At 34.9% G+C, this 72,089-nt stretch overlaps 2 protein-coding genes and 1 non-coding gene across 4 annotated transcripts; 2 read left to right on the forward strand and 1 right to left on the reverse strand.

Moving 5' to 3' along the window:
- Nucleotides 1–24,828: 24,828 nt before the first annotated feature.
- On the forward strand, nt 24,829–25,287 carry LOC130939738 (uncharacterized). Its single transcript, XM_057867824.1, has one exon. It carries the CDS (start codon nt 24,829–24,831, stop codon nt 25,285–25,287), a length of 459 nt encoding a protein of 152 aa, XP_057723807.1.
- Nucleotides 25,288–31,651: 6,364 nt separating this feature from the next.
- Nucleotides 31,652–31,759, forward strand: LOC130942794 (small nucleolar RNA R71). Its single transcript, XR_009071345.1, has one exon. It is a non-coding gene; the product is annotated as a small nucleolar RNA R71 (small nucleolar RNA).
- Nucleotides 31,760–41,521: 9,762 nt separating this feature from the next.
- On the reverse strand, nt 41,522–46,077 carry LOC130941313 (ATG8-interacting protein 1). 2 transcript variants are annotated; one of them, XM_057869770.1, is made up of 4 exons: nt 45,859–46,077; nt 45,230–45,294; nt 42,640–43,464; nt 41,522–42,006 (listed from the first exon to the last, which is right to left on the reverse strand). In XM_057869770.1, the coding sequence occupies exons 3-4, from the start codon at nt 43,462–43,464 to the stop codon at nt 41,902–41,904; spliced, it is 930 nt and encodes a 309-aa protein (XP_057725753.1). In that variant the 5' UTR covers nt 45,230–45,294; nt 45,859–46,077; the 3' UTR covers nt 41,522–41,901. The 2 variants fall into 2 exon arrangements, with proteins under 2 accessions (XP_057725753.1, XP_057725752.1); XM_057869769.1 differs by having other exon boundaries at nt 41,522–42,009.
- Between the last annotated feature and the right edge of the window lie 26,012 nt (nt 46,078–72,089).

Raw genomic sequence — 72,089 nt, forward strand, 5'->3', positions numbered from 1 at the left:
TTAAAATGCTAAAAAATAATTTATAAGTTGTAATTGATTTTATATAATTTAAAGAAAAATCAGTTTTTAGATTAAAAAAAACATTGGTTTTCTAAATAAAAATAGATTTTTATGTGCAAAAACTATTATTTTCATGTAAAAATGAATTCTTTTTTAAAACTGATTTTTTATTTAAAATTAGTTTGGCTTATTAACTTAAACAAAATTTTTTATTAATCAAACTCAGATTTATTTTTTTGTTAATTTTAACCATATGTATTGCTACATATAATATTAAATTTGAAAATAAATAATTATATTTATAAATTTTATTTTAATATAAATATTATTATATATTTTTTATCAAAATTTTTTGCCTCTTCAAACATTTTTTTCAAGTTCCTCTCATTCTCTATTAAATTAGTTTGTATTTGATGCAGAAAATTTGGAATTACATGGCTATTTTAGTCATTTACTATAATATTTTAGTCTTGTCTATGTGTATCCAAACATAATACTGGACATTACATTAGTGTCTTGTACATCGTATCCAAACACAATACACAAAGAATAATTTTTAGTGTCTCCATCCTATTGTCTCTGTCTCAGTATCATATCATGTCCTATCTCTATAAACAAACACAGCCATACGAATGGAATACTTTTTAAGTTTTAAATTAAATAACGTTAAAAACTTGAAACAATGAACGGTCATATTCAAAACGATGAGATTTATAATACCGGTATGATTTAGTAAGGTTGCAGTAGATCTTTTTGAAATTTTAGGATTGAACAATTTGAAAAAGTAATGTAATAAAACTTTTTTAAAAAAATACATATTTTTACTAATATTTTAAAAATATTTAGCTAATTTAAAACAATATAGAACAGAAATAATAAATATTTTGTTAATTTTATTCTATTATAAATATTTTTATTTTATTTTTATATTAAAATAACTATTATTTTTAAATTTTAATAATTTATTTATTAGTTTATATCTATTATATACTACAAGTAATTGTCTCAAAAATTATATTAATAGATATTATATCATTATAAAAAAATAAGTGAGTTTATAATTATTATTAAATAAAAATATAATTAATTTAATTTTTAAGTAAACTATTTGATAAAATATATCTATATATATTATAATTTGCATGCACACTAATGAGAGTTAAATTAGCTTAGTGGCATAGAAAGATATTTTTATTGTAAATGACAAGGGTTCGAACCCCAATTTATACATTTTGAGAAATTTTAAACTTCATACGGTGCGGTCGGACTGACTTTATCGAATTTGACCGATTCTGACCGGTTTTTTAGGATTTGACCGATTTTTTTATCGAAGCGATCGATCCGATTCAATTTTAATAACAATGGATAAGATCTTTGCAAGTTTATTTTTATATTTTTGTATTTTTTAAAATTTTTAAAATTTTTTTATGTTTATTGAAGTATATTTTTATAATTTTTTACATGAATTTTTATTATTCATTGTTGATATAAATTTTTTTTTCATTATTATCGATATATATTTTTTTATAGAATAATATTATTATTTTATTTGACTTTGTGTAATTTTTACCTTGTGTTTTTAAAATTAGTATATATTTTATTTATTAATTGTTGCAATAATTAATGAATGCTAAATAAGACAAATTCTAACTGTTTTTTTTTGTCTACTTAGCATTACTTTTTTTTGTCTACTTAACATTACCTTTTTTACCTTTTTTTTAGCATTACCTTTTTTTGAACTCCCGACACTTGCTTAAACAGACTAGTGAACTAACCACTAGACCAACTCAACTTGATTTGTAAACTCTTATAATAATATTTATTTTATTTATTTAAAAAAATCCATTAAACGCCTCATTAATTAATTGGATTGATTGGTTGGTCTTTTCTCATTACTTGGACACTATTATCATCACAACGAGAGACACATAATGAATGTTAATGACTTTGATGTAGCTTTCCTAAAAAGTTGATTTTGATATAATAATCATGATTATTGTGTATTATCGGTGGCACGAGGACAAGTAGGGGCTGCAATTATATTCTATTTACTTCACAGTTAACCTAAAACATTTAATATTTTAATATAAATTTAATTCTAATACATTGATAATACAAAATAGTTGTATATAAAATATTTTTTTTTTTACATTAATCATGTAAATTTAGATAACTTTATAAAAATATTTACACTATCAATATATCAAAATCAAACTCCTTTAATATTTCTACATTTGATGTATTGGGCATGCTAACTTGCTTTAAGGAGACAAAATGATAAATACGTAATTTTCGTATGCAAGCGCCAACTAAGAGAAGTGTGTTACAAAAAATAAAATTAACTCCCAATTAATGTTAATTGATCCAAGAACAAAATTGAAAAACTACAAAGGAAAAGATAAAATTAAATGACACATTGCCAACGAATGATTCTCCTAGTTGGATTTTTATTAGTTTTAATTTGTACATATATACATGGATTCGCAATCTACGGATCAATATAATTGACAAGGTTTTATTTAATTTCCATCTTTTCCGATAATAACGTGACATAAAATATGATTAATTTGCAGTCACAAGGCTGAGACGGACTAATTTAATTTTATATTAATGTAATTAAAAGTTTAAAATAAGAATTTATCTATTATATATCTTAAAAATATATATTAAAATTACAAAACAATTTTTTATTAAAAATATAAAAAATTTAAATTTTTAATGTATTTATATTATATTTATTTAATCAAAATATTTAAAAATTTTTACTAATAATAAATTTATTATATATCTTTAAAAGTACATATTAACTAACCATAAAGTAATAATAAAATCGATGCATGAAACGGGCAAGCCGTACAGACAGAAAAACCAAGGCTAGATTTATTAATGTATGGCAAATTGGCCTTTTAAAAAAAATAAAAATAAAAAAAATTGTCCTCGATATTCCCGTATGCATAATGTGACTTCAAATTTGGCATTAATGTCAGATTAGAAATGGGTGTTGGCAAAAAGTTGGGGACATGAATTTGGTTTTATTATGAATGATGGAAATTGAATGGGACGTGATTATGAAGTAACATGAATTATTGCTTCAGGATCTTGGCAGGGTAACAAAAGGAAATTATTATTATTGCATAAGGGAGGGCCATCTATTTCCATTATTATTTGAAACATTACAAAATTTAAATACAATAACTCATTGGATTACAAAGGTAAAAAATAAATTGTCTTCTCTGATAATCAGTAATCTCATATTTGAACTCTAAGTATTGAGAAATCAGTGATTGAAATTAAGAGAGTTACCATGTTCACAAAATCTTAAATACTCAAAAATCACTACAACAAAATAGTATTTTGGCGACCTTTTTTTAATGTTTAGTGACGGTTTTAACTGTCACTAAATGGTTTTGCGACGGTTAAAAAAAGCGTCGCAGATTTGAGTGTCGCCAACTGACATAGTGATGGTTTTGGACCACTGTTGGTAAGGAGTGTCGCTAAATTGTTTGACGATTTTTAAAGTATAAAACCGTCACTAATTTATAACACTTGTAAAGGTATTTTTTCATACTATATTTCGCGACGTTTTAAAACTGTCGTTAAATTACTAAATTTTGTAACCGTTTTTTTATATTTTATGACTATTTGAAACCGTCACTAAGTTACTAGTTCTTATGACTGTTTTTAAACATATTTTGTTACTATTTAAACTGTCATAATATTTTTAGTGATAGTTTTTCGATTTAAAACCGTCACTAAATTACTTATTTATGTGACATTTTTTCTATATTTAGTGACTGTTTTAAACTATCATAATCTCTCCAATATCAAAGCTTTCTTTTATTAAATATTGCAAAAAATATTTCTATTTAAATAATAATTTATATGTGTCTACCAACAAAATAATAAAAGATATTATATTTCAACAAATTTAAACTCAATCCCACAAGTTTTACAAAAATAGCAATAATGTATTTCAAAAGTTGAATTCGACAAATTTTACATAGTCATAATCTATAAAATGTAAATTCAAAAAATCCTAAATTAATTTAAACATGTAAAACTAACAATTGTACTTGTGACTTAATCCTCAACTTTCCTCTGCAAATTCGCTTCACCTTCAACCTCAATAGTATTCAACTTCAGTAATTGTTTCACAAGCAACTCTTCAACACAAGAAACTCTCTCTTGTCCTCTTCAACAATTTTTTGTGATCCCCTGAAGACCCAAATAAGACAAATCATGCATCAATGAACAATATTCTAGTGATAGATATCTATCATCATTATTAATTAGAACAATAATTGAAAACAAAATCTAAGCTACCTTTTAACTTGTTCTGCCTTGATGTGCATTGTTTCGGCTCACTTGCCGGTTCATTTTGACAAAGCAAGTTCATAATCACGCAGCATGAAAGCGTAATCACCCAAAACTCTAATCTGTGACTCAATAGAGCTATAATTATACCTTCAGCAATGAAAACAAAAGCCTTATTTAGAAAAATGCATGACGTCAGGTGAAACATAGATAGCATACGTCTATATTTTATCACAAAGATAATTATATTTTCTTATACATATATACACATAAAGACATGTATAACATTGCAGTTTTTAAAAATAAATAAAAAAGATGGAGTGTTAAAAAAAATAACATGTATAACATTACAGTTAGTAATTGGTGCTGGTGGCAAAAGCAACTTACCTCATTGATATCATCAATGTTAAGAAAGCAACCGAGACCTTGACTAAGTGATGCATCAGACATTTGTTACAAATTTCAGCAGACAATCAGGTGGTGGTTGTACTGGCGCTAGATGTGTCGAAGGTTCTTCCTCTTTCACAGGCTCAGAAGATGGAGCTGCAGGGGGTGTAGGTAGACTTTCCTCCTGCGTTTTCGGTGCCTTTTTGTATTCGATAGCCAAAACTTCTTTTGGAGACGCAGTTTTATCATTAGCCTACATTTAATAAACATGGGAACTTGGTTGGTCAAATATATTTATATAATCCCACCCCACTTGGGTTGCTATCAACCATCCCTGCTCAACTTTAATAAACTTCTCTCTATATCCCATATCAAGATTACGACATATTTCATAAAACTCTGATAGTCTCTCAGCCTGAGTTCATATAAAGAATGTTAAAATATGAATATGACTGTCATGATATACAATTTTAAGGGAAAAAAAGAAAGAAGAAAAGTTATCCGTAAGTCTAAGGGATACCTGCTGCCCAACCCTCCGATATATATCAAGTGCTTTCACAGCATCACTGCGTTGCATCTCAAAGAATTGCCAGAATAGTCTATTAAATACATAGGTAGTTAAACATCAAGCTCCAAATATAATGAAGAAAACAACATACCTTATCAAGCATATTGACTGTGCCATCACTAATATCTTGATAAATTTTCATGCTTTCCGAAACCACCTATTAGCAATATAAAATATGTTCAGAAAAATGTGAAAGAAAAAACTACTGATGAATGCAGTACGATTAGAAAGTTGATCTACCATTGAGAGTGCTGAATGAATGACAAAGTTATTCACCGCTGCTCCTTGTGGCTGCACAACACAGAAGTAAAAACAAGTCATACCATTATAATGCTACCAACATTGGAAACTTCCGTTAATTCAAATCAAATCCACTAGTTGTGACATGTTTGGGTTGAAACCATCTGACATATATTCGGTAAGTTCAAGGAAGCTATCAGATGCAAATATCTGCACAGGGATCAATATTAATCACTTGAGGCAATGTTAGCAAACGCAAAAAATTAGTCACACTAAAGACATCTGTTAAATATATGCATGCATGTAGAACTATATAACAGTAACCAATTCAAGCTAAGATAATAAAATATTACAAATACAATACTGGCTACAATGTCATAAAAAAGAGAAGAAAAGACAATGTATGAAGAGTTTGATTAACATAACAACTGAACATGTATATCTGATATATTTTCTGATCTCATAAAAGATGTAGAAGAATTAAGACTTCCATGATAATGTAGCTTAAACTTTATTTGTTAAGACAATCTTATTAGAGAAGAACATAAGCAAGTGTTAATATAAAACTTCATCTTACAATTGGGCAATCTGGAAGTCTAGGATCAGTTAAATACTATTAAGAAAAGAGCTGAATTTCAAGAAAAAATTAAAGAAAATAAGTACCCCTTTAAAGAAACTTGTGCAGGTTTTCTTGAAGCCTTGCTCCTCTCCTCATAAGAACTCAAGCGTGATACATTAGTTTCAGGATTCTTGGGAGGAGTTTGTTTGCTAAATTTACTTGTATTCCCAGCTTCAACAGACTTTGGCAAAACAAATTCAAAATCAAACTTCTCTTTCTCTTCATGCTTGGTAGCATTTTCTTCAATCATAGGCTTACTAGAGGATTTTGGATCCTTCACAGTTTGGACAACCTCAGTGATGGAACCTAAAGCTCTCTCCTTCTGATGAGCTGATAAATGAAATTAGATGATTACACATAAACTCAAAATCGGGCCCTTCATTCATGTCTGTATCGGGCCCCTGAAGAAATCGACTGAAACCAGAAAATTGCTGGTTTGATTAAAAAGATAACAATATTTTCTAGCTCAATACCTACTAAGAACCACTCTCACAATTTATCCCCAACCCTCAACTGAAAATCACTAGAAAAGTTTTCCATTCATTGTTTAGTAAACAGGTTTTGGTTGAGATCCCAAACAAAAGATGCAAGTAGACTCCAACAGCATATATATATAGAAGCATCTTATCAAAGTGCTAGATTTAGAGAGTCAAATCACTCTCATTCTTTTGTCACATTTTCGTTTTCTCAACCTTAAAAATTAAAATTCAACCTTTCTTGTCTTTAACTTCTGTTTTTAAGTCAACTCTACCTTTAATCTTTTAATATTGGATTCAGATATGTCTATTAAAATCACCTCTATAGAGCAGTCATATTTTGGATGGTAAACACTCAACCAGTACATTCTCTTTTTGCTGACCAGATATAGAAGGCAAGAAACAAGTCCAATATATGCGATAACTTCGAATTCTATCATAGTTGATTTTATCCAAGGACAGCTAACATATAAAGTGTTTTCAATAAAAATCATGTTATTATCATTAAGCTGGTGATTATGAAATTATATTTAGTTTAAGAAGAAAGCATCACCTGTATGAGTAGTTCAGTTTTTAGTCGTCTACTTGCTTCATGTTCACTGCGTGCTTTACCGCGTTGACTAATGATTGCATCAATTTCATCAAGAAATATGGTTGAGGGGGGCATGGTGTCTTGCAAGCTCAAATAACACTTTTATCAACTTCTCAGAATCACCTACAATCTAGAATAAATTCTGTAAATGTGCAGGCCCAGTTGCCCACTATATTATAAACTAAATAGAGATGAACAAGGAGCACTTTGAAAGCTCTTTCTCTTCCTTACAAGATAAAGAAAATTTAATCTAAACAAAGGAGGAATTTAGGCATTTAAATGAAGCAATGTAATCTAAAATATAAGAATAATTCTAGATCCTACTAAGGAATTCTCCTAACAGTCCTCATAATTGCCAAACAAGGAAAAATATTTGAATGCTCTGAAAATGTATTTAGTAACTTCTAAAAAATAAGTACTTTGGACAAAAGAGGGGGGTGGGGGAAGAGTTATGAGTAACATGCCTCGCCATTTGCTGACAACAGATGATGCTGAAATATTAAAAAATGTAGTCTGGCACTCTGTTGCAACAGCCTTTGCAAGCATTGTCTGCATCATTCAAATTAAAGTTATATAACTTTCAATAGTTTAAATAAAACATGGATATCCAGAAAAAGCTATATTTTTATGTCGAAAGAATTTGGTTTAGTTTGAGAGTAAGATTTTATTTCACTGAAAAACAACAATCGCTTGCAATTTTAGTAGATACTGAGGATGAAATCCCTATACAATTTAGGAGAAATATTAATACAAACCTTTTCTGTCACTGGTGGGCCAAAAAGGAGAATGCCTTTCCATGGATCTTTTAAAAATGAAGGTTGATTTTGCACAATCCAAAAACAACTAAACTTCTACATGCAAGTGGCACAAATTCTCTGTACTTGACCCCAAAATCTTGGAGGGAACCTAGTCTACCAGAGTCCCTTTTCCCAATTACTTCCTCTAGGGTATCATATGGTGCACCGGCAACTGCCAATAACTGACAGCTATATTAGTTTGAACCGCACTCCAAGAACAAATTCAATAGATCACTCTATAAGACTATGAATAAGTCAAAGAAAGATGAAAAATGTTACCTCATCCCCAAGCCTTAAGAGAGCAAATAAAGCACATGTGATAGCATTAGTACCTGAGAAGAATTGTTCATATGAAAACAGTGTAACTTTAAAATTGTTAAAAAGTACAAAGTAAGAACTAATTGTATTTCATCGAACCAAATTTGCATCATTCAAGAAGAGTACTAATCAATTCATGATGTCATCAAGGCACAAAAATATCAAAGAAATCAAGAGAAGAAATAATAAAGAGAGCATTCAAAGAAATCTAGTTGAAGTATTTCATCGAACATGTTGAATGCGGAAAAAAGAAATAAGAGAATTCAAAGAAAATAGCAAATATGAACATGAGGATATATCATTACGATAAATTACAACAAAATAGAGCACCAAGATCAAACAATTGCAACAACTTCAGCACAACAAACATTAAGCAACAACAAAGAAATTGTAGGGGTAAAAATTATAGTAGAAGAACAATTAAATACTCACAATCAGTGTTTAGTATTGAGGTTGGAAGAGAAGAAAAAGTCGCTGGATGAGGAATTAGGGTTCACACTCGAGGGGAAGAGAAAGGACGACGCGGGGGACAGCAAACGCGAACCGCGACAGTGAACAGTAAACGGTGAGCAGCAAACGGTAAACAGTGAACGGTGAACGTCCAACGCGAATCACGGCGACGAACGACGAACTGTAGCGTGGTGAAGGTTGTTTCGTGACTTTCCCTGTTTCTCATCTCTTCTCATCTCATCTGAAACAGTAGTGATACAGTTTTAGAAAAAATAGAAAATTAAAAAAAAAGAAAAAAAATGAGAGAGATATAGAGTCAGTGACAGTTTAAAAATTAAGAGTATAAGTGTCACAATATTAATTAGTAGAGACCCTTAAAATAAGGATCACAAATTAAGTGTAGTTATTTGGCCAATTTAGTGTAGTAAATAATTTATATATCTATAACAATTGATAACTACAAATATTCTACTGTAAAAAAAAGTTAACCGCTAAATTAATTATTATATATTTATATGTATATTTATAAGTATTTTTCATATATTAGATATATATTTCAAATTTTATTATATATTTTATATATTTTTGAAAAAAATAAAATTATATATATAATTTTTTATTTTATCTTTTATAAAAATAATACTTTTGTGTGTACCGTAAGTACATGTACAATTTTTGTAATGTGCGCATACAGGTGGAAAAAATCTGCCGGACGATCCGTCGAACTCGCTAAAAAAAGTGAATCGGACTACGATTTGAAACTCGTTAAATAAAATAAATTTGCCAAACAACAGTCAAATTTGCAGGTTTTGGTGGAGTAAGATGAACTAATCCGTCGGGCCAAAAAAATTTTTTATTAAATAAAAGAATAATTATTACTACAAAATTAATAATTATATAATTTTTAATTTTTTTATTTTATGTTTTTATTCTTCTTTTAGTTATTAACTTTATTTATTTTATTTTACAATTTCATATATATGCTCAAATTATTATGTGACTTATTTTTTAAAATAAAAATAGTTCTATTCACAAATATTATTTTAAACAATTTTATTGAAGTTAAAAATTAAAAAAAAAAGATAATAAAAAATTATATTATAATTTGACTATTTTTTTATTTGATTTTTAATTATTATTTTTTATTAATTTTAATGATTTTTTTTTCAAAAAAAAAATCAAATAGACTAATCTACCAACATATCAATTCACAAAAAAATAGAACGGACTAGCATGGATCGATTCGCTTTGCCACTCCTATGTGTAGCTAGTTAATTAACTACCAAGTTAATCATTGCATGTGGGATTTTTTTTTAAATTATTTAAATGTAATATTTATAAAAATGTATAATATGTAGCATATTTATATATTTTTGTATAAATTTTACATATCCTAAGTATAGAGTAGTCAAACCCATACAAAGTATAATTTAGGTATTCTATACCTGGAATACATATAATTTAAAAATTTGTGCATATATCAGGTACGGTATTTAAAATATAATCATAATAAAATTTTTATAAAAAATACATACAATTTATAAAAAATATTTGTTTAAATCATATTTATCTATCTTTTATTTTTATATATTTTACTTATGAATTACTTAGTTGATATACTACTTTTCATTACAGTATTTTTCATAATTTTATTATAATTAATATTTAAATACTTATTATTATTATTATTATTATTATTATTATTATTATTATTATTATTATTATTATTATTATTTAATTCTCTTACTAATAAAAAATATTTTTGTAATATTTATTTAGTTTTAATTTTTTTTACGAAAATTTCACCCATATTTAAATATTAATAAAATAAAATATAACACATATAATCTAAAAATAAAATTATTTAATTTTTATTAATTTTAATTATTAAAATTTTAAAGTTTAAATATAAAAATAGTCAATTATTTTAAAGTCTTAATTAATTTAAGTCCAAATTTTATAAAATTTAATGTAATTATTTTTAATAAAATAATTTTTAAAAATAAAATTAATTTTTGTACTGATAATCTTCTTAAAATTGTGCATAAATTATTACTATATTCATATAAAGAGTGCTAAATTGTTAATAATAAATAAAATTAAAGATTATTTATACATTTTATGATTTACAATTTCAGTTATGAATGATAGTGTTCATCAAAAAATACTTGTTATTTAACTAATAATTTTTGAATTTGTACTTTGATAAAATTATAAAATTTTTGTTGATGTAATGCTTTAAATTTAGATGATATTTTAAGATTTATATTATACTATTATTATATTTTAATATGTTTATTTATATTTTATTTATTATTTAATTATAAAATAGTTATTCTAGTTAAACTACAACACTAGTTGGACCAATAAAACCAATAAACTAATAAATAAACGATTCGATAATTGATCTCATATTCAAAATCTTTCTTTTAAGGGTAACTAATGTAATAAGCTAGTTGGTTAGTTAAGGTGTTAAAAACTTAAATTCCAATTTAATTCGATTTGTTCTAATTTAAATTTGATTCTAAAATATATCAAAATTAAAAACAATTTGCATTAGATTTAAATTACATTTTAGGTTTAATTTTTAAAATTTATTTAATCTAATTCAAATAAATTATATTTTTGTTTTTATAATTAAATATATATTTCACTTATAATATATTTTTATTTTATGAAGTGATGCTATTAAATTTTTAAAAATTAAGAAAAATCTAAGAATAAAAGATAGATAAATATTATTTAAAAAAATGTTTATAAACTGCATGTATTCTAGATATAGTATCAAAAATTTTATGATGGTTGTATTTCGGGCATAGTACACCCCGCTTATGCACAAAATTTTAAAGAGAAATGTTAGGGGACAATGATTTTGTTGAACAATATGAACAATCACTAATTAAATTAAAACACACTCTATCTCTAAATTAATTCTCTAAATTTTAATATTAAAATAACCATCTGTACACTAGTAAAATGAACATCCAATATATTTATTGTTTACATTGTTTACATATACTTTTCCAATTTTAAATTACATGTATCCTAGAGTATTCGAGTTGTGCTGTTTATAGTTTTGACTCTTTTATATTTAAGATGTACAGGAGGCGAGAGTATGTATGTTCACATTTATCAAGTAGCATTGATGGATTTCTCTGGCAATCACAAGGATCAAGGCGAACCGCTTGCTGTATTTCCGGCTCTTTAAGCAGTTACGCCTAATCTCGCATATCCAGAATCTCAATAAAGATAGATGCAGGAATGGAATATCAACAACAACTTCCTCGTTGGCAGATCCGATGTTCTACCTTTCTAAAATAAAAAGTACTAAAACTAGCTTTCCTCATCAATGCTTTAGGTAACAGATAGGCGAACAGATAAGGAATAAGATTGAGTGGGGTCTGTCGAGTTGGTGACTCTAGTTCCTCTCCCTTACGGTCGAGCAACTACGTAAACTACGTACGTTGGTCGAGTCACTTCGTACCTCTGAATAAGTTGACCCGTTGGTCGAATGAGTTGAACTCTGTTCAACGAATCTCTAGCTACTACGTAAACTACGTACGTTGGTCGAATGAGTTGAACAACGAATCTCTAGTCACTACGTACCTCTTCGAATGAGTGTAACGATTCGTTACACCGTTTCACATAGTTGAAAAAAGAGAACTGGCGGACCCCCGCGTAGTAGGCACTAAGATATGCCTGTAAACGGCTATATGAGCGAACTTTGCACGGGACAACTAGCTAATTGGGGGGACGGAAGGACAGAGATAACTCTTCAATGAAAATCAATCCTGAAATTACGTAGATAAGAAATCGTTCAGTAGTAAAAATATTTTCATTCTTCTATATATAACTTATATATAACAATAGAAGTTTTTAACAGATCAGATGATTTTTTGGTTGAAATCTGTGTTTTTAATATTTCCCCCTTTACGAGCTAGCTTTATCCTTGTACAGAACTGGGACTTTTCCAAGTCACCCCTTTTTGTATGCTTCCGCATGAGCGTGCCCCCCTGGAAATACCCGAAGGGGATGTTAGCCAAGATCAACTTTGGAATGAGCTCGATCGTCGAAGCCAATTAGCAAGGAGCAGAGATATTATAAGTCCCACGAGCGAATCGGGGAACACATCCGGGAATTCGAGGTTTGTTGTAGATAAAGAATAAAGAAAGCATCCGCCTTCTATTGCACCCCCTTTCTTTTAGTAGGTTAGGTGGTCAAGATAGGGAAGAACTATCGGTAGAGGCAGCTCCAGAGGGGGTTCAGGTTGAGGCTTCTGACCCAAACGAACAAAATGTAGAATTGAATCGTACCAGTCTCTACTGGGGGTTATTACTCATTTTTGTACTTGCTGTTTTATTTTCAAATTATTTCTTCAATTAATAGAAGAAAGGAAATAAATACGTATACGTATTCGGAATTCTCTTATCCCATTCGATGACTTGCCTTCTTACTTCTTTGTTTCAGTCAGGACTGCAAAAGCAAATTCAACGAAAGATGCACAATTCTCTGACGCAACTGTCCGATTTGGCTTTGTCTCAGCCGTGTTAGGGGAATGCAAAAGATAGAGATAGGGGCAGCCCCATTCATTCAAGGTAGCATAGCTACTGCATTAGGTCCGTAGGGTCCGGAGACAGGGGAGCGAAATGCCACCCCATTTCAAAGGTGCGCAGCAGACAGGGCAAAAACAAGGTCAAGGGCTGAGTTTGAATCCTTTTCGATAAAAAGATAGGTTCTTAGCCGCATTGAGTAGGTCTTAGGTCTCTTTTTCTCTTTAGATATTAGAGACGAACGGGACTTTGACAAAGACAGACTTTCTGACTGTAGCCACGTAGGGTTCAGGGATCGTAGAAACATGAGCTTGTGATATAGCTACGCCTAATTCCAGACCGGTTAATGCAAGAACTAAACTTAAAGGACCAAGATCTCCTATGAAATAATCAACCAAGCAAAGAACCGATACCACTACCACAGTCTTCACCAAGACAGCAGGAAGGAAGAGAGTCGAGACAGTCATCCAGGCTAGGCATCTTACTTATCCTTAATGCCTATGGAATCCTTTAAGGAGGGCTTCTACTGTGAAAGCGATTTCTTTTTGTCTTTTTTCCCTTGGAACTGGCTAGCTTGTTGAAGACATTATAGATAGAATAGATAGAAGCTCGGGGTAGAAAGAAAACCTGAGATCATGTTCTCCCTTACTGTGTTGGCTAAACTAGCTTTCTGGCTTTGAGCTGGAACAAGGTATGATCCTTAGGAAGGGCAGAGCCCGTTTCCGATGTGAGATAGAATATCACTAACTAAATAAAGCGTACTACTACTACTAACTACTTCGTTATCGTCACTGGCTGCAGATCTGGCTTGGCTCGATAGGCTATGGAATAAACGGATGGGGGCAGGCTTGCTTGACCCTAGCCCTAGCTTCTGAAACAAGAGAACGGACCGACTCTAACTAATCCACTCCTACTAACAGGAAGTGTAAGGGCAGACCTCGTCCTACTTGCACTCTACTCTTTCCATTTCAATGCTAGCTCGATTGCAGCTAGATTGCTCAGTAGGGACTACTAATGGACTATCACAAACGAAGTGATGGATTGGACGACGGACGGGACAACTAGCTAATTGGGGGGACGGAAGGACAGAGATAACTCTTCAATGAAAATCAATCCTGAAATTACGTAGATAAGAAATCGTTCTTTCTTCTTTCAACCCTAAGAAAGATGAAGGCGGAATGTCAGCAGAGTCAAGAAAGGATAGAAGAGAAATCGACTGTCTTTCTTTTGTCCCATAAGCTATAAGCCACTCGACTACCAGGAGTGGAGAGAAAGAGATCACATTCTATCCTAGGGCTAGGGAGAGAGAGATTCCAGCCTTCTTCCGCAACAAACAATCGAGCAGAAGGTCTGGCTGTGCGCGAAGAAGGACTTCGGCCATTAGTGAAACTGCTTTCACGAGTTGTTGAGGTTAATTCAATCGAACATCAGCTTCGGAGCTTAGAGCACCCGAGTACTCTCTTTCGGATCCAGGAAAGAGCTCTTAGAGATCTTTTTTCTTTTTGGAAGATACAGGAGCGGAACAATAAACCTATTGATATTGGCAGAATCTTTTGAGTCTTCCAATGTATCATTTCTGAGTCCAATGGAATTCATAGGTATAGGAAGAAGCCCTGTCAAATAGAGATCTTTTCTTTCGACCATCTTTCGATTGTTAATACGATATATAAGGACCGCTACTACAAAGAGTACTACATCCTTGATCGTGAAATATCGATTGCTTGTTGAACCCTGTGAATTGCGTGAAAGTAGGATACTCCAAATTCGTGAGTCCAAGAGTTTTATAAAACTCTCTTGATGGAAAAAATCCGCAAGGTTCGTCCACGGAGGGTGAGTCAGGGCCTAAGATCAGGCCGAAAGGCGTAGTCGATGGACAACAGGTGAATATTCCTGTACTACCCCTTGTTGGTCCCGAGGGACGGAGGAGGCTAGGTTAGCCGAAAGATGGTTATCGGTTCAAGGACGCAAGGTGCCCCTGCTTTTTCAGGGTAAGAAGGGGTAGAGAAAATGCCTCGAGCCAATATTCGAGTACCAGGCGCTACGGCGCTGAAGTAACCCATGCCATACTCCCAGGAAAAGCTCGAACGACCTTCAACAAAAGGGTACCTGTACCCGAAACCGACACCGGTGGGTAGGTAGAGAATCCATGTCAGTTAAAGATGTCTCTTTTTTGAGTTATAGGAACAGAGCGAAGGGCAAGCAGCTGAACCCATTTCCTTAATAGAATAGAATGGGGCTAGTTGGCGGACTTGATGTCATCTAAGACAACTGGGGAAATCGGCTTCGATCCTCTTTGCGTTGATTCTCTAGTCGGAGAGTCATTTAATGATTATCCTCTTGATTTGTCTTTGTTACACCGGGCTTCCAAGTAATAGTATGAACCGCTTGCTCTGCTCAGACATCAAGAACAAGGTACGTAAGTCACTGTCCTGTTAAGGAGTGAAACCCAGGTACGTGTAGTCACTCATAGCTGGCTATATGAGTGAGTACTCCCACTCTTTATTGACTAGAAAGGCTATCGAATCAGAGAAAGAAGTAGTAGTTCTTACTAGACTTACACTATGACGGCTAAGAAAGTCGCGTTTCACGAGTCATACGTAATTAGCCAAGAACGGGCGTTATAAAAGAAAGCCAATTATCAGCCTTAGAATCAAAGAAATTTGGTAATTTACCATATCCAGGATAGACCGAATGAGTTGAACGTAGTGAAACGAAAAGCTCTCAGCTATATGAGTAAATGAGTAAGTACGTACCTACATTGACTACGTGAAAGCAATAAGACTCTGAATCGCTAGCCAATCCCAAGGTCAGGTCCAAACTGATCTAATCGGGAAAGCCGGAAAAAGAGCTGAGTTTAACGGCCCTATTGTTCCGATGGCGAGAAGCTCCTTTCAAAGGAAGGAGGCAAATAGCATATAAGGCCTGCTTGGTATCGTATATAAGAGAGAGCTTTCTTTTAGGTATGAATGATGATCTTAACTAGAAATCTCATAAGAGAAGAAAGAGAGGTATGTATTATTTTCAAATCACTTTTTTCCCAAACGGTTTATGCCGCTAAACAGCTCTTAGTCCGCACTTCTCTCGTACATTCTAAGACCATGCCAGCCTAAAGAGTCACTCACTCTTCCGCGGTAAAGCAACTCCTGCTGCCCTCAAGAGACTCAAACAAAAAACTTACCTAAACTATATGATCCTTTCTTGAATGGACCCTGTCGGGGCCGAATGAACAATTTTTTGTTATCCTCAATTAATAATAAAACTTCTCGGTACCTTACCTTGATGCCTACAGCTCAATTTGTTTTCGAGTGAGGGCAGGAAGAGGTGCCTGATGATGTTGAGAGAAAAGGAATGTTATCGTTCGAGCGCAAGCACTAAGTAAGTAAACTACCTTATGTTTTTGATTTAACAATTGGGATACAGGACCCATATAAATAAGGCTTATGTTTTTGATTCATCAATGTTATCTATCTTATTCATATGCCTCGAGAAATAGAAATTGATTTTTAATGGAAAGATTCGATGAGAAGTCAACAGAAGCAAGGGACTGATTGACCTAAGGCCTTGAATTGAAGGATGTAGGCAAGCTTTAGCTTGGTTCTTTTCTTGATTGATAGAAGGACGGATTCAAAATAAATAGTATTTTGAACCTTGCTCGCACAAGTGAGATGACTGCCGGTGTGGTAGCGACCGATAAGCACCTTATCTATTAAGTGAGGTGCATCTACTGGGAAAGCGTCCAACTCAACATGTCCGATGCGAGATAATACTGGTCCGCTACTATTACTATAGGTGTGTTACTTCCCGTACGAATTAATCCCCATCTGATCTATTGCTCATAATGAAATCAAAGGGCGTAGCAAATGGGGTAGCTATTCCGCTTCGGTCCCTTATGACCCGCCACCCTTACCAGCAGGCTCAGTTCCGTCTGTCCCGTCGTTACCATCCATTGGCAGTGATTATGAGGTGGAGCAGCCGGCTCCCATACAAGCACCAGTGGATGACACGATGGAAGCTGACAATAAACCCCATGGTTATTGGGCTATTCGCCGAATAATCATGGATTACTTGAAATCCGATATGGACACGCTCTTTGACCGACCCCCTTCTTACAGTAAATATCGTCGGGTCTTCGAGCTGGTAGTTGGACCCAATTGGAAGAGTAAAGCTAGACTCGTTGAGGTATTGGCGGATATAGCCAACAACCCGGCAAATAATCCTGTAAAAGAAAGGTCGCGTCAAATAATGAACGACATCTTCGAGCAAAGGATGGCCTTGACAAATCCTCCTTCGCTCCTGTGGGAGTCGAACCCACTACAGTACGAAAGCTGCAAATACGTAAATATATTACGGAGGACATATTTTTGATACATTTAAATAATTTATATATAAAAAATCTCCTTGCATGTGCAGTTTGTTTCTTTGTTTTTTTCTTTAGAAAATTAAAACGTATTTATGGATTTTAACTTTCGAATATCCTCGACCAAAGGGCAATGACTAATTAATTACTGACTCTGTTGGAGTTTACTCTCCATTTTTAATACTACATTTTTCTTAATATATATTTTCAATTATATCAACTATTTCAGTAAGTATAAAAAACAAAGATACTACATGTGGTTCGACCAAACCCCCTTTTCTTTTTCTTTTTTGTTTTCTATGCTCCAAGTATGGGACATGTGAGGACATTCAAAAAATTGATCAACCTAATTAATTAGACAAAGAATTTGAGGCGTAAACAAAATTTAATTATGGGAAGAAGTTAACCATGTGAATTTACTTGAAAAGGTGAGCTAAGAATAGAAGAGTATAGACATTGGAAAGAGTCTTTGCCAAGATGAGTAGATGACAAGTAGATGCTATAATAAGACATTGATTTTGATTCCATCACCACCTCAACTCTTTTCTCCTCACACTTCTCTTTCATTCTTTGCTCCATTATTGCTCACAATATTCATATATACCTCCAACCATATTGACCCTACTTTAATTTAACCACCAAAGAAATGAATATCATAAAGAAGTGGAGAAAAGTTAGCAAAAGTTTGAAGGAGAAAAATTAAATATATATATATATATATATAGGTCATATAGAACAACTACATTTTTGTGATTAATTACTTTAATTTAGTGGAGAATGGATATTAGGGGGGTGGATCATGTGTGTTTGTGCTTGCCCCTCTTTTAAGGGCAAATCTTTTGCATCTTGACTTGTGGAAGTAGTATCTTTATTATTATAATATATATTTTTTGCTCTTTCTTTTTCTCCATTGAACCTAAAGTTTTTGTTATTCTACATGTGATATCCACTCCACCACCCTCCTTATAACACAAATCAGTCATCACATACATTATGATGAGAATCTCTCTCATACCACTACTTTCTCTCTCTTTCTTTCTCTCTTTGCTTGTTTTATTTTCTTTGGGAATCTCATTCATCACCTATTCCACAATACAAGCATATAAAACCAATCTTTGAACATGTCAAGCCTCAATCTCTCACTTTCTCTCTGTCAGTCAGTGTGTGTGGGAGAGAAAGAAAAAACAAAGGGTTCATAATTAATTGAGGAGGATCTTCTGCATGACAAAGTGGAACTGAAAGAACACTTTCTTTTTCTTTTTTCTTTTTTTAATGTTATTATTTTTATTATAATTTTACTAATTAGTATTCCTAGAGAATTGGTTCAAAAAAATTATAAGTAAAGTTTTAGAGAATAAATAAGTCATCTTTTTTCATTTCATAATATATATAAAAGTTTAGTAAAGTAGATTTAAATTGATCGTTATCCTACTAGGGCTATGACATTTTTATTCTCTTGGGACAACTATATAGAGATATTTGAAGATAAGAAAATTACCCACCAAAATTATTTATCAAAACATCAAATATGTTAACAAAATAATTTTCTATTTCTCAATGAATGTCTTAAGTAATAAAAACTTGGGGTATATTTAGTTTGATGTTCGTTTTTGAAAGATCATTCATTTTTTAAATTAGTTTTCAAATATTTTTTTAGTCATATTAGTCCTTGAAAGATAAAATGTAAGTCAAATTGATCCTTTCGATAGTTAGACGATGACGTGTCACGTTAAAATATTTTGTAAAATAACTACTATATTTAATTAATTTTGATATTTTGAATTTTACTAAATAAATATAGTAGTTATTTTAAATATTTTAATTTTTTAGATCTCACTAAATAAATATATTAATTATTTTAAAAAATATATTAAAATATTAAAATTCAACAAGTGATCCCACAAATTGATTTTTTAATTATTAAGTTCTATAATATAAATTAAAAAATAATAAAAATTATAATTTTAAATTTTAAAATAATTACTACATTATTTAGTGAAGTTTAAAATATTAAATTTTTAAATATATAATCAACAATAATTTGATAAATTCGTTTAAATAAAAAAATATTACTATAAAAAATTATAATTTAAAAATGTAAAATTTTAAAATACAAATAATAAAATAACTTGTATAATAATTTAATTATTTTTATTATTTTATGTAAAGAGAATTTTGTTTATTAAGGTTTAAGAAATAATATTAAAATTAGTACTATCGAAAAATATTTTAAATTTAATATTATAAAAAAATAAAAAAAATTTATATAAGAACTAATTCGATTAATTTTTAAAATTTTAAGGATGAAAATGACTTATGTCTAGACTTGTAGGGACTATTTTGATTATAAATAACTTTTTTTACATGTCAAGTGATACATGGTGTGTTAGGTGTCACTGATATGACACGTCAATCAATTATTTTGTGACATGTGGCATTAACTTACTACGTCATTATGTCATGTGACACTTAATGTAATACATCATTATCTAACTAACATAAAGATCAATTTGACTTATTTTTTATCTTTTAAAATAATATGACTAAAAAAATTATTTAAGAACTAATTTAAAGAACAGATAATTTTTTAAGAATGAATTTGACTATTAACTCTCAATTTTATAACTTTTAATAAATTTTAACCGTGCTAGGACAAATTTAGGGGCATGGTTTTAATGCTGAAATGGGTGTGTGAGTTGAGCTATCATTATTTCTTGTATTGGAAACATACCTTACTTGTGCTCAAGATACTTGAAAAGAGGGTAGCTTTATATCTATTAATGGCCAACAAAAATTTTTGACCGTTAGGTTGGAAGCAGTGAACTTCTCAGAAATTGCATGCACTCATCCGTGGGGTCTTTTTTGTGGACCCCTTCTTTTTAAATAAAGCTTCAGAAAAGAGTACTTGATTCTTTTTCTATCTTAAACCTCATAGGAAAAGGAATATTTATTATTATTGTTTCTTATTAAAAAATAAATTCAGCTCCAAGATCTTCCATTTTAATCTTTTGGCATTTCCCTGTTCAACAGCATATGTGAGTTCACTATCAGAATTCAATTCCCATGAAATGATAAAACTACCAAAATTGAATAGCAGATGTATAAAAGCAATGAAAGTGAAAGTGGGGATTTTGGGAAATGGTATTGTGGGTATTTGGTCAATAGAAATAAATACAATATTTTTATTAGTTTGGTTGAGTGGTTAGGTTACTCATTTATTAAAAGAAATATTGGAGTTCGAATATCACCTTATGCATATAACAATTTATTAGTCTATACAAAATTCTTAAATGAAATTTTGATTCGCAAAAAATTAATCTTTAATTTGTTGAGATGAGAGATATCATAAAAAAATTATAAGATTTAATTAAAATATCTCTTAAGAATATTAGTTAAAATATATTTTTTATTTTAATATATATTTAAAAACTTATCATTCAATTTATATATTTTAATCAAAATTTTCAACTTATAATATTTTCAATAAAAATATCTTTAGAATACTTATTAGCAAGTTTCTGAAAATTAGTCGAACAAAAAATTAATGAAAAAGACGGATCGGTCAGAAGGTATAACCACTGAATTCGAAAACCGTATTTGAAACGTCGAACCGATTGAGAACTATCCAATCGAAATGAATTGATATTTGACCACTTTTTAAATTTTCGTCCCAAACGACGTCGTTTGTTCAAAGAACCTTAGCCACTCGTCTTCGTCTCTCTCTCTCTCTCACTTTCACTCACACTCAGTCACTCCTTCTCCTTCTTCTCACTTCTGCCTCTCATCTCGAGCTCCTCCCTCACTCCTCCGTCTAGCCGCCGCCTTGTCATCGCCGCTGTCGCAATGGCTGGAAGCTACTTTCTCCACTACGGTCGTCTCCGCTACTATTCAAACTTCAAAGCCACCGTCGCCACTGCAGCTGACCTCGTCTCGTGCCTCCATCGTGCAGCCACTGTCCTGTCGTGCCGTCGTCTCTGCCACTGTTCGAACTTCGAAGTCATTGTCGCTATTGCAATTGGTTTTGCGTCGTTCCTCCATTGCACAACTATTGTCCGCCGCACCGGCTCTGTTCCACCGTGCTCCAATCCTTCAGCCATGTCAACCTGTTCGTCGTGCTCTTTGTCCTCCTCTATGTTCTGTCTGCTACTCTACTCTCTCTAGAAGATTTTTCTAACTGTAATTAGCTAATTATTTTTTTAACTAGTTAATTAATATGTGATTTTTTCATTTTTCTTCTTCAATTATTGTTATCATTAGTCATTACTGTAGTTTAGGATTGTGAATGATCTTGAATATTGATTCTGATATGCTCTGATTCTATTAATTGATTGATTTAATTATGATATTCTTGATTCGAGTCTTACTGTTGTTAATATTGTTGTATCACTGTATCTATGTTGATTGTTAGGATGATTGAATTGTTGTTCGCCTGTAATATTGTTACTGGCTTGTTCGCCTTTGTTCTTGGTTGATTATTCTGTTACTGATTTATTACTTGATAATAAATTGGTACTGATTTATTGTTTATTTTTGCTTGTTTTTGGTTGATTAATTTTGTTTTTTGATAGAAAATCAAGTTATTTGACTTTTGAGTTTGTACCATTAACTTTTTTTTGAAAATTTTATTAATTTTAGTTAAAAAAAATTATGTTGAAAGCCTGAAATCTTGATAATCTTTAAAAAATTTTGTTGCGGGAGTATAATTTTTATTGTGTTATTGTGATTTAATTATTGGTGTTGTTACCGTGTAACTCTTAATTGTTTTTGTTGGCGTTGTTTGTTTAATTGTTCATTGTGTAGGTCTTTGTGGTACATATTCTCTTAATTTAAAGATTTTTTTTTTTTGGGTTTTGGATAAACCTACATTTAGTTTAGATGAAATTTTTTATAGTACTGTTTTATATACGAAGAATATATAATAGAGTGTGATAATTCTTCTTCCTATTCTTGTCCTTTTGATTATTGAGTGATTGTAGTTTTACTAAATTGTTAACTAATTTTTGTTGTTGGTAAATGATGGTTGTTTTAATTTTGTCTAATTATTATTATTTTTATAATTTTTTTAAGTTTTGAATGATAATATTTATCGAAAAACACTTAAAAATAATAATGTATTTTTTAGAAAATAGTTTGACTTTTAATATCTCAATTTCAATGATACGTTTTATTTTATTTATTATAAAATAATTATTTCAATTAAATTATAGTTAAATTAATTAAATTAATAATTAATAAATCAATAATTAAAACGATTCATGACTCATTGTAAATTTAGAAGCTTGCTTATTAGAGAAACCATGATTATAACTACTTGGTCAGATCCTTTTCCTCTGAAAAATACATTTCCCAATACAAGATCAATTTGGAGTAGTTTTCTTTTAAAGTTAATTTAATTAGTAGCATCTAGCATGTAGTAAATTTTTATTGTCAGGATTCATAATTTCATGTGCATTAATGTGTTTCTTTCCCCCCGCAATAGGACAGGTCAATTCACATTTAATTTTCACACATTGTATTCAAGAAAGTTGAAATATGCTTATTCTAGAGGGAGTTTTATTAAAGTTATTATTGATAGAATTTTATAAATTTTTTATTAAATATATAATATATGTATTAAAAATTTAAATTTTATAAGTTTTTGTATAATTTTTTTATGGATAACTTTAATATATGTCAAAAAACAAATATTAATTAAACCCTTCTATACTAACCAGATTCGTTGGTGGGGATGATGAGTTTGCAGTTGAAAGTAATTAAGGAGAGGGGATTGTCTTTGCCATTTAATATGAATTTCCTTGCATTAATTGTACAATGAGTACTTTTTATTTGTCTTTGATTTAAAAAATCCGGAACCTATTTTTTTTTTTTCGAAAAAACAAATGTAAGCATTGAGTTAAAAGAAAATTTTTTAAATAAATAAAATAAATATTTTATTTACTAAAATATATACTTTATAGTATTTTTACTAAAATACACCTTATTATTTATCTCGTTTACAGTGTAAACGAAATAAAATTGTACGTATTTTGTTAGGCGTATTTATTTCGTTTACACTGTAAACGAGATATATAAATAATTACGACATTTACAGTGTAAATGAGATACATTATGACAAATTTTTAACAGTTATAAAACGATATACAACTTTTTGTATTTTTCATAAACATCTCACTTTTTATTCTCTTTTGGTTTTCTTTTGAAAAATAAGTCAAAATATCTAGTGGTGGTGAATATGTGGTTGTAAGTATGTATTCTAATTGTCATATGAGAAACCATGACACCAGGTTCATATTTGAGTGTGATAATCCCATTTTGTTGCGCACCCAGAGAGTTGGTTCTTTGTCCGAGCTGAAGAGTCTAATATTAAGCAGCGTTGGTGGTAGCGGGAGAAAAGAGATAGGAAGGGTGGAGTTCTCCATAGTGACAAGCATGTTTTGACTCCATAGTGACGAGCATGTGCGGCTCATGTTTGACATCCAAGAAAAAATCATGGCGGAACAAGTTATGAAGTTTTCGGCAGAGGTCGGAGATGTTGGTAGTGGTAGATCTGGCCACTCGAATTCCATGCAGGACGACCCACCTCTCACACTACGACCGATGCACGTTGCGAGTCCAGTGGAAGACATGGACGTGGATGATGAAAAATCCGACGAGGAGTATGTTGCGAAAAGCAGCGAGAGTGATTCTTCTGAAGATGATGAGGAGGAGGAGTTCATACTCGAGACGCCGGTTGAGGCATCAGTTCAGTATTTTCTTCCTGTTCCGCAACCAATTCCGGCCTTATCAGCTGTACACAGTCACTATCAAACGCTAGACCTGGACATGGTGTACGAGAAAACTCCATTTTCCAAGCGAAGTTGGATATGACTGGTACATGAATGCCTTGGGCTGGTAGGATCAACAAAGAGATCTGGCTACAACACTGCGACAGCGGTCATCGGTTAGGGCATATGACAACGAACCTGTCCGAGTGCATGAATGCAGTACTTAAAGGTACTCGTTATTTGCCCGTTTCGGCCATCGTGCAATGCACTTACAAGAAGCTGCAACAGTTGTTTGTCAGGAAGGGCAGGGAGGCACAGGCACAACTGGCGGCAGGGAATCAAATTTTCCAATAGCTGATAGCTGCTATTGAACAAAACTGGGAAGGAATCTCAAAGATGTGTGTTACTCACTACGACAGACGGGCTTCAACATTTGTGGTTGAGGAGTTAGAGCCTTTTGAGGGTTGGTCGCAAGGCTCGTTCCGTTTACGGTTGACGGGAAGTATGTATGATTGTGGTCTTTTTCAGTCACTCTATTTCCCATGTCATCATGTGGTTGTCGCTTTTGCCGCTGCTAGTGTCAAATGGAGTCCGTGCGTGCATTCAGTGTACTTGCAGTCCACTGTGTTCATGGTGTATGAGACGGAGTTCCCACTGATACCAAACGAGAAGCTTTGGCTGGAGTGGTTCGGGACACGGTTGCGTCCTAATCTAGTCATGCGTAGGAAGGCCACTGGAAAACCTATTTTAACCAGGTTTCGTAATAAGATGGATAAGGTTGAGCACCAAGAGAAGAGGTGTGGTCTATGCAGGCAAACCGGGCATACCGGAGAGGCTGTCCAAACTAACCTATAGACGAGGCTTAATTTAGTTTGGTGGTGTAATTGTTTGGGGTTGTCAACTGGCTCGTAGCGTGATAACTTAGTTGACTTTGTTAATTTTGTACTTGAATGTTGTGATAACTTGTTTCATTTGTTTTTTCAGTTTGAGTAAATTGAAATTCGATGCACTTTCCTTCGTTGTTGATTTATAAAATTTTAAATGCAGCACAGAAACACATTTAAATACAACAATGGCATAAATTACATAAACTAATATCGAAGACACAAGTTACAACAACGATGCTAACGTACTTAAATATTGTGTCAAGCTACAACTTCAATAACAAATAACATAACGTAAAGTTTAAACATAAGAAAGTCATTGGTGTTGATCGTCATGGTAATGCAGGTGATGTCCCGTGCCATAGGGCAGAGGCAGTGTCTGTCGGTGAGGTCTGCTAGGGCGTGGGTCAGGAGCAAGCTGATAGTAACTGTCCGGGTAAGGCAACTGTACATATGGACAAGGCTGATACTGCTGCTGACCAGGGGAAGGAAAAGGTGGTGCCAGCATCGGCTGGGATGCTGTCATGAGGAGCACATAGTCTACCAATGGAGGTGTCACATATTGTGCATCTGATCGGCCATGTGTATTGTATGAGGAGCTAGTTCCCGATGAAATGTATGGTTCCTAGACTGAGGTAGATATAGGAGCAGATGACTACCGATCGACATGCCCCATGCTCTACTCTCTACCCATGCTCTACTCTCTATCCAATGCCACGTGACGACTGCTGGACGCCCCTACATCATGCCATACATGCAGGGAAATTATCCTAATCGTCCCGAGGTCCCTGTGAACGTGAACCAGGTGGCTGATGTGGTGGTGGTGATGGTGGAGAGGGTGATGGTGGTGGTCGTGGCGACAGTAAGTCATTAAACCCGCTAGACATATTCCCATGCTCCTCCTATCGGTGATACTCAGCCTCCTCCTTGGACTCCACGTCTAAGCGCTTCGTGCGAGGCCTAACCCTGTCCCTTCGGGGTCCTGCAGCTCCTTCGTGTTCTCTGGCACCCTCTCTCTTCTGGTAGGCCTCCGAGTGTCCAGCCAAACCTTGCTGGCCCACCGATGACGGTTAGGGACATCCCAGGGAAGATGTATGATGTCCCTCAACTAGCTGGTAGTAGGCTGCACGTCTTCCAGTATGTACAACAGCCTGGGGTCATCAAGCACATTATGTTCTAACAAGTGTCTAACACAGCAAGCCTACCGATACCAATCGCAGTACTCCTGCGTCGGCCGATAGTCTGTGCACGGCTGAATGGATATCCTGTATCCTTTCTCAAATTAAGCCCTCCACCGATCATACCACTCTCGAAACTTGGTAGGCCACCAGACATTCTCGCCACATCCTGTGGTAGCCAGGAACTTGTCAACTTTGACCGGGTCCCCTGGCACTGGCTGCTCGCCATTAAACTGGTGCTTAACCCGATCGACATGGTAAAATTCAATTATGTTGAAGCAAACGAGGGGAACAACAGACATCCATATGCTCCACTTTGCCTCTGGTGCGCGAAATTGTGATCACTACAACTTCACACAACTAACCAGCAAGTGCACTGGGTCGTCCAAGTAATACCTTACGTGAGTAAGGGTCGATCCCACGGAGATTGTTGGTATGAAGCAAGCTATGGTCATCTTGTAAATCTCAGTCAGGCAGACTCAAATGGGTATAGTGATAAACGAATAAAGCATAAAGATAAAGATAGAGATACTTATGTATATCATTGGTGTAAGAGCTTCAGACAAGCATATGAAGATGCCTTCCCTTCCGTCTCTCTGCTTTCCTACTGTCTTCATCCAATCCTTCTTACTCCTTTCCATGGCAAGCTCGTGTAGGGTTTCACTGTTGTCAGCAGCTACCTCCCATCCTCTCAGTGAAAGCGATTGCATATGTCCTGTCACGGCATAGCGGAATTCAGCTGTCGGTTCTCGGTCAGGCCGGAATAATATCCATTGATACTTTTGCGTCTGTCACTAACGCCCTAGCCTGCTAGGAGTTTGAAGCACGTCACAGTCATTCAGTCATTGAATCCTACTCAGAACACCACAGACAAGGTTAGACCTTCCGGATTCTCTTGAATGCTGCCATCAGTTCTTGCCTATACCACGAAGATTCCGATTAAAGAATCCAAGAGATATTCACTAAGCCTCAGATGCTTGTAGAACAAGAGTGGTTGTCAGTCACTTTGTTCATGGGTGAGAATGGTGATGGGCGTCAATCATCACCTTCATCAAGTTGAAGAACAAGTGATATCTTGGACAAAGAACAAGCGGAATTGAATAGAAGAACAATAGTAATTGCATTAATACTCGAGGTACAGCAGAGATCCACACCTTAATCTATGGTGTGTAGAAACTCCACCGTTGAAAATACATAAGAACAAGAGTGATCATTGGTTTCGGCCCCAGAGAGGGAACCAGAAGAACCAAGATCTGATCAAAGAACTAGATGTCCAAAGATGAAAATACAATAGTAAAAGGTTCTATATATAGAAAACTAGTAGTCTAAGGTGTACAAAGGTGAGTAAATGACATAAAAATCCACTTCCGGGCCCACTTGGTGTGTGCTTGGGCTGAGAAATGAAGTAATTTTCGTGTAGAGACTCTTCTTGGCGTTTAACTCCCATTTTGGTGCCAGTTTGGGCGTTTAACTCCCATTTAGGTGCCAGTTCCGGCGTTTAACGCTGGGATTTCTGTAGGTGACTTTGAACGCCGGTTTGGGCCATCAAATCTTGGGCAAAGTATGGACTATTATATATTGCTGGAAAGCCCAGGATGTCTACTTTCCAATGCCGTTAAGAGCGCGCCAATTGGGCTTCTGTAGCTCCAGAAAATCCACTTCGAATGCAGGGAGGTCAGAATCCAACAGCATCTACAGTCCTTTTCAGTCTCTGAATCAGATTTTTGCTCAGGTCCCTCAATTTCAGCCAGAAAATACCTGAAATCACAGAAAAACACACAAACTCATAGTAAAGTCCAGAAAAGTGAATTTTAACTAAAAACTAATAAAAATATACTAAGAACTCAACTAAAACTACTAAAAACATACTAAAACCAATGCCAAAAAGCGTACATTTTATCCGCTCATCACAACACCAAACTTAAATTGTTGCTTGTCCCCAAGCAACTGAAAATCAAATAAGATAAAAAGAAGAGAATATACTATAGACTCCAAATTATCAATGAAACTAAGCTCCAAATTAGATGAGCGGGACTAGTAGCTTTTTGCCTCCGAACAGTTTTGGCATCTCACTTTATCCTTTGAAATTCAGAATGATTGGCTTCTTTAGGAACTCAGAATCCAGATAGTGTTATTGATTCTCCTAGTTAAGTATGATGATTCTTGAACACAGCTACTTATTGAGTCTTGGCTGTGGCCCAAAGCACTCTGTCTTCCAGTATTACCACCGGATACATACATGCCACAGACACATAATTGGGTGAACCTTTTCAGATTGTGACTCAGCTTTGCTAAAGTCCCCAATTAGAGGTGTCCAGGGTTCTTAACACTCTTTTTGCGTTGGATCACAACTTTTTTCTTTTTTTTCTTTTCTTTTCTCCCCTTTTTTTTTCGTTTTTCTGCTTCTTTTTTTTTTGTCTGCTTTTTCTTCAATATTTTTGATCAGATCCTCAGTAACATGTCTCCTTTTTCATCATTCTTTCAAGAGCCAACAATTTTAACATTCATGAACCACAAATTCAAAAGACATATGCACTGTTCAAGCATACATTCAGAAAACAAAAAGTATTGTCACCACATCAAACTAATTAAGCTAGTTTTAAAGATGAATTTGAAATCCTGTACTTCTGTTCTTTTGTGATAAAAACAGTTTTCATTTAAGAAAGGTGATGGATTCATATTCATAGTTTTAAGGCATAGACACTAATGATCATAAGACACAAACATGGATAAGCATAAAGCATAATTTTCGAAAAAACAGAAGAATAAAGAACAAGGAGATTAAAGAACGGGTCCACCTTAGTGATGGCGGCTCTTTCTTCTTCTTGAAGATCCTATGGAGTGCTTGAGCTCCTCAATGTCTCTTCCTTGTCTTTGTTGCTCCTCTCTCATGATCCTTTGATCTTCTCCAATTTCATGGAGGAGGATGGCATGTTCTTGGTGCTCCACCCTTAGTTGTCCCATGTTGGAACTTAATTTTTAGGGAGGTGTTAATTTCTCCCAGTAGTCTTGTGGAGGAAAGTGCATCCCTTGAGGTATCTCAGGGATTTCTTGATGAGAGGGGTCTCTTGTTTGCTCCATCTTCTTCTAGTGATGGGCTTGAGGTCATGCCTTCTCAGTTGAACCGGCTTTGGATGCCAATGGTTATGAAAAGCAAAAAGCAATGCTTTTACCACACCAAACTTAAAAGGTTTGCTCGTCCTCGAGCAAAAGAAGAAAGAAGAGAGTAGAAGAAGAAGAAATGGAGGAGAGGGAGATGGCTTTGTGGTTCGGCCAAAAGAGGGGAAGAAGTGGTGTTTTATGAAGGATGGATGTGAGTGGTAAAGAGAAAGAGATGTTGAGGTGATTGGTGAATGGGTGAAGAAGAAGAGAGAGTGGTGGGGTTGTTTGGGGATCCTGTGGGGTCCACAGATCCTTAGGTGTCAAGAAAAAGTCATCCCTGCACCAAATGGCATCAAAATCCACGTTTTGAGCCAATTCTGGCGTTAAACGCCGGGCTGGCCCATTCTGGCGTTTAACGCCAGGTTCTTGCCCTTTCCTGGCGTTTAACGCCAGTCTGGTGCCCCCTTCTGGCGTTTAAACACCCAGAATGGTGCCAGACTGGGCGTTAAACGCCCATCTGCTAGGCTTACTGGCGTTTGAACGCCAGCAGCATCTTCCTCCAGGGTGTGCTGTTTTTCTTCCTGTTTTTCATTCTGTTTTTGCTTTTTTCATTGATTTTGTGACTTCTTATGATCATCAACCTACAAAAAAGATAAAATAACAAAAGGAAATAGTTAATTATAAAACATTGGGTTGCCTCCCAACAAGTGCTTCTTTAATGTCAGTAGCTTGACAGAGGGCTCTCATGGAGCCTCACAAATGATCAGAGCAATGTTGGAACCTCCCAACACCAAACTTAGAGTTTGAATGTGGGGGTTCAACACCAAACTTAGAGTTTGGTTGTGGCCTCCCAACACCAAACTTAGAGTTTGACTGTGGGGGCTCTATTTGTCTCTGATTTGAGGGAAGCTCTTCAAGCTTCCTCTCCATGGTGACAGAGGGATATCCTTGAGCCTTTAAACACATAGGATTCTTCATTCACTTGAATGATCAGTTCACCTCCATCAACATCAATCACAGCCTTTACTGTGGCTAGGAAGGGTCTGCCAAGGATGATGGATTCATCCATGCACTTTCCAGGATCTTGTCTCTTTTGAGGTAATTTCTGCCTAGACAAGTCATCCAGTTCTTTGGTGAGCAAGGGAGGTTCATCTTTCCAAGTCTCATTTTCAAATAACTTGTCATTTAGCTTCATGATTGCTCCAAGGTATTTAGCAACTTGCTCTTCAGTGACATACTCATCCTCTTCAGAGGAAGAATACTCATCAGAGCTCATGAATGGCAGAAGTAAGTCCAATGGAATCTCTATGGTCTCATTTTGAGCCTCAGATTCCCATTGTTCCTCATTGAGGAACTCAGAGGAGATTGGTACACGCCCACTGAGGTCTTCCTCAGTGGCGTCCACCTCCTCTCTTTCCTCTCCATATTCGGCCATGGTTATTGCTTTGCACTCTCCTTTTGGATTTTCTTCTGTATTACTTGGGAGAGTACTAGGAGGGAGTTCAGTAACTTTCTTGCTCAGCTGACCCACTTGTCCTTCCAAATTTCTGATGGAGGACCTTGTTTCATTCATGAAACTTTGAGTGGTTTTGATTAGATCAGAGACCATGGTTGCTAAGTCAGAGGGGTTCTGCTTAGAGTTCTTTGTCTGTTGCTGAGAAGATGATGGAAAAGGCTTGCTATTGCTAAACCTGTTTCTTCCACCATTATTGTTGTTGAAACCTTGTTGAGGTCTCTCTTGATTCTTCCATGAGAAATTTGGGTGATTTCTCCATGAAGAATTATAGGTGTTACCATAGGATTCTCCTAGGTAATTCACCTCTTCCATTGAAGGGTTCTCAGGATCATAAGCTTCTTCCTCAGATGAAGCATCCTTAGTACTGCTTGGTGCATTTTGCATTCCAGACAGACTTTGAGAAATCAAATGACTTGTTGAGTCAATATCTTGTTAGGCGTCTTCTTCAGATGAAGAGATCCTCCAGCAGAGCTATCCAAAGACATCTTGGATAGTTCAGAGAGACCATCATAGAAAATACCTATGATGCTCCATTCAGAAAGCATGTCAGAAGGACATTTTATGATTAATTGTTTGTATCTTTCCCAAGCTTCATAGAGGGATTCTCCATCCTTCTGTCTGAAGGTTTGGACTTCCACTCTAAGCTTACTCCATCTTTGTGGTGGAAAGAACTTTGCCAAGAAGGCATTGACTAGCTTTTCCCAAGAGTCCAGGCTTTCTTTAGGTTGAGAGTCCAACCATATTCTAGCTCTGTCTTTTACAGCAAAAGGGAATAGCATCAGTCTATAGACCTCAGGGTCTACCCCATTAGTCTTGACTGTGTCACAGATTTGCAAGAACTCAGCTAAAAACTAATGAGGATCTTCCATTGGAAGTCCATGGAACTTGCAATTCTGTTGCATTAGAGAAACTAATTGAGGCTTAAGCTCAAAGTTGTTTACTCCAATGGCAGGGATAGAGATGCTTCTCCCATAGAAGTTGGGAGTAGGTGCAGTAAAGTCACCCAGCACCTTCCTTGCATTGTTGGCATTGTTGTTGTTTTCGGCTGCCATGTGTTCTTCTTCTTTGAAGAATTTGGTCAGGTCCTCTAAAGAGAGTTGTGTTTTGGCTTCTCTTAGCTTTCTCTTCAAGGTCCTTTCAGGTTCAGGGTCAGCTTCAACAAGAATGCCTTTGTCTTTGTTCCTGCTCATATGAAAGAGAAGAGAACAAGAAAATATGGAATCCTCTATGTCACAGTATAGAGATTCCTTGAGGTGTCAGAGGAAAAGAAAAATGGAAGACAGAGGTAGAAAATTCGAACTTATCAAAGAAGATGGAGTTCGAATTTTGCATTAAGGGATAGTGTTAGTCCATAAACAGAAGGATGTGAGAAGAAGGGAAGTAATTTTCGAAAATTAAGTAAAAGATTTTGAAAAATTTTTGAAAAACACTAATTGATTTTCGAAAATAAGAGTGGGAAAGAAATCAAGTGATTTTTGAAAAAAGATTTTGAAATTAGAAGTTAAAAAGATTTGATTGAAAACTATTTTGAAAAAGATGTGGTTAAGAAGATATGATTGGTTTTTAAAAAAATGTGATTGAGAAAATATGATTTGAAAACAATTTTAAAAGATATGATTTGAAAACAATTTGAAAAGATATGATTTTAAAAATTAATGACTTGCCTAACAAGAAAAGATATGATTCAAACATAAAACCTTCCTTAACAGAAAAGGCAAAAAATGTTCAATCAAATCATTAATTGTTAGTAAGTATCTTTGAAAAAGGAAAGAAATTGATTTTGAAAACATTTGATTGAAAAGATATGATTTGAAAAAGATTTGATTTTGAAAAACTTTGAAAACTTGAAAAAAAATTGATTTGAAAACAAAATTCTTCCCCTAGCACCGTCCTGGCGTTAAACGCCCAGAATGGTATACATTCTGGCGTTTAACGCCCAAAATGCACCCTTTTTGGGCGTTAAACGCCCAACCAGGTACCCTGGCTGGCGTTTAAACGCCAGTCTGCCTTCTTCACTGGGCATTTTTGAATGCCCAGCTTTTTCTGTGTGATTCCTCTGCAGTATGTTCTGAATCTTCAATTCTCTGTATTATTGACTTGAAAAGACACAAATTAAAAATATTTTTGGATTTTTAATAATAAGGAATAATCAAAATGCAATCAAATAACAATGCATGCAAGACACCAAACTTAGCAGTTTGTATACTATTGACACTAACTACATGAGAATGCATATGAGAAACAACAAAACACTCAAGTCAATAGATTTCAAAGATCAAAACAAGAAAATCATCAAGAACAACTTGAAGATTAATTAAGACACATGCATAAATTCGAAAAATGCAAGAAGAACAGAAACATGCAATTGACACCAAACTTAAAATGAGACACTAGACTTAAACAAGAAATATTTTTGGATTTTATGATTTTATAAATTTTTTTTTTGTGCTTTTTCGAAAATTAAGTGAAAAGGAAAATAAAGGTATCAAAATTCTTAATGAGAATTCCAGGAATCATGCAATGTTAGTCTAAAGCTTTAGTCTAAAGGAATTAGACATAGCTAGCTAAGCTTCAGCAGGACATTGCATTCAAGAGCTAAATTGATGATGATCAATCAGCTTTGGTGATGATAAGAACATCACCTTGAAACACTAGAATTCATTCTTAAGAACTCTGAAAAAAAATAATACCTAATCTAAGCAACAAGATGAACCGTCAGTTGTCCATACACAAACAATCCCCGGCAACGGCGCCAAAAACTTGGTGCGCGAAATTGTGATCACTACAACTTCACACAACTAACCAGCAAGTGCACTGGGTCGTCCAAGTAATACCTTACGTGAGTAAGGGTCGATCCCACAGAGATTGTTGGTATGAAACAAGCTATGGTCATCTTGTAAATCTCAGTCAGGCAGACTCAAATGGGTATAGTGATAAACGAATAAAGCATAAAGATAAAGATAGAGATACTTATGTATATCATTGGTGTAAGAGCTTCAGACAAGCATATGAAGATGCCTTCCCTTCCGTCTCTCTGCTTTCCTACTGTCTTCATCCAATCCTTCTTACTCCTTTCCATGGCAAGCTCGTGTAGGGTTTCACTGTTGTCAGCAGCTACCTCCCATCCTCTCAGTGAAAGCGATTGCATATGTCCTGTCACGGCATAGCGGAATTCAGCTGTCGGTTCTCGGTCAGGCCGGAATAATATCCATTGATACTTTTGCGTCTGTCACTAACGCCCTAGCCTGCTAGGAGTTTGAAGCACGTCACAGTCATTCAGTCATTGAATCCTACTCAGAACACCACAGACAAGGTTAGACCTTCCGGATTCTCTTGAATGCTGCCATCAGTTCTTGCCTATACCACGAAGATTTCGATTAAAGAATCCAAGAGATATTCACTAAGCCTCAGATGCTTGTAGAACAAGAGTGGTTGTCAGTCACTTTGTTCATGGGTGAGAATGGTGATGGGCGTCAATCATCACCTTCATCAAGTTGAAGAACAAGTGATATCTTGGACAAAGAACAAGCGGAATTGAATAGAAGAACAATAGTAATTACATTAATACTCGAGGTACAGCAGAGCTCCACACCTTAATCTATGGTGTGTAGAAACTCCACCGTTGAAAATACATAAGAACAAGAGTGATCATTGGTTTCGGCCCCAGAGAGGGAACCAGAAGAACCAAGATCTGATCTAAGAACTAGATGTCCAAAGATGAAAATACAATAGTAAAAGGTTCTATATATAGAAAACTAGTAGTCTAAGGTGTACAAAGGTGAGTAAATGACATAAAAATCCACTTCCGGGCCCACTTGGTGTGTGCTTGGGCTGAGCAATGAAGTAATTTTCGTGTAGAGACTCTTCTTGGCGTTTAACTCCCATTTTGGTGCCAGTTTGGGCGTTTAACTCCCATTTAGGTGCCAGTTCCGGCGTTTAACGCTGGGATTTCTGTAGGTGACTTTGAACGCCGGTTTGGGCCATCAAATCTTGGGCAAAGTATGGACTATTATATATTGCTGGAAAGCCCAGGATGTCTACTTTCCAATGCCGTTGAGAGCGCGCCAATTGGGCTTCTGTAGCTCCAGAAAATCCACTTCGAATGCAGGGAGGTCAGAATCCAACAGCATCTACAGTCCTTTTCAGTCTCTGAATCAGATTTTTGCTCAGGTCCCTCAATTTCAGCCAGAAAATACCTGAAATCACAGAAAAACACACAAACTCATAGTAAAGTCCAGAAAAGTGAATTTTAACTAAAAACTAATAAAAATATACTAAGAACTCAACTAAAACTACTAAAAACATACTAAAACCAATGCCAAAAAGCGTACATTTTATCCGCTCATCAGCCTCTTTCTTCAGACATGGCGGGCAGATGTCCTGTAGTGCAGGATTGTCGTAGGGTGTCCACAAGAACTACAATGTACGTTGTGAAATAATCATCAGTGATAGGTGCTAAAAAAGTATGAATAATTTATGCAACTATGACCAAATAAAAGAGTAACTCGCTTACCTCATCCAACTGTAATTGATCCAATGCCTGATGCCAATCCAGGACTCTCTGCTCGTGCTAGTCCCTGCTCTACTGTGTCATGCCTGTCAACCTATGAAAATTTGCAAGAATAACCATGATTAAATTAATTGCAAATCATATTGAATTTTGTAAACGAAGAAAAGTGCAAAACCGTAGTGAACAGTTACCTCGCAGCCACGGGGTACATATAAACTTGTCGCTCAGGTGGACACCACTGGAAAAATCTCTGATATATCTAAGATACTAGCAGGGGAGTGCATCCTGCGATGTCTATGGTAGAGCGGTGTGCTGTAGAGCATAAAGAACAGTAGGTCCATGCTAGCACCACAGATCCCTAAGATAGAGAACGACACCTCTGAAAGTCATCTAGTAGTGGGAGCCACCAAAGATGGATCTGATTATTTGACTTATTAATCATCAGGTAACCCCCAATCAACAACAATATGTAGCACCTCGCATACTGTCAGAGGGTGGCCAGATCATCAATATCGGATATCTGTCGAAATCGCTCCCGAAGCCATGTCATCTTGAGGGAAAATGACTCCTTCCTCTGTTGACCTTACTGCTGGATTGCAGGAGGTCTGGCACCGAACAACCACTCCACCAACTCCCAAGTCTCGGTCTCGTACCATGTATGAAAATCACGGAAGCACCCACTGACTGGGTCTCTATGTGTGCGTAGCCCGAGGTGATACGAGAGGCCTTGCAAGGTGATGGGCACTCACCCCACACCAGGTGAAAAGTGTGGGTCTCAAGATGCTAGTGCTCCACAAATACTGATATCAGGGAGTTATCAAACATGAAAAAGTGGCACCACGTCGCTGAAGCCAGCCTCCCTAAAGTAGGGGGACAATAACGTCTGGTGGTGGGAGTGTGTGACTCACTCTCCTGAGAAGAAGTAGGCGAGGCCTCTGGTAAACAACAAAAAACACGAATTAGAAATGTGTAAACATATAAAGCTATAAAACCTTCACAACAAAAAATTCTATTACATAAACGTTTACGTAACAAATTAATTTATATTATAAGTAAACTATTTTAACAAACAACTACAAACATTTACCGTATAAATTAATTTAACTAAAAATATTTACTTAAATAATTAATAACTAAATTAATAGAAGTCTATATAATTTAGTTTAAATAAAAATATTTAGTTAAATAATTAATAATAACATTCATTTTCCATCTCCTTCATAACTTACATTAAATAAAAATATTTACTTAAATAACTAACAACAAGTAAATCATCAACTTAATAACTTAATTTAAGTAATAACAAAATTAAAAAAATTATTTGCTTAAATATTTAATAACTAGAAACACAAACATCTTGTTACTTAATTAAGTTAACTAAAAAATATTTAGTTAAATAATTAATAACTAAATTAATTAAAGAAAAACAAACCCAAATAAATATTTAACTAACAAATCCATATCAAATTATGCTTACAATCATACCCTATCAGTAAACTATTGAAAATAATATATTCATTCACCTAACATATACTGCATACTACTTCTATAAAAGTACCCTACGTTTGGCTACACATGTATGTTTTAACATAAACGCAAAACAAAAAACAATACCAATCTCAAAGTCGGCTGCCCCAGTGATGTGCCATGTCGCATTTAGTCGGTTAATGTCTGCATCATGTGCATTGGCGCGTGCCATAATCTCGTAGTAATTCAAAAATTTGATTAGAAAAGAGTAGAAATGGGAGAAAAGTTGAAGAAATGGATGAGATAAGAACTAAAACGGCACTGTGGACAAAATACATATATAGACCCACTCTTATCTCGTTTACAGTGTAAATGAAATAAGAGTGCACGTATTTCATTTACACTGTAAAAGAGATAAGGCCGTTACACACTACATATACAAACATAATACAGTCACGTCGATTCATGTCTTATCTCGTTTATACTGTAAACGAGATACGCACAATTTTATTTCGTTTACAATGTAAACGAGATAAAAAATGTGCATTTTAATAAAAATTTTATAAATTACGTATTTTGATAAATAAAATATTTATTTTGTTTATTTAAAAAAATCAGAGTTAAAAGTCTTAAAAAAAGGAAAGTCATAGCACAAAAATTCAAGTGTTTTAGTACTACACCCAACATCGGCTGCAAATTATGTATCACTTAAAAACTTCAGGTAAATTTGAAACTTAACATGTAAATATAATTTGTATTTAGATATATTGAATTTTAGAATAATAATAGGGAGATAATAAATAGCAAGGTTGCGAGAACTGGACCGGTCAATAAACCGGTGAGGTTATTGGTTCAATGGTTCATTGGTTCGACCGGGGTTCAACTGGTTTAATTAAATATTAAATAAAATTATTAAAAAACCTAAAAATAATTTTAAATATATAAAATCAAGGCTTAGTCTTGAAGTATACTTCAGTATCACTAGTGATTGACACAATAGTAAATACTAAATACTGCTAGCTTTTCTTTTTGGCATTACAAGGGTGTGGCTACTTTTCTCTGCCAAAGATGTTTACAGAAAGCATTCAAGTCTTATACAGATACAAAGATACTCAGTAATAAAAGTTTCATGGATAATGTTCTTCTCAAGATCATTGAACAATTTAGCCACTGCTTTGTTATCACCTTACCAATTGATTTTGGAGTATTATTGTTCCAAAGCTTCAAATGTTTCCGGAGCAGGTAAAGATCATGATGCTTCATCTTGAATGGTTGAGTCCTGTTGTGGAAGGAGTATTCTCTTTGACAAAGATAGATGACATTGCAATTGCTCAAGGTTCTAAGGCTTGGCCAATTTTTAAAGTAACTACTCATTGGAGGAAAATTTTATTCAAGCAAACTTCTTATACTTTGTGATTGTTCCATCTATAACAATCAGAAAATCAAAGACAAGAAGCAATAAGAACAAAGTGGCAAGAAAATAGAAGCAAACAATGGATGAATTATGAATTACCCCTATACTCGTCACTGAATCAAGCAGAAGCAACAAAACCCTATTTCTAAACAGATTCATGAAGCAGCAAAATTGAAGCAGCAAAAAGTAAAAATATTCTCAAATCCATAACTATTGGCTATTGATTACAAACACACACAGTAACAAGAAACAACTCTATAAATATTAATAAGCACACATAAACACACAGAGAAAAGAAGGATGACAAATTCCCCAGCTGCCTTCAACGCCCCAGCCTCAATTTGCTTGCAATGATCATCATTCAATCCCAAGTCACCAATAAACGCAACATAATAGAAAGCCAAAAACAGATTGAAGATTCATCAAACAGAAACCAAAATCATGTAATCCAGATAAACATGAAGCAGCAACTCAAAATCATGTAATCCAGATAAACATCAAGTAGCAACCAAAATCATGTAATCCAGCATGAACAAATAGGAACAGAAACATGAACAGAAAAATCAAATTATAAACATGTTCTGAACTTCTGATGAACATAGCTAACAAAACATGAACAGATGAACACAGACTTAACAAATCATGAACAGAAAAATCAAAAAATTAAAAAATCAAGCATAGAGTAGGCGACGATTAAATAGGAGCCGAGGTGGAAGGCAGAGTATTACCGGCGACGACGGTGGAGGTGGAGAGCTCGGCGACAACGGTGGAAGAGAGGAGCTCCGCGACGGCGATGGAGGAGAGGAGCTCCGCGACGGCGAAGAAGGGCTGTGGGACGGCGAAGAGGGGCTGTGGGATGCAGTGGCGATGGCGGTGGGATGCGGTGGCGATGGTGGTGGCTATTAGGGTTCCTGAGAGGGTGAGAGGGTGAGAGTTAAGACTGAGATACTGAGATAGTGAGATGAGGATTGGGACCGAATTAGCCATTAGGGTTCGTGGCTTCTGCGTAGCCCTTTTCTTTTTTTTTCTTCAAAATGACGCCGTTTTGAAGTTTAATATGCAAACCAATAAACCGTAAAAAACCGACCAGTTCTCCCGGTTCACCGGTTAACCGCCGGTTTGACCAGTTTTTTCACTAATTTTCTGCCAGACGGTTTCTGACCTTACTCGGACCGGTTAAGTTATCAGTTTCCTGTTTTTCTGGTTGAACCGGCCGGTCCAATTCGGTTTTCAAAACCATGATAAATAGTCAAATTATATTATAATTGGCTTGAACTTGAGAATAGAACAAGAAGGGGAGGGGAATAAATGCCTTTGAGCTATAGTTTATCGACAATTATTTTGTTTAATTTAAAATTTTTAATTTTATGTACATAATATTTAAAAGCATAAATTTATTACATTTAATATTATTCATTTATTTAACAGTAATTAATAAATGCAAAATATAGTAAGTTCAGATTGATTGAACTAATTTCTATTGTCTCCCAAATATTTTTGGAATGTTAAATGTGTTAAAACTTTTTAAGTAATAAATTAAATAAACCTTTAATTAAACTGATAATTTGCAAAGAAACATCGCACAACTATACAATTGATCTTGACATGTCTTTAAAGATGAACAATATATAGTGCGCCCATGTGAGAAGAAATAGATATATAAGTTCTAAGAAACTTAACGGTGTTTATTAGTAGGGTAGGTAAGAAGTTGATTAGAACTTGGATTAAAAGGATATTTCAATTTGAGTCATGAACAAGTTAAAGTAGTGTTTGATAGGAGATATGTAAAGAGAACCTATGATGTAAGTGAAATCTTGCTTACTTGAAAAAGCAAAAGCCAAAGCCAAAAGCTAAAGCACTACAATAACATGTATGTCACGTAGGCATTACACTAAGAAGGAAAATGTTAACCAAACCAACTTATCTTGTATACGATACCAATTCTTTTTTATATACAATTTTAAAAATAAAATATAGCAATTATAATTATTCCATTGTTCATTATTGCTACTTTTTATCACTATGGGTTTCTTAATTTATTTTTGAATTTTTTAATAAACTAGTCATATAATAGTTTTAAGTTGGGCAAACCAATATTAGAGAGACAACTAAATGGAAGGGCAAGTCTAATTACCCCTAAAAGAAATTGATATCTTCTTCCCCCCAATAATAAGAAAGGAATAATCTTGAGAAACAGAGAGAAAAATGAAGGGAATAGTTTAGCAACGCTTTTCTCAAAGTTGTTACACTTGCCGAATATATTATTACAATTCAATTTTTATTAAAAATTTATAAGAGATTTTTAATCTTGGTAACATTCCATGCATAGTGTATTAATTAGTTGGTGGCTTTCTTTATTCTATAGCTTTTTATTTGCTTGTCTGTTTCTAATTGTCTAGCTTTCTTGTTTCTTTTCTCTTTTTCTTGGTATTGGGTTAGGGTACAACACTGAAATCAACATCGACTGGCCTAATTACGCTGTCATTAAGCCTGCTCCAATGAAGCCCAATATCTGAAAAAATTGGTGGACTACATTAAGTCCAAAGTGCACACATACTCATTGCAATGTTTTTGATGGTTTTCTTCGAGTTCTACACTTCTAGGGTTGCTTCCACGGAAATATTGTCCCACAAAACCAAAACTAAAAAGACGAAAGTAATTGTTCTACTCAGGTGAATTATGATTGTCTTTAATTAATGGTGGATTGTAGATTTGTAATTTAAATAGCTTATTTTGATTAATGTTTCTTGTCCTTTGTTACATGGGTACATCTGACCAAGGAAAAGGAAGTAAAAATTTGCGAACATTGTAGAAATACAGATGCATGCAGGATATGAAAAATTTGCAAGAAAATATTTCTAACATAATATGATATTGGCATTGGACATAAGGAGTTTTAAAATTTGAGGTTAGCTATTAAAGTGTCTACAAATTACCATGCGATTAATCACTATGCTTAACAATAACACCAGATACTCTGGTTGTAAAAAGAAAAAAGATCATCAGAACAGTAACGGCTGACATGGAATTCTGTTACAATTTCATTTTCATTTTCATCTCATCCTTAGTGCATAAAATGTAATGTCGATAAACAGAATGAAACAAACTTACTATGTTGAATAACATTCCATAGCTATACATTGCAAATCACAGCAGAGATAAAGAAAATTCACAATATGAAATATTTTCACAACATTCACAGAATGGAAGGTCAACCAATCCTAGTCCCAAGCCAGCACAACAGCCATCATAAATTGGAAACTTGACCTATCCTAATGTTGCCTGCATTTCAGACAACCTTAGCATTTCTCTTTCACAGCCTTTTTCGCACCCACAATTTTTCGTCATCATCTTTAGTTTTCACAATAGTTGGAGCTACATGCACCGAGCAATACTCTCTAACTTTCACCGGAGGAGCCTCCCCTAATCAAGGAACCACGACGGTGGCCACCAACAATCACATCTTTGAGCCGATGTAAGGGAACAAGGACCCTGCTTCTTGCCTGCTAAACCCCAAATATTCAATTTGAAGCATTAAATTAAAAAGAGAGCAGCTAAAGCTTTGCACCAAAATGTAGTAATAGCAATCTTAATTTTTGAAGTGATGCCAATTTCATTCTTGTTTTAAATCACTATACACGGTCATCCATTTTTTATTCATGATTTTCACACTCAGCCGATCAACATTCTACATCATCATTTATTCATTCCTACTCCAAGTATCACCACCAGAAGAATCTTAATGTGTAAAAGACAATTAAGTGCACATGTTGTCATGCTGATTGTAGATAAGTATGCTGTGCACAAGTACAGTCAAAGACACTAGTCTAAGTAAGTGTGACAAAATAAGACTACTTTCTATGTTACAAGTGAATGCAATGCTATGAACTGACACATTTTGATTTTATATCAAAAGATTAACTGATACAGTCTAGAAAAGGTTTTACACTGTCAGAATAATCAAATCATCATAAAGTTCTACGTCTAAAGGAAAAGTTATACACATTACTGGTCTAGCAACAATACGGTATAAGATGACTATGTTAAAATACTTCGAAATTGACAGTGAATGAAAATATTTTAAACTAAAATACGACAAAATAAAGCTTATCGTAGTAAGAGTTGAAATAGAATACCTCATCATTTACACTAAGCCACTTGAGTTGCAAAGCTCTTTCCTGCTGCCAGCGATGCCCAAGCATCACAAGGCCCATCACTGCAGCAGCAATGAAAACAGACCAAAATGTGCTTGTATCTTTTGCATGAGCATATAAGGAGGCAGCTCTTCGCTTCCACCAAGCACCACAAGGAAGATTTGAAGAGCTGTATTTATCATCTTCAGAAGGTGTCTTAGATTCCGCTAAATTGGGAGAGGCATTTGACCCTTGCTCTGTTTCAGCCTCACCTATGATTTCTCCATATGGTACACCACCAATGGCCGTTTCACTGTGTAAAGAAGTGTATTTTGCAGAGTCATACAAAGTTTCCTCTTTTCCAGTCAAATCAAAACCGGGTAGAGTTGTACCTTCCTCAAACTGTTTCCCATAAACAGACAACCTGCTGATTTTCTCATCAAAATACGGTATACCCTCAAAATCCTCTGAAACATTTAACCCTGGGAATGTCAAGTTTTCTTCACCCTTTCCAACAGATCTGGCCCCTTCTTCATTAGTACTCTCAGATGCAACATCTTTGCTTCCAGATTCGTCATGAATCTCGCTACAGTCAGGCTCCACGGGCAAGTTCTCATGTTGACTGGGTGGAAAGACAAAGTGGCCAGACATGAACAATGCGCGTGATGTTTCTGCTTCATCCTGTGCATGTATGTCTTCCTTGTTGCCATCCTTCAACTCAACTTCATCTGGACCAGGAGCAGCAGCATATGTTGATGCTGTGAGAGATACAACCTCCCAATCAGCGCCACGGGAAGTCTTTTCGTCTACATTCTCATTGTCGGCCATCTTTCGTATTCATTAGAAAAACATGTCAGAAATCCAGTTCTATGTAGAGTAAACTTAGTCAAATAAACGACTATATACCAATGCACACATACAATACAAGCATATATGAAAATCAATAACCTAGCAAAAAACTGCAAGTTTTTAAAGAAAAAAGATATAATAAAAAAAGATACAATCATGAATGTAATGTAGCTGGACCTGCGGACTGCATGTCGTAAATGTTTGTAGAGTAATCAATTATAAAGAAGGGAGCTTTTGACTTTTTGCTTAATTTTATACCCTGTATATGTGTGTGGGTGTGGGATTGCTCAATTTATAAATAACAGGTACACATCATTTGAGATTACTATAATTTTATTTAAAAAAAAGTGCAACTTGTGTGGTGGTGTTCAATGCATAAGTTTTTGGTGATCTTGTTACAAGTGATATACTCAGATATGAAGGAGATGCGACAGATTAAGTTGGGCAACTTTGTTCTTAATAGGGCAGAGACAAAGTGAGAAGAAAGATGATTCAAGATAAATATTAAACTAAAACTAAACCAGGTTAAATGGGTAATCTAAAATGTGGACGAACCTTGGTGAACGAGTAATCATCATCAATTTAAAATTTGAATCACAACTAATCATAAATTCCATACCATACTTACAGTTATTAGCTACTATTTCTCTACTTACACTGAATAATCAAGATAACTCAATCTAACAATAACAGTTTCCATTACAATCTCATCAATGCAACTGAAATCAAGTAACAAGCACAACTGCTTATAAACATCAACAGAAGAATCCAAGTGAAATAACACTCTATACAGGATCCTATGATAACATTAAGCACAAAACCAAATAAAACAACAAATTTAATCCCACTCACAAAGAACAGGTTCTAAACCAATACATGGATTTAATTTTCTTACTCGAAAATAGAATAAATGAGATATGGCAAACAATTATTTTTTTTTTTTTGGGAAAAAAAAGAGCTGAAAACGTCAACACTTTGACCAAATCAGACATAAAGTCATAAACAGAACAATGGGGTTCCTATGGGGTTGGAAGTTTGGGGACGTGCTTTGAGTGGGGCAAGGGACTGGGGGAATATTATATTTTGATCTAAGATTTATCGGGTCAGTTACCCTTTGTAGTAGGTGGAGCGAGGAGTGGAAAGGAGGGGTGTTACCGGCTCAAGTTACATTCACCCCAAGACTTGATGGCACTTACCTAATCACTTATAGATATCCTGATAGCTCAAATTACCCAAATAGTTTCTTGCAGAATATATCGATTAACATTACACTTATTGATAAGTATTTTATCCCAACAGTTCTTGACTCAAATAATCCTCTTTCCTCAGGATTACTCCCTACAAAATCCATTTGTTAAATCTCTCCCTTAGATGAGATCATACACTGAAATTATAGCATATATATCCAAAATAACATATATGGTAACATAGCTCTTTCCAAACCCATAGTAACATGCTACGAGAAACTTCTAAAGCCCTAAATCAAGTTCGATCAAGATTTGATAGTGACTTTTAAGGCATAAACCAACACTACAAAAGGCTAAAACAATGAATTAGCTTTTCTCGTGCCAAGTTAGAAAACACCATTTAGATAAAGCTTAATTTCTACTCCATAAATCCCTGAACATGTAAAAATACTCATTAACATTCTTTAAATACCTACATATATACATGATAAAACGACAAAAGGCACGTACAAAGATACTCTATTCTCAACACCATCATGAACATATTATTCACTCACAGTGCTTGATTTGCAGAAGAGGCTCTTCGGAACTACCGAGCTATTGTGTTGACTTGCACCAGGATCTAATATCATAAAATCAATCATAAGCATATGTTCAGCATTTCCTTTTGTTATTTCAAAGCATGCATAAATAACACTTTTTCTGAAAACCCACACTTAGTCATTTTCATACTCCAAAATATATAAACAATCAAATACATACAAACTCTTGTTATTGAATCAATTTCAACTAAAAGTCATCCTCTCTAATAAACCCTAAAGATTCTTACCAAATTGAAGTATACCTTGAAATAATATTTCTAGTCCTAGTTACCTTATGAGACCTGAAGTCAGAATCTTTTGTCATTTTCTTTATTCTTCTCTGAATAACAAATTATTATTATCCCCAGATTCACATGAGCTTAACTTGAACTAATAACCACCCAAAAAGGAACAACCCGCTAGCACCACTACATACAAACACGCAGATTTTTCCGCTTCCTCTGTTGAAATGATTCCTTATGGTTGATTCGGGAATAGAACAGAATCCATCACAATCAATCAAAATTTACAAGCTCTAAATCAATCAATCAATCACTAATTAAACCTGAATAAAGGAATCGAATCAGGTATTTATGAGAGCGTACCAAAGAGTCATGGGTCGACTGACCAGCCACTTCCAGCAGGGTAAAGGGAACAGAGGCGCGACGGCGGCGGCAGCCGTGGATTGTGGTGGGGAGCGGAGAAGAGAAGAGAAGAGAAGAGATCGGGATACGAGAAATGAGAATAATGATTGATGAATGAGCAACGAGAGAAGAGGGTGGGGGAAGATTCTGGTTTTCTGGGTCAGGAGTGGGGCTTGGATTTCTGTGTGGTCCCCACTACTTACGTACATCTATATCCATTGCGTTTTTTTTTAATTACCAGTAAACCAATATGTTGTTTTTTGGTGACTAAACCAATATGTTGTTTAAAAAATAGGGTGACTTTTTTTTTCGGATTTTTTTAATAAATAAATAATTTAAAAAATATTTACCAAAATAAATATTTTTCTCTTATTTCATTTATATGGTAAACGAGATAAGATAGACAGACGCGATTACGTGTATATCTCGTATATATTATAAAAGAGATATGTTATCTTAATGCAAATTTTTAGCATGTAATTAGTACTTACAAAGATTGGTAAAAGAGATTAAAATGAATATATTTTATTAATTAGTACTTAAAAAGAGTATATAAAAAATTTTAGATTTAAATTTGAAACATAAAAAATTCGTATGTATTCAAATTTCATGATAAGAATAATGTGTCCACTTTTAAAAATTGTTTCCACTTCTAAAAATTGAAATATGCAAGTCGATGCACGATAAATAACAAAGAAAAATGAGAAGAGAATTGAAACCGTTATCTCCCACTCTTTCTCTGTTTTATTTATTCCTATCAACCTCTCCTAATAATTGATAACCAGTTATTTATTTATCCCCATCAACCTCTTCTAACAATTGACAAACCGTTATCTCCTACTCTTTTTTCTGTTTTATTTATCCCATTCAAAACGGTTATCTCCCACTTTTCCATTCTTTTTTCTGTTTTATTTGTCGTGTATCAACTTTAAGCTTCCATCTTTCAATTTTTAAGACTGGATACAATTACCGTATTTATTCTAATCATGGAACTTGAACACGTACGAATTTTTTATTTTTAAAATTTAAATCAATCGAATTGGATTATAATTTAATCTAAAATTTTCTATGTACTCATTTTGAGTACTAATTGATCAAATATATCTATTTTAATCTCTTCTACCAACCCTTTTAAGTACTAATTATATGCTAAAAGTTTGGATTATTGATATTATTAATATTTTTTATTATTTTCAGAAAAAATATTTTTTTTAAATATAGATATCTCTCGTTTACAGTGTAAACGAGATAAGAGAGAATTATTTATTTTGGTAAATATTTTTTAAATTATTTATTTCAATAATTATTATAATTAATTTATTTATTAAAATATAAAATCCCTTTTTTCCTGATAGAAAAATATATCTTTTGGAGGAAAAAAAAAGACACTCTCATAAAGCATGAACACTTTGCTGAGTTATTGTATCTATGTATTGAACACAATTAGAATATGACACTCGTTGGACACGCGTGTCTACCGTGTCCAACCGTGTCCTAATAAAAAATAAAAACTTCTTTGAACACACTTAGACACACTTAAATACCATCACGTGTCAGCGTGTTCAGTCTTATTCTTTACATGTATTCTTGAAATGAATTTAAAAATAATATATATTATTATTTATTAAAATAAAAATATTTTAAATACCTTATATTAAAGAAAGATATTAAAAACAGTAAAAAATTTATTTTATATTTTAATATTAATAAAAATTTAAAATATTATTGTAATTTATCTAAAAAATAATTTATATATTATATATATATCGTGTCTCATATCTTATAAGATTTAAAAATTTGTATATCTGCATGTCCTATATCGTGTAGTATCTCATATTCGTGTCAGTATTTATACATCATAGAATTTTATTAATGTAATAAAATGATTAGTCTAATTAGACATGCAATGTAAAAGACAAAGGTAAGATGGGTATTCCAAAACAATAAAAGAAAATTAAAAAAATACCTCCTAGAGAGAAAAAGAACTTATTAAGTATTCTAAAAACAAAAAGGAAAGAAAAGTGTTCAGAGAGTAAAAGGTAAAGAAAAATTACTGCTACTTTTTCAATGGCGGATGGATTCTTATTCTTCAACAATGGTTCTTGCTAAGGCTACCACTTCACGAGGGAATGTAGTCTTGTCTTAAAAAATTTTGATGTTTCTCGATTTTCATATTTGCCAAGTAAGAATCATGTTTAGTTAAATCTTTTTCTTTGAACCTTCTCCTTATTTTAAGTTGTTCTTGAAGTCATAACCACCATCTCCATGGTTCTAGATGCTGGTTTGGACATGTGAGTTTGTCCAATCTCCAAACTATCTCCAAATTTGAATAAAATGTCATACAATATACTGTAGTTTAAATAGCACCAACACGACGAGAGCAATTGGGACTCACAGCATTGATTTTGGTATGTAACTTAGCTGTAACTGTCAATCCTTTATGCATCACTTTCTAAAAGAAAGGATTTAATTTTTGGTTGACATTGTTATCTCTGGATGGATTTCTAAACCTCTTTCAATCTACATTGCTTAGAAAGAAATTTGATTAGAATGTGGTAGAATTGGAATGCCAACAAGTAGCCTAAGACAATAGAATAACTTTCATTCTTCTCTCTGGTCCAGGTAACAACATCTTCTTGTTGAGAAATGACAGTCTCTAGAATAGTGTTTGCCACTATTGATTGAAACGTATAATTGATTAGTTCTTGATTCCAAGTTATGTTTGGTTGCATGAGTTTAGATACCCAAACTGGATTGTTTTGTTTATTGTAGTTAAAATGAATTTCTGTAGGTAGAAAATTTTTTATCTAGTGATTTTTAGTAATCTTTACTGAATTACCTCTTCTTATGTTCCATGCCATTTTTCAATACCTTTCTACCTTCTAAAATACTTTGCCATCCCAAGAAGGGTTATTTTCTATTTCTGCGTGCAAGAAGATTGAGAATTTGAAATACTTACTCTTATAGACTTTATGAATAAGAGAGTGTGGCCCTTATAATTAATCTCCACGCTCTTTTCTCCAACATAGCTAGATTAAAAGCTTTAAGGTCTTTGAAGTTCAAGCTCCCTTCATCCTTAAGCCTACAAGTAACCTTCCAACTGACCCATTGCATCTTTCTCTTTGAGTTCTTCTGTCCCAACCAAAATTGCATAGTAGCTTTATGAATCTCTTCTAACAGTGTCTTCGATAATTTGAAATAACTCAGGATATAAATCGGAATAGTTGTAGCAATAGTTTTAATTAATACATCTCTTCCACTAGGAGAAAGAAGGGCTCTCTTCCAGTGTTGTAATTTTTGCAATACTTTATCCTTAATGTAGTTAAATGTCTCCCTTTTTCATCTATTAACCACTACTGAAAGGCCCAAATACTTATTCTGGTATCTAACATATGGTACAAATAATAGGGCATCAAGCTGATCTCATACATCAGGAAGTGTGTTCTTGGTAAAAAATATGAAAGACTTGAAGATATTTATCATCTGTCCACTTACCTCTTCATAAGCTTTTAGAATCTTCAATAACTTTTTGCAATCTCTAGTAGTAGCTTTGTTAAACAAGATAAAAACATCCGCAAAAAATAAATGACAAATTTTGGAACATTTAGGATTCAATCTCGAAACAAAAAATTTTCAGTCTTTGGTCTCCTATGTGGAGCATACGGGAAAGACCCCCTGTACAAAATAGAAATAGATAGGGACAGAGGATCACTATAACACCTTACCACTCAGAATTTTACGCTTAAATCATAAAACAGAGAAGTTTATATAAAATTATATAAAATTAAAAATAAATACGTAACTAGGAGCCTTGAAGAGAAGTTTAAGCAAAAATCGCAAAAAAAAAGTGCATCGCTCACGTAAAAGAATAACCAGAAACGGAAGAAGACAAAAGACGTAGGTACATATATATATACAATGATCAGAGTTCCAAAATATAAATATCAAGCTCTGACCTCAGCCTGCGAAGTCAAGGCTAGCCGGAGAATATTTACACACACACACACATACATATCCCAAAATATCCCAAAACAAAAAATCAAAACAACTGTTTCTCCAAAATATCCTCTAGGAGGGACAGAATACCAAAATACATATAGAGGAAAAGCTACATATATATATATATATATATATATACAAAGATACAACATCCCAAAGACCAAACTTTACTTGCATAGGAAACTCCAAACTCTCAACGAGGTACCTCCTGACTTACAATTGGAAAACAACAATATATGATGGAATGAGAATCGAAGATTCTCAGTATGGTAATGGTGCCAACATAGGTAATATATAAGGTCTCGAGAAAATCAGAGGCATTCCTATAACTCCGACACTCAGAGTTAAACTTAAGGGAAAATACTAAACTAGAAATTGAGTAAATTATCTAAGGTTCTCAAGTTCTAAATATAATTGTAACTCAATCATTCACTTTTTGTTTCCTCCAATTCTTCGAAACACCGGTAGAACTATTCTCAGCGTCACTTTCGCCAATATGAGGGATCTCTAGTTGCAAAGATATATAAAACAAGCAAAGATAGCACAAATAGAATGCAATTACAGCAAGTAATACAAATAGCAGATAAGCATGCTAATCAATTAGGCAAATCAAAGTAGTGCACACTTAAGCAAAACATACAAATGCATATAATAAATGCCTGTTCTATGGCTAATGATATCATCTGTTGGTTCTATAGCCAACGTAACATGTCCTGATAGCTAACTCCAGACATTGTCTCTCTGTTGCACTCAATTATTTCAGCACATTGGCTAACCGTTAGAGAGAGAGAGTGCTCTATCTTTCATGGTTAATTTTAGTATTTTACTCTTAGTTTAATTAAACTTATTATGTCTTGGGTCTTAGGCCCTATTACAAATAAAAAAAAGTTATCAATTTTTCCATGAAACTGATTTTTTTATACATTAATGACTCATTAATCACATGCTAATGCTCTTATTTGTAAGAGAGAATTAGCAAAAAAGACTCTTAACAAAAGCCAATTAATAAAGAAGACCAATTATATATCATTATTATTAAAAAGGACCTATTTAAAAAAAAAACTTAAAATAAAAGACCAACATATTGTTTTAAAAGGACAATAACGCTTGGTGCACGAAATTGCAATAACACTTTTGCAATCCCGCACAACGAACCAGCAAGTGCACTGGGTCGTCCAAGTAATACCTTGCGTGAGCAAGGGTCGATCCCACGGAGATTGTCGGCTTGAAGCAAGCTATGGTTATCTTGTAAATCTTAGTCAGGAGATCAGAAATTATCAGGATTGATTGATTGTGAAAAGCAAAAGAACATGAAATGGTTACTTGTTTGCAGTAATGGAGAATAGGTTGGGGTTTTGGAGATGCTCCATCTTCTGAATCTCTGCTTTCCTACTGTCTTCTTCATCAAACACGCAAGTCTCCTTCTATGGCAAGCTCGTGTAGGGTTTCACCGTTGTCAATGGCTACCTCCCGTCCTCGCAGTGAAAGCTAATGCGCGCACTCTGTCACAGTACTGCCAATCACCGGTTTGGTTCCCTCCCCTACCGGAATAGAATCACTCTTTTGCGTCTGTCACTAACGCCCAGTAGGTTACAGGTTTGAAGCACGTCACAGTCATTCAATCATTGAATCCTACTCAGAATACCACAGACAAGGTTTAGACCTTCCGGATTCTCTTGAATGCTGCCATCAGGTCCTGCCTATACCACGAAAATTCCGATTAAAGAACCCAAGAGATAACTACTCAATCTAAGATAGAACAGAGGTGGTTGTCAGGCACGTGTTCATAGTTGAGAATGATGATGATTGTCACGGATCATCACATTCATCCAGATTAAGAACAAGTATTATCTTAGAATGGAAGCAAGCATGATTGAATAAGAAACAGTAGTAATTGCATTAATCCATCAGGACACAGCAGAGCTCCTCACCCCCAACCATGGGGTTTAGAGGCTCATACTGTGGAAAGAAACGTGTACAAAATGTTATGGGGTCATAAGGTACGGATACAATGTCAAAAGATCCTATAAGTAGTAAACTAGTGTCCTAAGGTTTACAGAATTGAGTAAATGACAGAAAAATCCACTTCCGGGCCCACTTGGTGTGTGCTTGGGCTGAGCAATGAAGGAATTTCGTGTAGAGACCTTTTCTGGAGTTAAACGCCAGCTTTCATGCCAGTTTGGGCGTTTAACTCCAAATTTTATGCCAGTTCCGGCGTTTAACGCTGGAATTTCTGTAGGTGACTTTGAGCGCCGGTTTGGGCCATCAAATCTTGGGCAAAGTATGGACTATTATATATTGCTGGAAAGCTCAGGATGTCTAATTTCCAATGCCGTTAAGAGCGCGCCAATTGGGCTTCTGTAGCTCCAGAAAATCTACTTCGAGTGCAGGGAGGTCAGAATCCAACAGCATCTGCAGTCCTTTTCAGTCTCTGGATCAGATTTTTGCTCAGGACCCTCAATTTCAGTCAGAAAATACCTGAAATCACAGAAAAACACACAAACTCATAGTAAAGTCCAGAAAAGTGAATTTTAATTAAAAACTAATAAAAATATACTAAAAACTAACTAAAAGATACCAAAAACATACTAAAAACAATGCCAAAAAGCATACAAATTATCCGCTCATCACAACACCAAACTTAAATTGTTGCTTGTCCCCAAGCAACTGAAAATCAAAATAGGATAAAAAGAAGAGAATATACTATAGACTCCAAAATATCAAAGAAACACAGCTCCAATTAGATGAGCGGGACTAGTAACTTTTTGCCTCCGAACAGTTTTGGCATCTCACTCTATCCTTTGAAGTTCAGAATGATTGGCATCTATAAGAACTCAGAACTCAGATAGTGTTATTGATTCTCCTAGTTAAGTATATTGATTCTTGAACATGGCCAGTATATGAGTCTTGGCTGTGGCCCAAAGCACTCTGTCTTCCAGTATTACCACCGGATACATGCATGCCACAGACACATAATTGGGTGAACCTTTTTAGATTGTGACTCAGCTTTGCTAAAGTCCCCAATTAGAGGTGTCCAGGGTTCTTAAGCACACTCTTGTTGCCTTGGATCACAACTTTATTTCCTTCTCTCTTTTTTTTTTCTTTTTCTTTTTCTTTCTCTTTTTTTTTCGAAATTTTTTTTTCACTGCTTTTCTTGCTTCAAGAATCAATTTGATGATTTTTCAGATCCTCAATAACAGTTCTCTTTCTCCTCATTCTTTCAAGAGCCAACAATTTTAACATTCTTAAAACAACAAATTCAAAAGACATATGCACTGTTCAAGCATTCATTCAGAAAACAAAAAGTATTGTCACCACATCAAACTAATTCAACTAGTTTCAGAGATAAATTTCGAAACCCTGTACTTCTTGTTCTTTTGTGATTAAAGTATTTTTCTTTTAAGAGAGGTGATGGATTCATAGGACATTCATAGCTTTAAGGCACCAACTTTATTAATTTTATTAATTATGAACTAAGAACAAGACTCAAATATAGATATAAGATGAGACTAGAAATAGAAAAACAAGAACAAAAACGAAAAAAATAGGCTCCTAATGATAGAGGTGTTCACAGAGTTAGGACTCAACAACCTTGATTTTGAGAAGTGGATGCTCCCTCAGCTTGAGAGGAGAGCTTTTGGCGTTTCATCTCTTGAATTTCACGCCCCTGCTTCTCTTGTTCCTTCAGCAATTTACAGAGCATGCAGTTCTGATTCTGCTGTTCTTCCTTTAGTTGCTCCATAGTCTCTTGCAACTTGTTAATAGATGCTTCTAGGCTGGACCAGTAGTCAATTCTTGGGAACTCAGGGAAGAATTCCTGCGCCCTCCTCTTGATGGAGTTGTCTTGCACTTGTCCTTCCATTGACTTCTTGGTGATTGGGTGTTCAATGGGTATGAACTTATCTACTCCCATCTTCACCCCAGCCTCTTTACAGAGCAAGGAAATCAAGCTTGGATAAGCCAATTTGGCTTCAGTGGAATTCTTATTTGCAATTGTGTAGATCTCACAAGCAATCACATGATGCACCTCCACTTCTTTTCCAAGCATAATGCAATGAATCATCACTGCTCTCTTGATGGTGACCTCAGAACGGTTGCTAGTGGGCAATATGGAATGCCCAATAAAGTCTAGCCAACCTCTTGCAATTGGTTTGAGGTCTCCCCTCTTGAGTTGGTTTGGGACACCCTTAGAATTGGTTATCCACTTAGTTCCAGGGAGGCATATGTCCTCTAGAACTTGATCCAACCCCTTATCTACTCTCACCATCCTCCTATTAAAGGAATCAGGATCATCTTGCAGTTGAGGCAACTTGAAGATTTCTCTTATTTTGTCCAGATGGAAGTATATAACTTTCCCTCTGACCATGGTTCTATAGGTATGGTAAGCAGTTCCAGTCATTCTCTGCTTATCTGTTAGCCACAGATTTGAGTAGAATTCCTGAACCATGTTCCTTCCAACCTTTGTCTCAGGATTGGTTAGAACTTCCCATCCTCTGTTTCGAATTTGCTCTTGGATCCCCGGATATTCATCTTCTTTCAGATCAAATTTAACTTCCGGGATCACTGACCTCAGACCCATTATTTTATGATAATGGTCTTCATGTTCTTTGGTTAAGAACTTCTCTTCATTCCAAAGATTCTTTGGATTATTCTCTTTCTTGCCTCTTAAATTGGTTTGTTTTCCCTTAGGAGCCATGATATTGATGAATCTTGGCTTAGTGATCACGGAAAAGCACACCAAACTTAGAGGTTTGCTTGTCCGCAAGCAAAATAAAAGAGAGAAGAGAGGGGGAGGAAGAGGAAATTCGAATGGTGTGGTGGAATGAGGGAGCCAAACGTGTATTTATAAGGTGGGGAGGGGAGTTTTCGAAAAAAAGAGAGAGATTTGAAAAGATATGGACAGAAATTGAGAAAAGGGTGAGTTTTTGAAGAAGATTTGAGATTAATTTGAAATAGATTTGAAGAATGGTTTTGATTTGTGAAGATTTGAAAGTGAATGATGAAGGGTTGAAGTGCATTTATGTAGAAGAGTATGGTTAAAAAGAGGAAAGTTTGAAAAAAAATTGAGTTGAAAACAAAAATGTGGTCCCCCCACCTTTCTGGCGTTAAACGCCCAGAATGGCACCCATTCTGGCGTTTAACGCCCATTTGCTACCCTTTTTGGGCGTTTAACGCCCAGCCAGGTGCCCTGGCTGGCGTTAAACGCCAGAAATCCTTTGTCACTGGGCGTTTTTCCAAAACGCCCAGGATGCTGCACACCTGGCGTTAAATGCCCAGAATGGTGCCCATTCTGGCGTTTAACGCCCAAAATGGCACCATTCCTGGCGTTAAACGCCCAGAATGGTACCCATTCTGGCGTTTAACGCCCAAAATGCCCCTTACTGGCATTTTTTCGCCAGTAAGCTCATTTTCTCTGCTTTTTGAGCTGAATCCTTCTGTAACTCTGTGAATTCCTTCATTTTTGATACTTGCCTTTGTAAGAATAATTCATACAACCTTCTAATGACTGGGTTGCCTCCCAGCAAGCGCTTCTTTACTGTCTTTAGCTGGACTTTCACTGAGACTCACTCAAGTCTCAGTTTTGAGCATTCCTGCTCAAAATTTCCTTCAAGATAGTGCTTGATTCTCTGTCCATTAACAATGAACTTTTTGTCAGAATCAATATCCTGAAGCTCAACATATCCATATGGTGATACTCCTGTAATCACATACGGACCCCTCCACCGGGACTTGAGTTTTCCTGGAAACAGTTTGAGCCTGGAGTTGAAGAGCAGAACTTTTTGTCCTGGCTCAAAGACTCTGGTTGACAATCTCTTGTCATGCCACTTCTTTGCCTTTTCCTTATAAATTTTTGCATTTTCAAAGGCATTGAGTCTGAACTCCTCTAGCTCATTTAGCTGGAGCAGTCTTTTCTCACCAGCTAACTGTGCATCCATGTTTAGGAATCTGGTTGCCCAGTAGGCTTTATGTTCCAGTTCCACAGGCAAATGACAGGCCTTCCCATACACCAGTTGGTATGGAGAGGTGCCTATAGGAGTCTTGAATGCTGTTCTGTATGCCCACAGAGCATCATCCAAGCTCTTTGCCCAATCCTTTCTTCGGGCTATCACAGTCCGTTCTAGGATTCTTTTTAGCTCTCTGTTAGAGACTTCAGCTTGCCCATTTGTCTGTGGATGATACGGAGTTGCCACTTTATGGCTGATTCCATATCTAACCATAGCAGAGTATAGCTGTTTATTGCAGAAATGAGTGCCCCCATCACTGATTAGCACTCTGGGGACGCCAAACCTGCTGAAAATGTTTTCTGGAGGAATTTCAGCACGGTCTTGGTATCATTAGTGGGTGTAGCAATTGCTTCTACCCACTTAGATACATAGTCCACTGCCACCAGAATGTAAGTGTTTGAGTATGATGGTGGGAATGGCCCCATGAAGTCAATTCCCCATACATCAAACAGTTCTATCTCTAATATCCCTTGTTGAGGCATGGCATATCCGTGAGGCAGGTTACCAGCTCTTTGGCAACTGTCACAGTTACGCACAAACTCTCGGGAATCTTTATAGAGAGTAGGCCAGTAGAAGCCGCACTGGAGAACTTTAGTGGCTGTTCGCTCACTTCCAAAATGCCCTCCATACTGTGATCCATGGCAGTGCCATAGGATCCTTTGTGCTTCTTCTCTGGGTATACATCTGCGGATCACTCCGTCAGCACATCTCTTAAAGAGATATGGTTCATCCCAAAGGTAATACTTGGCATCTGAAATTAATTTCTTTCTTTGCACACTGCTGTACTCCTTGGGTATGAACCTTACAGCTTTATAATTTGTAATGTCTGCAAACCATGGAGCTTCCTGGATGGCAAAGAGTTGCTCATCTGGGAAAGTCTCAGAGATCTCAGTAGAAGGGAGGGACGCCCCAGCTACTGGTTCTATTCTGGACAGATGATCAGCTACTTGGTTTTCTGTCCCTTTTCTGTCTCTTATTTCTATATCAAACTCTTGCAGAAGCAACACCCATCTTATAAGCCTGGGTTTTGAATCCTGCTTTGTGAGTAAGTATTTAAGAGCAGCATGGTCAGTGTACACAATCACCTTTGATCCCACTAGGTAGGATCTAAACTTGTCAATGGCATAGACCACTGCAAGTAACTCTTTTTCTGTGGTTGTGTAATTCTTCTGTGCATCATTTAGAACACGGCTAGCATAATAAATGACATGCAGAAGTTTGTTATGCCTTTGTCCCAACACTGCACCAATGGCATGATCACTGGCATCACACATTAATTCAAATGGTAATGCCCAATCTGGTGCAGAGATGACTGGTGCTGTGACCAGTTTAGCTTTCAGGGTCTCAAATGCCTGCAAACACTGTGTGTCAAACACAAATGGCGTGTCAGCAGCTAACAGGTTACTCAAAGGTTTAGCAATTTTTGAAAAATCCTTGATAAACCTTCTATAGAATCCTGCATGCCCCAGAAAGCTTCTGATTGCCTTAACATTGGCAGGTGGTGGTAATTTTTCAATTACCTCTACCTTTGCCTTATCCACCTCTATTCCCCTGCTTGAAATTTTGTGCCCAAGGACAATTCCTTCAGTCACCATAAAGTGACATTTCTCCCAGTTTAAAACCAGGTTAGTCTCTTGGCATCTTTTCAGGACAAGTGATAGGTGGTTAAGACAGGAGCTAAATGAGTCTCCATATACTGAAAAGTCATCCATGAAGACTTCCAGAAATTTCTCTACCATATCTGAGAAGATAGAGAGCATGCACCTTTGAAAGGTTGCAGGTGCATTGCACAGACCAAAAGGCATTCTCCTATAGGCAAACACGCCAGAAGGGCATGTGAATGCTGTTTTCTCTTGGTCTTGAGGATCTACTGCAATTTGGTTGTAGCCTGAGTAGCCATCCAAAAAGCAGTAGTAATCATGACCAGCTAGTCTTTCTAGCATTTGGTCTATGAATGGTAAAGGAAAATGATCCTTTCTGGTGGCTGTATTGAGCCTTCTGTAGTCAATACACATGCGCCACCCTGTGACTGTTCTTGTAGGAACCAGTTCATTTTTTTCATTATGAACCACTGTCATGCCTCCCTTTTTGGGAACAACTTGGACAGGGCTCACCCAGGGGCTATCTGAAATAGGATAAATAATCCCAGCCTCTAGTAATTTAGTAACCTCTTTCTGGACCACCTCTTTCATGGCTGGATTTAGCCTCCTCTGTGGTTGAACCACTGGTTTGGCATTATCCTCCAACAGGATCTTGTGCATGCATCTAGCTGGGCTAATACCCTTGAGATCACTTATGGACCACCCAAGAGCTGTCTTGTGTGTCCTCAGCACTTTAATTAGTGCTTCCTCTTCCTGTGGATTTAAAGCAGAGCTTATAATCACTGGAAAAGTTTCACCCTCTCCCAGAAATGCATATTTCAGGGATGATGGTAGTGGTTTGAGTTCAGGCTTAGGAGGCTTATCCTCCTCCTGAGGAATTTTCGAAAATTCCTTTGCCTCCTCTGGCTCTTCCTGATCAGTTTGAGCATCTTTGAAGATGTCCTCAAGCTCTGATTCTAGGCTTTCAGCCATATTGATCTCTTCTACCAGAGAGTCAATAATGTCAGCGTCCATGCAGTCCTCTGGTGTGTCTGGATGCTGCATAGCTTTTACAGCATTCAACTTGAACTCATCCTCATTGACTCTCAGGGTTACTTCCCCCTTTTGTACATCAATGAGAGTTCGTCCAGTTGCTAGGAAAGGTCTTCCTAGAATGAGAGTTGCACTTTTGTGCTCCTCCATTTCCAGCACCACAAAGTCAGTTGGAAAGGCAAATGTCCCAACCTTGACAATCATGTCCTCTATTATGCCTGATGGGTGTTTAATGGAGCCATCAGCAAGTTGGAGGCATATCCTGGTTGGTTTGACTTCTCCAATCAACCCAAGCTTTCTGATAGTGGATGCAGGTATTAAATTGATACTTGCTCCAAGATCACATAAGGCTATCTTGGTGTAAGTGCCTTCCAATGTGCATGGTATCAGAAAGCTTCCAGGATCTTGAAGCTTTTCTGGTAAGCTTTTTAGAATGACTGCACTGCATTCTTCAGTGAGAAACACTTTTTCAGTTTCTCTCCAGTCCTTCTTATGACTTAAGATCTCTTTCATGAACTTAGCATAAGAAGGTATTTGCTCAAGTGCCTCTGCAAAAGGAATCTTTATTTCAAGAGTCCTTAAATAGTCTGCAAAGCGGGCAAATTGCTTATCCTGTTCCGCTTTGCGGAGTTTCTGAGGATAAGGCATCTTGGCTTGATATTCTTCAACCTTAGATGCTGCAGGTTTATTCCGTACAGAAGTGGTTGAAGAAGCCTTATTAGGGGGATTACTGTCAGCACTCTCAGGTGTCTGATCCTCCCTTGGCGTTTGGACGCCAGAATTGGGTGGAAAATGGGCGTTTGACGCCAACTTTTCCCCCTTTTATGGCGTTTGAACGCCAGAACTGGGCAAGGAATGGGCGTTTAACGCCAGTTTTCCTTCCCTTTCTGGCGTTTGAACGCCAATATTCCTCTCTGGGCTCTTATTGTCCTCAGAGGGATTTTGAACAGTGGTTTGGTTGTCCTCTGTCAATTGTTCCTTGTTTGGCTTTTTGCTCTTTTGAGCAGTGTTATTCAAGGTCTTTCCACTCCTCAATTGAACTGCTTGACACTCCTCAGTTATCTGTTTAGATATTTGTTGTTTTGCTTGATTCAACTGTAGTTCTATGCTTTTATTAGCAACTTTAGTTTCATGGAGCATCTCTTTAAATTCTGCTAACTGTTCAGTCATCAGGAGTAGTTGTTGATTAAGCTCCATTATCTGTTCTTGAGGATTAGAGTCAGTGACTATTGTCATGACTTCCTTTTCTGAAGAGAACTCATTGCTAGAGTACAAATATTGGTTTCTAGCAACAGTGTCTATAAGCTCTTGAGCTTCTTCAATTGTCTTCCTCATGTGTATAGATCCACCAGCTGAGTGGTCTAAAGATATCTGAGCTTTTTCTGTAAGCCCATAGTAGAAAATGTCTAACTGTACCCACTCTGAAAGCATTTCAGAGGGACATTTTCTTAGCATACCTCTATACCTCTCCCAGGCATTATAAAGGGATTCATTATCCTCTTGTTTAAAGCCTTGGATGTCCAGCCTTAGCTGTGTCATCCTCTTTGGAGGGTAAAAGTGATTCAGGAATTTGTCTGACAACTGTTTCCATGTCTTTATGCTTGCTGTAGGTTGGTTATTCAACCACCTTTTAGCTTGATCTTTTACAGCAAATGGAAACAGTAATAGTCTGTAGACATCCTGATCTACCTCTTTATCATGTACTGTGTCAGCAATTTGTAAGAACTGTGCCAGAAACTCAGTAGGTTCTTCCTGTGGAAGACCGGAATACTGGCAATTTTGCTGCACTATGATAATGAGTTGAGGATTTAGCTCAAAGCTGCTTGCTTTGATGGGAGGTATACAGATGCTACTCCCATATGCAGCTGTAATGGGGTTAGCATAAGACCCCAGAGTCCTCTTGGACTGATTAATTCCACTTAAGTCCATAATGGACAAAAGGGAAATGAGAATGATTGCAAAGAGATAAATTTTGTTTATTTTTTTTTGAAATAACCGAAAAAAAATTAAAATAAAATAAAATAAAACAAAAGGAAAATAAAGTAAAAAAAAAAATTCGAAAATCAAGGGAAAAATGAGATCAAAGCAAATTGAGAACTGAATCAATTAGTAAAAAAAAAAGATTTTGAAAACAGCAATTAAAAAGATATGATTGAAAAATTTTTATGAAAAAAGATTTGATTTTTAAAAAGAGGAAAGAGAAAAACACAAAAAGACACCAAACTTAAAATTTTTAGAGAATCAAAAACTAAATTTTCGAAAATTTTGAGAGAAAACACAAAGAGGACACCAAACTTAGAATTTTTATGAATCAAAAAAGGGACTAAGAACATGCAAAATTCGAAAATCAAAAGAAAAACAAAAGCATGCAATTGACACCAAACTTAAAATATGAAACTAGACTCAACTAAAAGACTCTAAACCAACAAAAATAAAACAGTCCTAATCTAAGCAACAAGACAAGCCGTCAGTTGTCCAAACTCGAACAATCCCCGGCAACGGCGCCAAAAACTTGGTGCACGAAATTGCAATAACACTTTTGCAATCCCGCACAACTAACCAGCAAGTGCACTGGGTCGTCCAAGTAATACCTTGCGTGAGCAAGGGTCGATCCCACGGAGATTGTCGGCTTGAAGCAAGCTATGGTTATCTTGTAAATCTTAGTCAGGAGATCAGAAATTATCAGGATTGATTGATTGTGAAAAGCAAAAGAACATGAAATGGTTACTTGTTTGCAGTAATGGAGAATAGGTTGGGGTTTTGGAGATGCTCCATCTTCTGAATCTCTGCTTTCCTACTGTCTTCTTCATCAAACACGCAAGTCTCCTTCTATGGCAAGCTCGTGTAGGGTTTCACCGTTGTCAATGGCTACCTCCCGTCCTCGCAGTGAAAGCTAATGCGCGCACTCTGTCACAGTACTGCCAATCACCGGTTTGGTTCCCTCCCCTACCGGAATAGAATCACTCTTTTGCGTCTGTCACTAACGCCCAGTAGGTTACAGGTTTGAAGCACGTCACAGTCATTCAATCATTGAATCCTACTCAGAATACCACAGACAAGGTTTAGACCTTCCGGATTCTCTTGAATGCTGCCATCAGGTCCTGCCTATACCACGAAAATTCCGATTAAAGAACCCAAGAGATAACTACTCAATCTAAGATAGAACAGAGGTGGTTGTCAGGCACGTGTTCATAGTTGAGAATGATGATGATTGTCACGGATCATCACATTCATCCAGATTAAGAACAAGTATTATCTTAGAATGGAAGCAAGCATGATTGAATAAGAAACAGTAGTAATTGCATTAATCCATCAGGACACAGCAGAGCTCCTCACCCCCAACCATGGGGTTTAGAGGCTCATACTGTGGAAAGAAACGTGTACAAAATGTTATGGGGTCATAAGGTACGGATACAATGTCAAAAGATCCTATAAGTAGTAAACTAGTGTCCTAAGGTTTACAGAATTGAGTAAATGACAGAAAAATCCACTTCCGGGCCCACTTGGTGTGTGCTTGGGCTGAGCAATGAAGGAATTTCGTGTAGAGACCTTTTCTGGAGTTAAACGCCAGCTTTCATGCCAGTTTGGGCGTTTAACTCCAAATTTTATGCCAGTTCCGGCGTTTAACGCTGGAATTTCTGTAGGTGACTTTGAGCGCCGGTTTGGGCCATCAAATCTTGGGCAAAGTATGGACTATTATATATTGCTGGAAAGCTCAGGATGTCTAATTTCCAATGCCGTTAAGAGCGCGCCAATTGGGCTTCTGTAGCTCCAGAAAATCTACTTCGAGTGCAGGGAGGTCAGAATCCAACAGCATCTGCAGTCCTTTTCAGTCTCTGGATCAGATTTTTGCTCAGGACCCTCAATTTCAGTCAGAAAATACCTGAAATCACAGAAAAACACACAAACTCATAGTAAAGTCCAGAAAAGTGAATTTTAATTAAAAACTAATAAAAATATACTAAAAACTAACTAAAAGATACCAAAAACATACTAAAAACAATGCCAAAAAGCATACAAATTATCCGCTCATCAACGCTATTAGTCAATCTCTAATGATATTTTAAATATCAAACAAAAAAAGTAATTTTTTTAAATTTTTTCAGTTTTAGTTTATTATTCATCTTTTTATTTCTGGTGTCAATTTAATTTTTAATTTTTCATCACAAGAAAGACATCACATATCAAAATCAATTATCAAGAATAATTCAAGGAATAGCCATAACCAAATCTCAAGGCAAAATGAATTTGTATGAGAAAAATTATTCTTAGACTCTCTAAACTAAGCCATAAAGCTTACTTTGCCAATTGATGAATTCTCTTTCCCTCTCAATAAATTTCTTTAAATGATCCTCTATTTATAAGTATAAATAGCGTTAAACACTTAAATAAGTAATATTTTAGATATTACAACATTGATAAAAGAAGATTAAAAATTTAGAATGATTGAATTTAAGGAATTAGAAATAAAAAATTTTTGAATTAGAGTTTTTATTTTTTTTAAATTTTTTTAATGTTAAAGATTGATTAAGGATATTATTGTTTATTTAAAATAATCATTTAGTCCTTCTCCTTAAATTTATTTAAATTGATCTTTTAAAATAATTTTGATGTAATTAATCTTTTGATCTTTTGAAATTACATATGTAGTTGTGTGACAAGTGTCCCACTACAATTTAAAATTTTTTCAGTAGTACATGATAATAATATGGGATAAGTATGGTTTTAATTCCTAAAGTTTTCAGCCAGAATCGAAACCGTCCCTCATCTAATTTTCGATTTAAAATCGTTATTAATGTTTTTTTTTTCGTATTAAAATCGTCATTTTTATTTTTTTGGACAAAAATACCCTCCCCTTCCCCCCACCTCCGGTCTCCCCTTCCCCCTACCCTACCTCCGGTCTCCCCTTCCCTCCTCCCTTTCCCCCATCCCCTCCCGGTCTCCCTTCCCCCCACCCCCAGTCTCCCCTTCCCCCCTCTCCCTCCCTTCCCTCACCCCCACCTCTGGTCTCATCTTCTCCCTCTCCTTTCCCCTACCCCTCCCAGTCTCCCCTTCCCCCCTCCCCCTCCCTGTCTCCACTTTCCCCCACCCCTCCCCATCCCCCATATCCCCTTCACCTCCTCGTCTCCCCTTCCCCCCACCCTACCCCCACCCCACCCTGCCTTCCCTCCCCCTCCCCTCCCCCATCCCGCATCCCCTTCCCCCCACCCCACCCCCATCCCGCATCCCTTCCCCTCCCCGTCTCCCCTTCCCCCCACCCCCACCCCCACCCCGCGTCCTTTTCCCACCCCACCCCACCGTTTAACACAAACAGAAACAGAAAGTAACAAATCAACAAATTCAAGTACAAAGCCAAATCAATAGAGAAACACAAAGTCAAATAAAAAATTCAAAGCACAAAGAAGTAGATGCAGAACGGTGGCAGGAGCATGCATGAATGGCGGCGGTGAGCTCTGGTTCGAAGAGATCCGAGACAGGGAAGAAGAGAAGGAGGGGAGAGAGTTGCGGTTGATCTGGACAGGAAAGAGGCAGTGGCGGGACGGCGAGACTACGACGGCGGGACGACGGCTTCCCTTTCCCCTTCATCGGCATCTTCATCAGAGATCTGGAGAAGGCAGCGGCGACGACGGAGGCTCCCTGGCGCCGTCCCCCTCCCCTCTCCTCCCCCTTTTCTTCCCCCTACCCCAAACGCGTTTTCTTCCCCCTCCCCCCAACACGCGTTATCTTTTTTTTTTAATTTTATAATTTTTATTATTAAAATAGGAATAGGGGTAGTTTATGAATAAAACAAAAAATTTTATTAAAAAGGACGATTTTAATACGAAGAAAAAAACGTTAAGGACGATTTTAAATCGAAAATTAGATGATGGACGGTTTCGATTCTGGATGAAAACTTTAGGGACCAAAACCATACTACCCTTAATAATATTTATTCGCCCCCATTAAATTATTAAATTTGACCTCACAGTAATTTTTTATTCAATTTTTGGTACTTCATAATCAATTTAAACATTTTATATTAGATGTCATTAGAATGATCAATTCTCAATTTAAATAAAATTTGTGTTTTTTTTAGAAATCGACTCAAAAGAGTATTATTTATCTTTTTTTGTTATTAGTTTTAATTTTTTTTCGTAACAACTGCATTAATGAAAGAACTTTTTCAACTATAAATCTCAATAAGAGTTGGCTTCTAATTGTATGAAAAGTAAATTTTTAAATAAGTATTTACTACACATTCAAGTTTTTTTATGAACTAAGTCTAACTAAGTTAAATAATAAGATTTAGAATAATGCTAGTTATAACTGATTTTTGTTATTTTAGATTAATTTGGTTGGGCTTATTTAACAAAAAAATTTGAATGTGTAACATTATTCTATATAAAAGGAGAGATATTTTGATTGTATTGTGAAGAAAAAGATTACTTAATTTTTTAAAAATATAAAACAAATAATAAAATTCTAAATTATGTGTTATTATTTAAATTATTATTTAGTGTTTTAATTTGTAAATTAGATATTTTAAAGACTAATCCTATTATATGTACATAAAAAATAACCATCCATATATATATTGAAATAAAAAATATATATTAAAAATAAATTAAACAATATATATAATGATTAATGAATATTTTGATAGCTAATTTTTATGTACATATAATATTTTTATTATAAAAATTATTATTATATTATATATTTTGCCTCCACTATCAAAATTTTCTGGATTCGTCATTGGCTTAATTTATTTGTTTTTTGTTCTGTTATATATCTTTGCTTTTGATTTAACTATAGAATGCTTAGAATTTTGAAGGTTGTAATTTGTGAGTTTTAGATTATTCTGTTCCATTCAATATCAGTTAATAAGGGATCATTTTAACAAGGTAAGCAAAAATATGTGTGTGAGTGTTTGTAGTGGTGCTAGCAGATTGTAGCTTTTCTGTAATCATTAGTTCATATCTTGCTCAAGTGATTCTGGGGGTTATATTCTAAAGGTTTGTTAATTCTAGAAAGAAAATTATACATGCTTGTCAATTCAAGTTTCATAAGGTAACTTAGGAGTAAAGATAATTATTGCAGGGTATAATTTGGTAAGAATGATTTTTAGGGTTTATTAGAGACGGCGAATTTGAATGGAAATTGAAAAATGACTAAGATTTTGTAAGTATTTGGCTGCACCTATATTTTTGGGTATGAAGAGGAATAATTGTGTGAATATTTGAGTGACAAGTGTTATTTATGCATGCTTTGAGATAAGAAATGGAATGTTGTACATATGTTTATAAGTGATTTTGTGATATATGGTGCAGATCAACCAGTAGCCAAGTAATTCCGAAGAGCTAAGTGTTCTTCCACAAATCAAGAACTGTGAATGACTAATCCTTTTATGATAGTGTTACAAATAAAATTTCTTTTATGTACCTTATGACAAAACTGTGGGAATGGAAAGTGCTCTGTTACCATGTATGTTGCTTTGGAGTTTGATATGTGCTATGATTTTAGTGTATGATATCATGTAAGGGAGAGATTTAAAGAATGGTTTTTCAAAGGGAGTCTTCAAAGGAAATTAGATTATTTTAGGTCAAGAACTGATTGGGATAATATAAGTAACAATGACAACAAAGCCTTATCCTAATAGGTGGGGTAGGATACATGTATGTTACACTAGATGGGATAATATAAATAAATGTAAATAATATTTGAATATTTTGCAAATACCTATTTTTGTAATTTGAGCTATCAATGTGGTTACATAGCCTTGTGATTAAGTAGGTGCTCCTTGAGCACTATTTGTGTTTGTGAATAGATATGCTATTTTTTTTTTTATTTTTTTAACATCTCTTAGACGGCTAATCCACGATTTCGTTGGGGACTTCTCGAGACATCAGTTCAGCCGAGGTATGAGGAGATTAGGGTCTTCGTGGTAAAGGCTGGAATCAAGGCGCAACATTTTCTGATCCGAAAGATTCGACATTGTCTGTGGCATTTTGAGTAGGATCACCAAGGGAATGAACTGCAGGAGCTTCACCCTCATTTAGACTGGATGCGCACTAAACCTGGTGTTCAGCCTAGAAGAAGATTAGCGGCCGCTCAAACCAGCGTTGATCACATACAGCTTGTGATGCGTGAGCATCTTTCCTATCTTTTCCTAGTGAATCTGCATTCAATTTATTGAGTTTAATCAAGAATTAATTATCTTTTAGCCACTATGGATGCTACTTTGAGTCGTGCGCAATTCTGTTTATTTTAGGTAGCATTCGACTAGATTTGATGGAGTTTCCGCAGAAAAAGAGAAGAAGGCGAATGATGCTGTCAACCCTGACCTCTCTGCATTCAAACCTGAATAACTCGAGTTACAGAGATCCGATTGACGTGATTTTAGCGGCATTGGAAAGCTAACTTCCAAAGCTTTTCAACGATATTTAATAGTATACACTTCTCTTCCATCTGTATGGTCAAGGTGGCGCCTACTTTAGAATTTCTCAAGTTAGGCGCCAGGACCACAAATTCTCCAAAAGCACATGATTACAGGCGCCAGTTAAAAAGGGAGCAGGGGTCCCCCTTCCATCTACTTGATGCTGCACGATTGTTTTTGATTTAATTTTTGATTAAATTTTTTATTTTAATTACAAATAGGAAAAGATATTATTTAGTTTTAGAAAATATATTTTGCATTAATTAGGATTAGATATAAAAGGAATCTGATCTCTTATCTTCTATATGATTCCACATTATTCACAATTCACAGTTTAAGAGAATCCTAGTTTTCACTCTGAATCATGAGCAACTAAACCTCCACTGTTAAGGTTAGGAGCTCTGTTTATTTGTATGGATTGATTCTATTATTTTTCTATTTTAATTCATGTATTGATTCATATAATTCAAGAATTGTTTTCGTTCTTTATTTTATGAAATTGGGTGGAACGGAAGTATGACCCTCTTTCTAATTGAGTTCTTGTATAACTTGGAAAAGTTCTTTACTTGAACAACAGTTTGAAAACATATTCTCCTAAATTTCTAATTATCCGAATTTAACGGGATACGTGACATACAATCTTTTTATATTGGATAATTAGGATTTCTGTGGCATATAACTAGAATTAAATTTCACCCTCTAATTAGAATTAAGTGATTAAGGAATTGGCGGTTGATGAATTTTAGAGGAAACTAAAAAGGTCTAAGGAATTAGGGTTTAGTCACATATAGTTTGTCATGAATTAAATCTTGCATGATTAAAATAGTTAGTAAGAAAAGTCAATCTGAAAGATAGATATCTCTGAAGCCTTAACTGTTTTTTCATATATCATTCACCACTTGTTTACTGTTTGCTTTTTGAATTACTGAATTTACTGATTAATGCAATTGAATTCTCAAACACCATTTTTTGTTTGTCTAACTAAGTAAATCACTTGACCATTGTTGCTTAGTCCATCAATCCTCATGGGATCGACCCTCATTCACTTGAGGTACTACTTGGTACGATTGGGGCACTTGTCGGCTAGTTTGTGAGTTATAAATTTCACACCAAATTTTTGACGCCGTTGTCGGGGATTGACTATGATTAATAATTATTCGTTGTTTGATTGCTTAGATTAGATAATTTTTTTAATTAATTTTTTTAGTATTATTAATTTTATTTTTATTTTCTTTTTTTTATTCTTTTCCTTTTTCGTTTATTTTTCTCTGTTTATCTTTTTTTCTTTTTTTTTATTTTTATTATTAAAAAAAACCACTGTTGATTTCTATTTTTATCTTCCTTTCTAAATTTTCTTTTCCGTTTTTTTTTCTTTCGTTAGGTTTCCAGTTTAAATTTCCTTTTGCATTCTTTTTTTATTTCAATTTTTTTGTTTTATTTTATTTTTTTTTATTCTTTTACGTTGTTGCTCTTTTTTTAACTTCCGTTTCTTTTTTTTTATTTTTAGTTTTATTTGATTTTTGTCATTAGTTTCGAAAAATTACATTATATATATATTTTTATTCTCCTTCCCAATATTTTTTATTTTTTTTATTCAGTTTATTTTTTTATTTTATTTTTTTATTTTGTTTTCTTTTATACCTTATTTTATTTTCATTTTTTTGTTATTTTTATTTTTTTTATGTTCTTTCTTCTTTGCTCGCCTGTTTACCACATGGTGCGTTTAATTCTTTTTGGTATTTTGTGCTAAGGAAAAATAATGAAGAGAGATTACATGGGTTACTACTCACGCCCAAGTAGTGATTCATATTATTGTGGAAGGAGGAACTATCCGAATTTTGGTTGGCAAAGTCAAAACCAAAGAAATTTCAGTGCTCCATGTTCCAACTATCAAGAACCACCATCTCCATATTCATATCAAGAACCACCATCTCCATATTCATACCAAGAACCCCCACCTTTCTATCCATATCAAGAACCCCCACCTTTTTATCCATATCAAGAACCATCGTCTTTCTACCCATATCAAGAGCCACCATCTCCCTATTCATACCAAGAACAATCTTCTTTTTACTCTTATCAAGAACCATCATCTCCTTCTTATTCATATCAAGAGCCACCATCTCCTTATTCATATCAAGAACCATCATCTCTTGAGCTTCTCATGAAAGAATTCATACATGATATAATGACGAGTGTAAAAAATATAGAGAAATATGTGCAGTTGATTATCACGTCCCAGGAAGAGGAACAAGCAAATTTCTTCCCAAGAGATATAATGCAAGATCCTATGAAAAAAAGTGAGGAAATCAATCAAAAGAGTCTATACTCCAGTGAACTAGAGAACTTTTCACCCTCACATATGGAAAAAGAGGAAGATGCAAAAACAAAGGAGGAAGATGCACAAACAAAGGACGTTGTAAGGGATGAAAACAATTATGGGAATCTACACTCCAATGAAGCAGAGAGTGGCATAGAGGGTGAGTTTATTGAACCACCAATTCAAGAAGTTCTTGATGAAGGGTACACTCTAACCATCACACAACACCCAAATTTTGAAATCAAAGAAGTGAAGGCAACCAAGAAAAGCACTGAAAAGGGGATTGTGACCAAGAAACAGAAGAAAATATCTATGAAGAAGAAAAGGTCAGCAAAAAACAATCCAACCTCTACCCCAACAAGCAAGGTGAATCAAGCTAATCACAATAAAAGAAAGCTTGTTAGGAGGACTTTATATCAGGGGGCACTAATATTCACCTCTCCCCCCTTGGAGTCATTTCTTTTAACCAACTAGAAGAAGAGAAAGAAAATTCAACAATCAAGTATCAAGCTAATGACATTAAAGAAGCGATTGTTGGGAGGCAACCCAACTACTAGTATCTTTGGTTTTGCAGTTGCTTTGGTTTTAATTTTATAGTTATTTTGATTTTAGCATTATAGTTATTTTAGTTTTGGTTTTAAATTACTTTATCTAATTTTTTTAGAATTTTTATTGTTTTGCATGTGTTTTGGTCATGCAGAATGATTAGAATAGGAACAGGAGTAATTAAGAAGAATTTTTAACACCCTGTCTTCAGATTTCCTTTGCTTGAGGACAAGCAAACTTTTAAGTTTGGTGTTGTCGCTTCGCTTTTGGCCTTTTCTGTTTATTTTAATAGCACCAAAGGGAAATGAATGTTCTTTATAGAGGAACGAGATGGCCACTAGCATAACTGAGGTGGTTGAGTTCCTTTCATTCTATTTCTCTTCCGTTCTTATTTTATTGTCTTCTATTTTCTGTTGCTTTGATTTCCTGCATGATCTTTAGTAATTTCAGTTCTTAGATTTGGTTTCATTCTGTCATTTGCTTTTAGTTAAAAAAAATTTGTCTCATGTATTGCTCACTGAGCTTGAATTCAAAAGAAAAGAAGTAATGTATTGCATGAGAAATTGAGTTTATATTTAAGAGTAGTCTTATTTACTTAAATGTGGTAGTATTATTTGTGATTCTGAATGAATGACATGAACAGTGCATATTTGAATTTGAATCAAGGGATGTTGATGTATGAGGAACAAAAATTTAGAGAACTATTATGACTTCTCTGAAATAAACAAAATTTTAATCCTTGAAGCAAAAGAGATAGCAAATAAGCATAAGAGCAAGGTCCAAGGCTCTGAGCATCAACGACAAGGGAGGTCTGACATGATTAAAAGTTCAAAGAGTTGTTCTCCTAGTCATATGCTTGTGGTGTAATTGTGTCAAATAATCCTTGAGATAGAGCACTAAGAGTCAAGATTAAGTGCTTTTATCAGAGTATGCCCAAGGCTTTGAGCACCACAGTCTGGGAGTAACTGAAAAAAAAATTTAGAACTTAAAGATAGTTCCCCAATTAAGTGCTTGTGGTGTTTTTGTGTCAAGTAATCCTTGAGACAAAATATTTAAAGTTACGGCTAGGCTCAAGGTGCAAAGCACCAAAGAAAAGAGAATTAAAAGGAATTTGATGTGCTCAAGGATTTAACTGAAGTATAAAAGAGTAGAGAATTCAAAATATTATCCGGATTCTAATTCCGAATGACAGTGACATTCTTCTGATTCAAAGGAGAGAGAGAGATGCCAAAACTATTCCGGATTGCAGTTGTAAACCCCACTTCAAGAAGAAACATGAGCTTAATTGAACTCTCACTCACATGCAAATTCACATTCTAAGCTTATGTTAATTTTGGTTGCTTGAGGACAAGCAACAATTCAAGTTTGGTGTTGTGATGCATGAGCATCTTTCCTATCTTTTTCTAGTGAATTTGCATTCAATTTGTTGAGTTTAATCAAGAATTAATTATCTTTTAGCCACTATGGATGCTACTTTGAGTCGTATACAATTCTGTTTATTTTAGGTAGCATTCAATTGGATTTGATGGAGTTTCCGCAGAAAAAGAGAAGAAGGCAAATGATGCTATCAACCCTAACCTCTCTGCACTCAAACCTGAATAACTCAAGCTACAGAGATCCGATTGATGTGGTTTTAGCGACATTGGAAAGATAAATTCTAGAGCTTTCCAACGATATATAATAGTATACACTTCTTTTCCAGCTGTACGGTCAAGGTGGCGCCTAACTTGAAATTTCTCAAGTTAGGCGCCAGAACCACAAATTCTCCAAAAGCACATGATTACAGGCGCCAGTTAAAAAGGGAGCAGTGGCCCCCCTTCCAACTACTTGATGCTGCACGATTGTTTTTGATTTAATTTTTGATTAAATCTTTTATTTTAATTACAAATAGAAAAAGATATTATTTAGTTTTAGAAAATATATTTTGCATTAATTAGGATTAGATATAAAAAGAATCTGATCTCTTCTCTTCTACATGATTCCACATTATTCACAATTCATAGTTTAAGAGAATCCTAGTTTCCACTCTGAATCATGAGCAACTAAACCTCCACTGTTAAGGTTAGGAGCTCTATCTATTGTATGGATTGATTCTATTATTTTTCTATTTTAATTCATGTATTGATTCATATAATTCAAGAATTATTTTTGTTCTTTATTTTATGAAATTGGGTGGAACGAAAGTATGACCCTCATTTTAATTGAGTTCTTGTATAACTTGGGAAAGCTCTTTACTTGAACAATAGCTTGAAAACATATTCTCCTAAATTTCT

This window comes from Arachis stenosperma, chromosome 7 (assembly GCF_014773155.1).
Source record: "Arachis stenosperma cultivar V10309 chromosome 7, arast.V10309.gnm1.PFL2, whole genome shotgun sequence".
In the NCBI taxonomy this organism is placed as follows: domain Eukaryota; kingdom Viridiplantae; phylum Streptophyta; class Magnoliopsida; order Fabales; family Fabaceae; genus Arachis; species Arachis stenosperma.

Excerpts from the sequence above, each read along its gene's own strand:
- LOC130941313 (XM_057869769.1), bottom strand. The coding sequence starts at position 43,464 with ATGGCCGACAATGAGAATGTAGACGAAAAGACTTCCCGTGGCGCTGAT. Across the intron at positions 42,010-42,639 it reads GGCTTAGTGTAAATGATGAG|CAGGCAAGAAGCAGGGTCCT; the intron begins GTATTCTATTTC and ends TTTGGGGTTTAG.
- LOC130939738 (XM_057867824.1), top strand. The coding sequence starts at position 24,829 with ATGTGTGTTACTCACTACGACAGACGGGCTTCAACATTTGTGGTTGAG.